The sequence below is a fragment of the Lycium barbarum genome, chromosome 6 (assembly GCF_019175385.1).
Source record: "Lycium barbarum isolate Lr01 chromosome 6, ASM1917538v2, whole genome shotgun sequence".
Taxonomy (NCBI): Eukaryota; Viridiplantae; Streptophyta; class Magnoliopsida; order Solanales; family Solanaceae; genus Lycium; species Lycium barbarum.
Window position 1 is genome coordinate 17,821,540 of NC_083342.1, and position 72,089 is coordinate 17,893,628.

General features: G+C 39.3%; 1 protein-coding gene and 1 non-coding gene across 2 annotated transcripts; both read left to right on the forward strand.

Annotated features, from left to right (window-relative positions):
* The first annotated feature begins 21,486 nt into the window (after positions 1 to 21,486).
* Positions 21,487 to 21,592, forward strand: LOC132600922 (small nucleolar RNA R71). The gene has a single exon (XR_009567380.1). It is a non-coding gene; the product is annotated as a small nucleolar RNA R71 (small nucleolar RNA).
* Positions 21,593 to 31,040: 9,448 nt separating this feature from the next.
* LOC132643888 (uncharacterized) lies at positions 31,041 to 49,675 on the forward strand. Its single transcript, XM_060360416.1, has 11 exons — positions 31,041 to 31,149; positions 31,615 to 31,743; positions 31,882 to 31,955; positions 32,072 to 32,246; positions 33,129 to 33,219; positions 36,917 to 36,990; positions 47,603 to 47,686; positions 48,003 to 48,286; positions 49,024 to 49,104; positions 49,217 to 49,357; positions 49,448 to 49,675. Exons 1-11 carry the CDS (start codon positions 31,041 to 31,043, stop codon positions 49,673 to 49,675), a joined length of 1,470 nt encoding a protein of 489 aa, XP_060216399.1.
* The last annotated feature ends 22,414 nt before the right edge of the window (positions 49,676 to 72,089 follow it).

Below are 72,089 nucleotides of genomic sequence, written 5' to 3' on the forward strand. Positions count from 1 at the left end.
TAGGATGAAAACATAGAAAATAAGGGCAAGCCTATGGTATTTGCATGTGTAGATATGAATTTATTTGTGAGTGTTGAGTGCTTTTCTCTTCTCCCTCGTCTTAGTCCCATTCTTGTTGTATATAAGTATGTTGGGACAATTCTTTGGTCTGTGTGAGGGCATAAGGAAGAAAATTTAGCAAAATAAAATGACTGCCTAAAGTAGCGTTTGTGTGCATCATAATATATTCGATAATGTAATATCATGCATTGAAGCTTCACTGTTAGTCATAACATTCTCGGGTTGTGCATATGGGTTAAAATAGAAAAATGGGGTGGTCTTTGGAAGAAAAACGTGCATTCCAGGAGTTCAGAGTCAAAACCCATGTAGACATCAATACTCTGAGATATCTAAGTGGTAGATTGAGTCATTGTGTTGTGCGACTTGCTTGAGGACAAGCAAAGACTTTAAGTTAGGGGTGTTGATGTGCCGTGAAATTATGGCACATTCGATACTTTTTGCTATAAGTTTTACTTGTTTTTTAGCAAGTCTTGGTCTTTTTTGATGTGTTTATGACATGTTGCAGATATTAAACGTATTTCGGGAGCAAGTCGTGGAAATGGAGTGAAAAGATGAGTCAAAGAAAGAAATTAACTGAAGCCTGAGTTATACGGAGGAACACACAGACCGTAGAATATGCACGGTTTGTAAATGCCATCGTGGATGCTTAACAAAAACGGTATAGACATGAAGTGGAAGTCCAGGCAGAAGTACAGACCGTATATTATTTACGGTCCGTGAAACTCACCGTATGTTGGTTCCAGAGGAGTCTTAAAGAGAAGAGGATTTACAGGCAGGTTATACGGACCGTATAATATTTACGGTCCATAAAAGTGGATCGTACATCTGACAGCTGGAGGAGATTTTACGGAAGACTGTCACTGATTCTACAGACCGTATAAAATGTACAGTCCGTACATTGGTCCGTCGATGACAATTTTGTCAATCCAGTTTTGCACGGCTTTGACTCTTATAAATACCTTATTTTAGGTTTCCTGTAAGGGGATTACTACAGAACTCAATTTTATTTTCCTTAGCATTAGTTACTCATAGTTTTGAAGTCTTTTGGAGATTACAAACAATTGCAATTAATTTCGCTTCAATTCCAAGCAATCAATTGTAAGCATTATGATTCCCGTTATTTCTTATTGTTCTTCTTCCTCTATGAGTAGCTAATTTCCCTTACTAGGGTTGTGAACCCAAATTGATGGGTGTTTTGTGATTGATATACACATAATGGATTATTAGGGTTTAGTTATTCTTCATTATTCATTCATAATTAATGGTTGCAAACATTGATTAAAGCTATAAACCTTGATTTATTTGGGAAAATAATTAGGGTTGGTAAGAATAAATAACAAGGACTCAAAGTTTTAAACTTTGTTTAATAAATTCACTTAGGAATAAGAAGAATTTACTTGGCATGATTAATCGTTCTTCATAGTTACTTTCTTATATTTGGGAAAATCATAGAAAGAGATAATTTTTATTTATTGGGAAATAGTAGAGATTCATATAGAAATTAAGTGCATTCATATAATGATCCATTAGAAGTATATCGAGATCAATACCCATGATCATGCACTCTATCTAACGGGGACACAACCTTAGTTTCTTTTACCATAAATTTCCACCAAAGCAAGTAGATAGCAATTAGTTATAGAAAAACCAACTATTACCAACATCATCGGATTAAGACATTAGACCTAAAACTTAGCATCCTACGACTTTAGTAACCTTTTCACACCATATTCCATGTGGGATTCGACCCCAACCTTGTTGGGTTACTATATTTGACAATGTCCGCGTTATACCAGTAATAGGTGTAATTTGAGCGAATGAGCACCCCGTAGTGATAAGGTTCCATGCCTCATTTTTCTCCTAGGCTTGTTGTTGGCCCGGCTATGACTCATGAGGATCAGGATCTATTTGGGAGGTTTAGTAAGATAAAGCCACTTGAGTTCTATAGTACACCTGATGAGGATGCGTATGAGTTTCTTATTGATTTTCATGAGAGGCTCCACAAGTTGGGGGTGGTAGAGTCGCACGGTGATGATTATGTTACTTTTCCATTGCATGGGGTCGCAAAGATGTGGTCGAGGTCCTATGTGGATTTCCAACCAGCTGGGTCGCCTTTTTTGACTTGGACCTAGTTTTATCAGTCTTCCTAGAGAAGTACATCCCCCGGACTCTGAGAGATAGGAGGAGCGATGATTGAATGGTCTGGATCAGATAGGGACATCAGTCGCCGAGTATGAGTCCAGATTCCACTCCTTATCTCGTTATGAAATTCAGTTACTCCCACTGAGGCAGAAAGAGTGAGGAGGTTCGTCAAGGGGTTGGTGATTCCATTGTAGCTGGCCGCCTTAGAGCTAGTGGCTTCTGGATCTCCCTTTCATTTTGTGGTTGATCATGTTACTGAGGTTGAATCTATGAAGATTCAGGCATATGGTGGAGGTGAGGATAAGAGGATGTGTCAGTTCACCAATTTCAGTGGCTCGTCTTCTAGAGGTGGGGGCCATTCGGGCAAGAGATTTGAGCATCATTCTAGCCACCCCATTCAATCAGCATTTCAAGTTTCAGTATATGGTTCTTCTGGTCATAGTGGATTCAGTCCTGGATAGACTTCACTAGGTTCTTATCCTCGACCTACAGATCGTGGAGGGTATTCGGGTTCTTCTGTATTTGTTTCGCAGCCCAGGTTTTTCAGGGATTTCTATGAGTGTGGTAACCCAGGGTATTTCGCGAGAGAGTGTCCTAGACCTAGACAGAGTGGGAATCAGGAGAGTTCTCGATCTCATACTACCAGGACAACAGCACCCTTGGTTAGTAGAGGTGGATCTTCAGGTAGATGTCGGTGCACAGCCTAGCAGAGGCAGTTATAAGTGTGGGAGAGGTGGTCATCAATCCGGCAGGGGCAGTTCCAAGACAGCGAGAGGTGGAGTTCTGTCTGGTCAGGGTGGTCGTGGAGGCACATAGTCCTAGGGCGGATGAGTTATTAGGTGCACAACCTATTGCCTAACCTATGTGTATCCAATTCTCGCTTATAGGATGGAACACATTACTATACATATTCTATGCTATTGTCTTTGTGGAATAAACCTATTGGTATGTAAAGGACACACGATATTTACGTGGAAACCACCCGGCTCAAAAGGTGATAAAAACCATGACCTATAGACCTGTAGGATTTCCCCAACTTCACTGCAACAATGAGCCAACTGCAAGTTACAATTACAACCTCTGCAATCTAACTCCTATCTCAGCCTTACTACCCAAACTCTGACTAGCAAGCTATCTCTAAGTAGTAAACTCCTACTTGAAGTTACAATATTTTGTATCTACTTTTTATGCTTCTAAATAAGCTAACAAAGATACATTTTGATAGCACAACCTAATATAATATTTCTAGACTTGTGAATTGGAGAACATTATACAGTAAAACAACTCTTTGAATCCTTCTTCTTGCACTAGGGACGCAGCCTCAGATTTTTGAATATTCTTGGATATAATTTCTTCGCTCAATATTTTGAATTCTCTCTTTGTGGGTGCACAAAATTCTTCTTGAAAAGACCTGGGAAATTTATAACATTGAATCTCCACAGGTCGGTTAACACAAAACCCTTTCCTAGTCAGTCAATGACATGTAATAGGGTTTGTGTAGTACTTGGATTCTTGCCTTGTTGAGTCTGCTTCTAATATGTGTAGAAGGCTAACTAATCCTTCAAAATATGGAAAGGAATATTTCATACTTGACCACCGAGTTCTTTCCATAATTCTGCATCCTAGTTGTTGTAGGACTTGCCCTGGCATATGTTCACGAATTTGTTTCATCCACTCGGTTCGTCTACTTGTGAATCTCTGCCACTGTCTAAGATATAATATGTTCTTGTACCTATTCTACCATTCTCTTTCATTCTTCATCTACCATTAAACTGCTTCTGAGATCTTGGCTGGAGCAAGTTGACAGACCTATTTCATATAACTGTAAGTTGTGTGTCTGCAACTGGTTAACTTCACTATCTTTTATTGAACTGCTCTGGGATTGTATTCTTCGTCTTGTAAAATCCTGTAAATTCAAGTTAGGTGTGAATGTGAAATAATTGGGGTTTATGATACACTCAAATTACACCTATTAATAGTATTACGCGGATGTTGTCAAATATAGTAACCCAACAAGGTTGGGGTCGAATCCCACATGGAATATGGTGTGAAAAGGTTACTAAAGTCGTAGATGCTAAGTTCTAGGTCTAATGTCTTAATCCGATGATTTTGGTAAAAGTTGGTTTTTTTTTTATAACTAATTGCTAAACTATTGCTTTGATGGAAATTTATGGTAAAAGAAACTAAGGTTGTGTCCCCGCTAGATAGGGTGTATGATCATGGGTATTGATCTTGATATACTTATAATGGACCATTATATGAATGCACTTAATCTCTATGTGAATCTCTACTATTTCCCAATAAATAAAGATTATGTCTTTCTATGATTTTCCCAAATATAAGAAAGTGACCATGAAGAACGATTAATCATGCCAAGTAAATTCCTAAGTGAATTTATTAAACAAAGTTTAAAGCTTTGAGTCCTTGTTAGTTATTCTTACCAACCCTAATTATTTTCCCAAATAAATTAAGGTTTATGGCTTTAATCAATGTTTGCAACCATTAATTATGAGTGAAGAATGAAGAATAACTAAACCCTAATAATCCATTATGTGTATATCATTCACAAAACCCAATCACAAAACACCCATCATTGGGTTCACAACCCTAGTAAGGGAATTTGGCTACTCATGACACAGAACAAGAAATAAGAAATTGAAGAATTCATAATTGCTTACTTTGGAATGAAAGATGAATTGATAATACTTGAATTGATGTTTGAAATCTTCAAAAACTAGAGAGTATTGGATATTCTAAGTCAAGAGACAAAAAAATATAATAACTGATAACTATTAAAACCCTACAATGACTATTTATAAGTTTTGGAAATATAAAAGTTACAGATTTGCACTTTGGTCCCGTCATTACGAAATACGGTCCGTAAATCACTTTACGGACCGTAAAGTGGTTTACGGTCCGTAAACTGCCTGGTCGTATTTCAACATCCAACACTTCAACTTTCTGTCAGATGCTCAACTGGTTAAATACGTGATGGAATACGGACCGTAAACTGAAATACGGTCCGTAAACTGAGCTCGTAAATCACCATCTTCTCAACATGACTTTCTGGTTCTATTATCCTTTAATACGACCATGGAATATGGCCCGTATTGTAGAATACGCCCGTATTGTAGAATACGGACCGTAAACTGCATTTACGACCTGGTTCTGCACTTCAACTGTTATTATACCGAATCTGTTCCGTTACCTAAAAAACACTAAAAACCACGTAAAATCACATAGGCTTGCTTAAAAACAAGTAAAACTTGTATCCAAAAAGCATCGATTGTGGCGTAAAATCACGCCACATCAACACCCCCAACTTAAAGTATTTGCTTGTCCTCAAGCAGGCCATATCACACAACGACTCAATCTAACACCTAGACATCACAGAATAACAATATCTACATTGGTTTTGACTCGGAACTTCTGGCATGCATGTTTTCCTTCAACTGACCACCCCAACTGTCTATTGTAAAGCAATATACACAACTTAAGAACGTTATGACTAACCATGAAGCTTCAATACATGATATTACATTATCCAACATATTATGATGCATACAAATGCTACTTTCGGCGGTTACTTTATTTTGTTCAATTCTCATCCTTATGCCCTCACATAGACCAAAGAATGTCCCAACACACATATATACAACAAGAATGGGACGAAGATGAAAGAGAAGAGAAAAACACTCACACTCACAAATAATTCATATCTACACATGCAAATACCATAGGCTTGCCCTTATTTTCTATGTTCTCATCCTAGGCTCGTTCAGTTGTGATCACATTAGGACTTGTTTCGGCTTGTAATGTAGGCTTTGGGACGGGTAGGATACTTTTTTGGGTATTATTGACTCACCCTCCTTGACACTACAACATCTCTTTACCTTGATTCGCCTCTTTTCTTTCCAACCCCTTTATTTTCTTTCACGTTTTCGACCTCGATGTGGTTTTATTCCTATCCAACTATCAATTCTTTTTGTGTTTCAATTTTCTGATTTTTTATTATTATTAGTATCAACTACCACATCGACTCTCTACTAGCAAATTCCACCACCCCCAACCTTTGTTCTCAACATCTACTCCACATTTAATTTACCCCCAACTTAGGCGCTTTGCCTCGTCTATCTAGTAGCTTCAAGGAGGAAACGGGTGCGAAGATGGATAAATTTCACAACGGGTGAGGTTTCATTCGGCTAGCCAAGAAAAAGGTCAAAAAGGCTCAAAAAGGGAAACTAGTGATATTTTCAGCTTTTGGTGAGGCTTATTTAGGCAAAGTGACTTATTTACATAAAGAACGCCTAAGATCATTTCACAACCAAACTAACTTTCGAATTTCAAACAAGACCAACCAGGCAAGTTCTAGATTATACACGCGTAAACAGAATTAAACTAACAACTCACACACACATCGGCATAAGGACAATCATTTTTACACTTGTGACCTCCTAAGTAGTCATTCATCACACCCAATACCCAATAATCACAATGTCATAGAACGAATTAATCATGTCAAACAATAACTGTTCTAAGTATGCATTTTTTAATTTTTTTCTGAGGGGTCCAAAATTTTTAACAAACCACAACACATGCCATCAGTTACAAAGTAACACCAAATAAGTCAAAATTATTCTACTCAGCCTAAGCAACATCCTAAACATGCCAGTTTCAACAAAATAAAAACGCCCCTCAGGAAAAGAATTCTGGCAAAGAAGAGCCGAGGGGGTTCCTAAACACATATTTACACTACCCTACTATCAATTAGTCCTACCCCCAACTAAAGAATCAAGCACTGTCTCAGTGCTTCAATGATAAGAACGAGGGAGAAGAAATGGTACCTTGGTGCTGTGAACATCTCATGACTGGCCCGCCGAATTCGGCGGTTGACTTGAGGACTCTCCTGGTTGGCGCTGCGGCTCAACTAATGACTGAAAGATTGCCTGCTGCAGTTCCTTCTTTTCTGTCTTCTTTAATCTCATGGCCAACTCCTCTGGGTCCTCAGATGACTCACGAACCCGCTTTCCTGTACCGCGAACAGAGGGTTTGGCATCTCCGCCTCCTCCTCAGAATCTAGCAGATCCAGCACCTTAAATGTACTAGGCAAAATGGTTACCATTCCTGGAAAAGACAACAACATCTTAGTTACCATGGAACATCCAACCAAGGAAAAGACAATTTGACTGTGCACAAAATCTATGTTCTGTCTGTGTTCATAAACTCAAAAGACGGACCGTAAACTGATTTACGGTCCGTAAAGTACGATCGTAAACTGATCATTTTATTTGGAGAACATTTTTTCCCTTCATGTAATCTTAAATACGGACTGTAAGCTGAAATACGGTCTGTAAATTTAGATCGTAAACTGCTCATTCCTTTTGGATAACATTCTGTCCACTCGTACATGCTTAAATACGGACCATAAATTGAAATACGGTCCGTAAAGTGTAGTCATATTGCGCACCACAGACAGATACATATTCTGATTTCAAAATTCCATTTCACATCTCGGTTTCACATTGTGTTCGGGGATTGGGTTACTCAGACTTCACCCATTTTCTACCAATTTTGCATAATTCCCACAAGAGTCAAGTTATTGGTGGGCAGACCAAAACTTCAAATATTGAAATTTAAAGTATGGAATTCCCTCCAACCCATTTGGGTTTTATTAACAATTACCCACGAGAATTAAAAGAAATTGAACACCTCTATCCCCTCACAAGATCATTAACCAAGGTAATTAAGCACTTAATTACACAAACCCAACCTAAACAATCACTTACCACCAAGTTCAAATTCATTGATGTAAAAGAGAATGGGGAGTGTCAATCATACCTTTCAAAAGATGAACCACAGAGCACTATAAGTACAGATTTTTGAGAGAGCACAACTTGAATCACATACAATTTGAAACCTAGGGCAGAGGGGATACGAATTTTTGGTGAGATGGGTTTGTTGGTGGATGGGAGTTATGTATTTATGGTGCTTAGGAAGATGGAAGGTGATGGGTGATGGTGGGGATCATGGGGATGAGGAGGGTTAACGAGGGAGACGTGAAGATGGAGGGAGAATTAATGGAGGGAAGTCGATAGGGGTGACTGTTCTCTGCCCTTAGTTTAACAAATGCTGGCCTTTATTATATTTCGATCGTGTCCCAGATATTAATTTTTTTTTATTCTAAATACGGTCCGTAAACTAGTTTACGACCCGTATTTAGAGAGGTTGATGAGGGCAGAACACTGCAATGTTTCATGTTAGTTTACGATCAGGTTTACGGACCATATTGTGAAATACTGTCACACCCTAATCTCGCTAGGGTGCGATGGGCACCCGACCCCTGTTTCGGAGCTGAGCGAACCCGTTGACTCTTATTACACACATAATCGCTTTGGACTCCTGACTCAAACAAAAATGAAATACATAATAGAGACTTTCAGAAACATTCCTTTCATCGTTCTCAAGTCAAGCAAAATATGTAGTCATATGGAATTGATAACACAACGCAGAATGAAACATCGGCTTGCAGAGCTGCTTACAAGACTGACGACCCACATACGTGACTCTATCTGCAAAGTCTCTAACATCAATCAGAAATCATAACATATATACCCAAACTCGGCAACACTCCGGAAGAAGATGGAGCTCGCCAATCTAGATGATACATCTCCTAGCAATGTCTTCTACTCATCAGTGTGTACCTGCGCGGCATGAAACGCAGACCCTGAAGAAAGGGGGGTCAGTACGGAATATGTACTAAGTATGTAAAGCATGGGACACAGCAAACGGAACCACAAACAAAATAAAAGTACAGAAAGTAAGTGCACTATTCAGAATGCCAAAATGTTTACTTTTAAAACACAAATCATGCATGTCAAAATCACATATCATATATGCATATAACAGATCTCGGCCCTCTAGTGAGGGACGCGATGAACAGAATCATCATATATCATCCTGACCGCCACCCCCATATCACCATATCATCATATACATATATACATATAACAGATCCCGGCCCTCTAATGAGGGACGCGGTGAACAATGCAGTGGAAAGCGCACGATAACAGACCCTGGCCCGGGACTCAGTGAAAGAGACATTGAGGTATGCACGAGCAGAGTAGTGAGAAACTGTATGCACATAAATCAATTTTTAAGACTCAATAGATAGGTACGCTAGCCGACACTTGAAGGATCACAAACACGTTTCGGATCAATCCGAGTTAGTATAAGAAAGTTATGGACATTTTAGGACAGAAACCTCTACGAACGTTCCAAAGCAATCCGAGACCATCTACGAAAGTTAGGAACATTAATTCTTATAGAACTCTTTTAAAAACATATCAAAAAGTGAATAAGAATCATAAACAAGCTCAGAATCAAGAATAGAGTAACCCCAAGGTGCATATCATACCTTATTTGGCTCTAGGACATGCCAAAAGAAAGAAAGAAAGAAAGAGTAAGTCTTACATACCTGTTCCACGTCCTATTAGCTATGCTTATTTGTCCAAGCTCGCTAGTCTACATTCAAGAGGATTTACACAATCATTAAACTCATCGTCACATACTTGTCTTAGTCTTTCAAATAAATTCATTTATAATCTGCCGAAATTTCGGCAGCATTTCCCCTGTAAATCCAACCAACCCCAAGGATCCAACTCGGCCAAATTATCAACAACAATCCGAGAATTCAACTCGGCCAATTTATCAACAACAATCCGAGATCTTCCAAACTTAATAAGGACAACAACAACACGTTCCTTTCTTCCAAATTCATGAACCACACCAACAATCTACACATTAACAACTTCATTCTTATAATTATAAGAAACCATACTAATGGCACATTAACTTCTTCAAAAATCCCGCAACGATTACAACTTCATTTCAAGCCATCAAATCTTCATTTTTATTATGAAATCCACAACAACAACAATCAAACTACTAAATAAAATCAATTCATCTTATCTTACCAACACACCCTTATTCGGCCATAACCTCCACATCCATATTTCATGAACTTCATCCATTTCTACATACTACAACACTCACAAATTAACCATAACACATGAAAGAGAAGATTAAACCTTACCTTTCTCCACTTATCTTCTCACTTGGCTAGGGTTGTATATTGCACAAATAAATGATTTGATTGCTCCAACAACTCCTTCATGTTAATAAGGACCTCCCAATTTCTTGGAATACTAGAAGAAAATTATTTTTCTTGATCAATTTCTATGGCATGATTTTTGGGAGCCATGGCCGAATGCTCCATTTTTTTCTCCTTGAAGTTTCTTGTTTTGGAAGATGAATTATGTCATGGTATGCCACCTTTATATATATATATATATATAGCCCATAAAAGGGTGGCCACATGCCCCCACTCATGGCTTGAGTTAATTGGCCAAGCCATGGGTGGGACCCACACACATACACCACACGGCCAAAGTGGCCCCTTCAAGAACCTTCTTGAATGTTTTGTGAATTTCCCTTTTTGCCCCTAGCCTTCCTCAATATTACCATGCACCACCTTGTGAATTTCTCTTTTTACCCTTAGCCTTTCTCATCATTTCCATACTAATAAACAACTTGTGTATTAAAATAATTCCGGAAAATAGTCTTGCCCTTAACTTACCTCGACTATCTTAAAGCATCCGAATGTACGAAGTACGGGATATAACATCCTCTCCCCCTTTAGAACATTCTTCCTCAAATGTTCAACTGATCTTATGGGGTTTTATAACACTTCGGGAGGAATCTCTTTTATAGCTATCACATACAGTTCATTCGTCAATCAACATATCCGCTTTAGCAGTTTAACTTACCTGTAGGCATGGGATGCAAATAAGGATACTTCTTCTTCATCTCATCCTCGACTTCCCAGATCATCTCCTCTCTGGTTTTGTTTCGTCCCAATACCTTAACGGAAGCCGCCCCTTCGGTACGCAATCTTTTCACCCGACGATCCAGTGGGGATATAGGATACTCCTTTATCCTCATGTCTGCCTCATGGTACACTTATTGTCAATTCGTTTCTACTTCTTTCAGGTATCCTTGTGATGTGCCGATATGTTTTGAACTCTGGCCTATCTATCTTCTTGCTACTTACACTCTCGTAATTAACTAAAATACTTATAAGGGTATCCAATTCCGATGCATTCTTTTTCGTCTTTCGATACCTCTGTCTTTTGTGACTAACGGTGTCCTGGACTCACAAGTTCATGGGGACGTCGAGATCCACTATGTCCTTTTATGAAGTCTCCGATTATACCTTACTCCTCGTCTTTCTTTCTGACTTTACTCATAACATACCTAAACTTCTTCCCCTGGATTCTTCTTCCATTTATGTTTATATCATCATTAGTTTTGTCTCCAACATTTCCATACCCTTCCATCCACTACTAATCCTTTCACCCGCTTAGTTCACTTACTCGTAATTCTTCTTAACTATGCGTTTGTGTTGCAGCTGCACGTCCATATTTTTCGAGCGTCCCGCTACTTTTTCTCTTAGCACAGAATCCTTACAAGTTACACTCTCTCTATCCTCGCTCATCGAGCCTTTAACTATATTTATGATGCTATGATCGAGCGGTCTCCCCTGCACGTTCCTTGCATTTCATTCCATTTCCTCTAAGATCGAATCTCTCAGACTCCACATGAATTCTCATTTCATACCATTAATTTCCCAATCAACAGTGTCGACCCATCATCCTTGTTCTTTCCTCGATGCATAATCGGGTTCCTACCGCTAACTCGTTAAGGTATCCTCCTTACTCCTATGGTTAAAGATTTCCAATTACTTTACGCCTAAATGGTCTCCTCTTCCTTTGACTAACCTATTAGTATACCTTTCCTACTCCCATTCTTAACCCTCCTTGGGTTTCTTCCTCCTCGAGCACTTTTCTTTTCTTGTTATCTGCAGTATCAACTCTAAAGTTCTTGAGATATTCCTTTTAACGCGCAAATCCGTCCTATTCTTAAGTCATCCTTTCAGGAAAGCTCTTCCATGTCCGAGGCAACCACATTAATATGGCTACACATTTATCCCTTTCACATGCCCACTTTCAAACCTTGCCTGTAGTTTTTCTCAGGACTTCACTCACTCATGTTTCTTACCTTTCACTTTTTCTGACATTTTGATCTCATTGCCTTCCATTTACTCACTCTCTTTCTTTTCTAAATATCGTTGTATTAGAACTTTCCAATCTTAACCTGTAGTGAAAATAATAGCAGCTTACCTTGTAACACTTGTACCATTTATTTTTTTGTTGCCACTTGAACTTCGGTGCCCTTACTCAATTGATGCCTTCCATACCGTAGCACCGGTTGCTGGGACACACATGCCCATCGATACAGTCATAAACAGGATACCACATGCATACATATATATTTACTACCATCTCGCTTACAAAATATTTCCAAATGCTATTCAACCTCATCCTAGTTCTAGAGTCGTGGTGCACCTTCTTTCTCTTCACCGGTCTAGTCTACCTCGTCCTATGCGACCTCTTAAAGGTTTCTAACCACTCTGTATACTCTAGTTTCCCTTAGGCTACTCTAGCTCCTCATTTGTCTCTTATGTCTAAATCTATAGGATTTCTTGCACACTTCCCAGGGGGTCACCCATCTTAATATTTCTCTCACCTTAGCACGCTTAACCTTGAAACTTCGATGAAATCTGGTGTCTTAATGCTGATATAATCGCATCCACCTCACTGCATGACCTTCATCACATAATCTGGAGCAAGTCGAAGTCTTACAGATTCCGAGACATTCTCGCAACACGTCTTTCTCCTTAACAATTACTATTTTAGCCTTTTCAATTCCCAATATTCACCTTTCACCTGTGTGTGTGACTACCTTTCGTCCTAGATTCCTAGATTCCCGATGGTAGGAAACACACCTTCGTTGCCGTTACTTATGAATACTCGATTATCCACCTCTTTGGACTTCCGCTCGCCACTCTTATATAATAATCTACGGCAAAACTGATTGTCAACTTTCCCTGAATCCTCCAACAGACCTTGCTCCTACTAAACCTCGAATGTTATCCATTTTAATCCTTCGGGCTTCTAATCGTCTTTCCCGCAACCATTCTTCATGCCCTGCCAGGTCCATAACCCTTTTGAAACAACGCACCTCACTTGTTGTCTATTTACAATATTTCCTTCCCACGCTTCCTCCGGTTAGGCGTACCTAACTAAATGACCTGATTTTGAAAGATTTCTGGCAGAGTCTTCTTTTTCAATTCTTAATATTCAGAATCTGCACGCACCAAACACCAACAATGCCTCAGAGGGCATACATATGTACACGACATATCCCAGCCACCCGGAACTTCTCATATCGTCACTCACCTTCTTTCGTCGATACTGTGCTTCTACTGAGATCAAAGGTTAGTGTCAGGAGTCTCATTTCCTATGACTTGGCTCTATCGCACGATCTAAGATGGAAAGAAGGTCAACAATCCCTAGATGCCCTGCAGCCTCCTGTTTATAAATGTGGCCAGCTTTACACCCATAAACAGGACTCTACTGGACACGGCTTTGCAGACAACCCCTAGGACGACCTGCTCTGATACCACTTTGTCACACCCTAATCTCGCTAGGGTGCGATGGGCACCCGACCCCATATTCGGAGCCGAGCGAACCCGTTGACTCTTATTACACACATAATCGCTTTGGACTCCTGACTCAAACAAAAATGAAATACATAATAGAGACTTTCAGAAACATTCCTTTCATCGTTCTCAAGTCAAGAAAAATCTATAGTCATATGGAATTGATAACACAACGCAGAATGAAACATCGGCTTGCAGAGCCCCTTACATGACTGACGACCCACATACGTGACTCTGTCTGCAAAGTCTCTAACATCAATCAGATATCATAACATATATACTCCGACTCGGCAACACTCCGGAAGAAGATGGAGCTAGCCAATCCAGATGATACATCTCCTAGCAATGTCTTCTACTCATCAGTGTGTACCTGCGCGGCATGAAACGCAGCCCCCGAAGAAAGGGGGGTCAGTACGAAATATGTACTGAGTATGTAAAGCATGGGACACAGCAAACGGAACCACAAACAAAATAAAAGTACAGAAAGTAAGTGCACTATTCAGAATGCCAAAATGTTTACTTTTAAAACACAAATCATGCATGTCAAAATCACATATCATATATGCATATAACAGATCCCGGCCCTCTAGTGAGGGACGCGGTGAACAGAATCATCATATGCCATCCTGGCCGCCACCCCCATATCATCATATCATCATATACATATATACATATAACAGATCCCGGCCCTCTAATGAGGGACGCGGTGAACAATGCAGTGGAAAGCGCACGATAACAGACCCTGGCCCGGGACTCAGTGAAAGATACATTGAGAAACTGTATGCACAAGCAGAGTAGTGAGAAACTGTATGCACATAAATCAATTTTTAAGACTCGATAGATAGGTACACTAGCCGACACCTGAAGGATCACAAACACGTTTCGGGTCAATCCGAGTTATTATAAGAATGTTATGAACATTTTAGGACAGAAACCTCTACGAACGTTCCAAAGCAATCCGAGACCGTCTACGAAAGTTAGGAACATTAATTCTTATAGAACTCTTTTAAAAACATATCAAAAAGTGAATAAGAATCATAAACAAGCTCAGAATCAAGAATAGAGTAACCCCAAGGTGCATATCATACCTTATTTGGCTCTAGGACATGCCAAAAGAAAGAAAGAAAGAAAGAAAGAAAGAAAGAAAGAAAGAAAGAAAGAAAGAAAGAGTAAGCCTTACATACCTGTTCCACGTCCTATTAGCTATGCTTATTTGTCCAAGCTCGCTAGGTTACATTCAAGAGGATTTACACAATCATTAAACTCATCGTCACATACTTGTCTTAGTCTTTCAAATAAATTCATTTATAATCTGCCGAAATTTCAGCAGCATTTCCCCTGTAAATCCAACCAACCCCGAGGATCCAACTCGGCTAAATTATCAACAACAATCCGAGAATTCAACTCGGCCAATTTATCAACAACAATCCGAGATCTTCCAAACTTAATAAGGACAACAACAACACGTTCCTTTCTTCCAAATTCATGAACCACACCAACAATCTACACATTAACAACTTCATTCTCATAATTATAAGAAACCATACTAATGGCACATTAAATTCTTCAAAAATCCCGCAACGATTACAACTTCATTTCAAGCCATCAAATCTTCATTTTTATTATGAAATCCACAACAACAACAATCAAACTACTAAATAAAATCAATTCATCTTATCTTACCAACACACCCTTATTCGGCCATAACCTCCACATCCATATTTCATGAATTTCATCCATTTCTACATACTACAACACTCACAAATTAACCATAAAACATGAAACAGAAGATTAAACCTTTCCTTTCCCCACTTATCTTCTCACTCGGCTAGGGTTGTATGTTGCACAAATAAATGATTTGATTGCTCCAACAACTCCTTCATGTTAATAAGGACCTCCCAATTGCTTGGAATACTAGAAGAAAATTATTTTTCTTGATCAATATCTATGGCATGAATTTTGGGAGCCATGGCCGAATGCTCTATTTTTTTCTCCTTGAAGTTTCTTGTTTTGGAGGATGAATTATGTCATGCTATACCACCTTTATCTATCTATATATATATATACATAGCCCATAAAAGGGTGGCCACATTAACCCTCATGGCTTGAGTTAATTGGCCAAGCCATGGGTGGGACCCACACACATACACCACACGGCCAAAGTGGCCCCTTCAAGAACCTTCTTGAATGTTTTGTGAATTTCCCTTTTTGCCCCTAGCCTTCCTCAATATTACCAGCACCACTTTGTGAATTTTCCTTTTTACCCTTAGCCTTTCTCATCATTTCCATACTAATAAACAACTTGTGTATTAAAATAATTTCGGAAAATAGTCTTGCCCTTAACTTACCACGACTATCTCGAAACATCTGAATGTACGAAGTACGGGATATAACAAATACGGTCCGTCCTCCATGGTCGTTAACTAGCATGTTACCTTACAGTGCTCACTGTTTTGTAACCTTGTTAAATACGCCCTGGTTTACGAGCCGTATTGTGAAATACGATCCGTAAACTTCAGGCGTATTTTGCAATGTTGCGAAACAGTGTCTTACAACTGAACTTACCTACTTTTCAGCAGAATTTTTCTGTAATATATTCCTACACCAAAACAACCATTACCCTATATGTATAAAAAAAACAAAGAAAAATAAACATTACACTTGGGTTGCCTCCCAAGAAGCGCTTGATTTAACGTCGCGGCACGACGGTGATGATTAATCACTCCTTACCTTGGTACACCAGATCATTGTTTGTTCCGAGGTGTTTCAACCTGTAGCGATCAACAATCCTATCCTCCGAAATCATTCCGTGATAGTGCTTCAATCTCTGCCCATTCACCTTAAATGTCCGAGTACCAACTCCGGACTTCAATTCAACCGCTCCATGGGGTGAAGCACTTACCACCTCAAACAGACAAGACCACCTGGATTTAAGCTTACCTGGTAGCAACTTCAGCCGAGAGTTAAACAGTAATACAGAGTCGCCCTTGTAGAACTCTCGCTTCAGAATCTTCTTGTCATGGTATTGCTTCATCCTTTCTTTATAAAGTGTTGCACTCTCATATGCCTGGGACCGAAACTCATCCATCTCATTTAGTTGGAATAACCTGAGCTTGGTCGCCTCCTCCCAATCCATATTCAATTTCTTCAGCGCCCACATAGCTTTATGCTCAAGTTCAACCGGTAAGTGACAAGCTTTCCCGAATACAAGCTTGAAGGGTGAGGTCTCAATCGGATTCTTGAAAGCAGTCTGGTATGCCCATAGAGCATCATCGAGCTTGCAGGCCCAATCAGTTCTATTTGCATTCACTGTTTTCGCTAGAATACTCTTGATCTCCCTATTGGACACTTCAACCTGTCCACTTGTTTGAGGGTGATAAGGCGTTTCCACCCTATGCTTTACACCGTATTTCTCCATCAGTCCCGCGAAAGCTCTATTATAAAAGTGGGATCCACCATCGCTGATTATCGCCCTCGGAGTACCAAAATGGGTAAATATGTTCTTCTTAAGGAACCCCATAACACTCTTGGCCTCATTATTAGGCAAAGCCACCGCTTCTACCCATTTTGACACATAATCAACAGCAACCAAGATGTATTTCATGCCACCTGAACTCACAAAGGGTCCCATAAAGTCAATCCCCCAAACATCAAACACTTCTACCTCCATAACAAAATTCATAGGCATCTCTTGCCTTCTGCCGATATTCCCTTGCCTTTGACATTGATCACAGGACCGCACCAATAAATTAGCATCATGAAAAATGGTCGGCCAGTAATAGCCGCACTCAAGTACCTTAGCTGCAGTCTGATTTCCGCTATGATGACCCCCAACAGGAGAGTCATGGCATGCTTTTAGAATCGCCATCACTTCACTTTCCGGAACACAACGCTGAATGATGTTGTCAGCGCATGTTCGGAACAAATAAGGCTCGTCCCAATAGTACTGTCGAGCATCCCGCAAGAATTTTTTCTTTTGGTAGGCTTTGATATCTTCTGGAACTATGCCTGTTACCAAATAATTGGCAATGTCAGCATACCACGGGGCCACCTCATTTGACACAGCCAACACTCTCTCGTCTGGAAAAGCATCATCTATATCAAGCTCATCAGAAGGTCTCCCAGCCGCTTGAAGCCGAGAGAGATGGTCAGCAACCTGGTTCTCAGTACCCTTGCGATCCTTCACCTCAAAATCAAACTCCTGCAGCAATAGCACCCTTCTGATCAGTCGCGGATTTGCTTCCTTCTTTGCCATAAGGTATCTCAAGGCTGCATGATCAGTGTAAACCACTACTTTGGACCCCAATAAGTAGGCCCAAAATTTCTCAAAAGCAAACACAATGGCAAGCAACTCTTGCTCCGTCACTGTGTAATTCATCTGTGCAGCATTCAGTGTTCTGCTGGCATAATAGATCGGGTGCATAATTTTGTTGTGCCTCTGCCCAAGCACAGCACCTATTGCAAAACCACTAGCATCACACATCAGTTCAAATGGCAAGGACCAGTCAGGAGCAACGATAATAGAAGCAGTAGTGAGACGCTCTTTTAACTCCTCAAACGCCTTCTGGCACTTATCATCAAACACAAATTTAGCCTCTTTTTCAAGAAGCTTGCACAATGGATTGGCAATCTTGGAGAAATCTTTGATGAAGCGCCTGTAGAAACCAGCATGTCCTAAGAAACTTCAGACACCTTTGACTGAGATAGGTGGTGGAAGTTTTGCAATCACATCAATTTTCTCTTGATCAACCTCGATTCCCTTTTCAGAGATTTTGTGACCAAGGACGATTCCTTCCTTCACCATAAAATGGCACTTCTCCCAATTTAGCACCAGATTGGTCTCCTCACACCTTTTTAGTACTTGACCCAGATGGCCAAGACAATCTTCAAATGAGTCACCCACCACGGAAAAGTCATCCATGAACACTTCCAAGAAATCCTCCACCATGTCGGAGAAGATTGACACCATGCACCTCTAAAAAGTGGTTGGTGCATTACACAACCCAAACGGCATCCGGCTGAATGCAAATGTCCCATAAGGACAAGTAAAAGTGGTCTTCTCCTGATCTTCCAAAGCAATGTTGATCTGATTGTAGCCCGAATAACCATCAAGGAAGAAATAGTAGAAACGCCCTGCTAGCCTATCAAGCATCTGATTAATGAAGGGCATAGGGAAATGGTCCTTGCAAGTGGCTGTATTGAGCTTACGATAGTCCATGCAAACTCTCCATCCGGTGACAGTTCTGGTCGGGATCAACTCATTCTTTGCATTCGGCACAACAGTGATGCCGCCCTTCTTAGGAACACATTGGACTGGGCTCACCCATTTACTATCAGCAATTGGGTAAACCACGCCTGCATCCAGCCACTGGATGATCTCTTTCTTGACGACCTATTGCATATTCTCGTTTAGTCGCCTCTGATGCTCTACACTCGGTTTGCTACCCTCCTCCAACTGAATTTTGTGCTCACAGATCCCAGATGGAATACCTCAAATGTCTGCTATGGTCCAACCAATAGCACGCCTACACTCCCTCAACACCTCCAAAATCTGTAGAATCTGCTCCTCAGTCAATAGGGCTGAAATAATCACGAGTAATGTATTGTCTGGACCAAGGAACTCATATTTCAGATGTGATGGGAGTTGCTTAAGCTCCAACTTAGGCGGCTCAATGATCAAAGGCTTTGCTGGAGGAGTTGTTCTATTTTCCAAATCAAGATTCAGCTTCTTTGGGTGGTATGTATATGAGCCCAACCCAACAAGTGAGTTAACTGTCTCCACATAACCTTTCATGTCTTCAGCCTCGAAATTCATAAGAATACCGGCTAAAGCCTCACCTAAACTCTCTTCTTCCATTTTGAACTCCACTGCTTCATCAACAACATCAAATAAATCAATTACCGAAATACTCTCGTAAGCACTTAGTAACTTCATCCCTTTGCTAGCCTGAAAAGTCACTTCTTCATTGTTGACTCGGAACTTGATTTCATTTTTCTCCGAATCCATCAGAGCCCTCCCTGTAGCAAGGAAAGGTCTCCCCAGAATGATAGGAATGTCCCCAAGTACAACACAGTCAAGAATCACAAAATCAGCGGGCAACATAAAATCACCAACCTGCACAATTACATCATCAACCACCCCAACAGGTCTTTTGATAGACCTATCAGCCATCTGCAACCTCATCGTAGTCGGCCTTGGCATCCCCAAACCTAATTGCTTATATATAGCAAGGGGCATCGAGTTAATACTCGCCCCATTATCACACAAAGCGCGAGCAAAATCATGGTGCCCAACAGAACAAGGAATGGTGAACACCCCATGATCTCCGTTTTTCTGAACAGTTGTGGTTGAGATGACGGAACTCACAGTGTGAGTCAAACTCACGGTTTCATGTTGAACCGTCTTCTTCTTGGTCAGCAAATCCTTCAAATATTTCGCAAAACCGGGCATCTCCTTGACAACTTCCAAAAAGGGAAAATTTAGAGATAACTGCTTCAGCTGATCATAAAACTTCTCAAACTTAGCATCTTCCTTCTTCTTTACCAACCTCTGAGGAAAGGGAGGTTTAGATTTGAATAGTTGCATCAAAGGGCGGAGAGCCCCTTTCACAGCCTGCTTACTTGTGTCATCAGCTTCTCTCACCATATCTGGAATATCAGCAACCTTCTTGTCAGTAGGAATCTCATCGACAATAATGGGTGTTTCAGACTGCACCCCATCCTCTTCATCTATTGGGTCAAGATCAATCACCTTCTCAGCAGCCCCTTGGAGTGTTTTACCACTCCTAGTAGTGATGGCAAACGCTCGGTCTACACCGCCTCCCCCATTCTTAGGATTTGGAATAGTGTCACTCGAAAGTCCTCCCTTTTTAGGAGGGTACTGCTCTCTAGAAATATCTCTCATCTGCGACTCAAGCTTCTGAATAGCCGCTATATGGGAACCCACTATTTTTGTCAGCCCAGATAAAGTCCTTTCAGACTTAGATTGATTTGCTAGAATCTTCTCAAGCATTGCTTCAACCTTCGAACTACCCTGCTCTGTTGACTGCCCTTTTGGTGGTATATAAGGATTGGAACTCTTGTTCCCAAAATTGTTGCTGTTGTTGTAGCTCCCTTGGTTCGCACCACCATAATTATTGTTGTAGTTCCTAGAGTTGTTGTAAGCACCTTGACCTTGTTTAGGTCTCCATTGATTCTGATTCTGATAGCCACCTTGATAATTCTGTCTTTGATAACCCCCTTGAGAGTTATTAACATAATTTGCATCCTCAACCTGCATAGGTGGCCCATCAAGGAACGGACCATCTTGAGCATGGTATATCCCTTTTGGCAAAATTGTATCATCCTCACAAACACTTCCCTTCTTGAGTTGAGATTTATCAAACTTCTTCATCATCAAGGAAATATTTGTTGCAAGTTCTGCCAATGTTTGCTGGGTGTCTTGATTCTCCTTCACTATATTCTGGATCATAGCACTACCATACGGTACCACATCAGCACTGTTTGAGTGCGAAGCCTGATTATGAGTTGTCAGCTTGTTGAGTATGGTGGTCACTCGTCGGAAAGTCTTGTTCATAAAACAACCATCAGCTACATTGTTAGCTACTGACTGTATTACTGGATCTAACCCTCGGTAGAACTTCTCCATTAATATATTTTTCGAAAAACCATGATTCGGGCTCTTCTGCAAATATTCCTTGAATCTCTCCCAGGCTTCATATAATTGTTCCCCTGGTCGTTGTTTAAACTCATAAATCTTGTCACGAATTTCATCCTTCTTGCTAGGGGGGTACCACTTTGTAAGAAAAGCAGTCACCATCTCTGCCGACGAAGTAATTGAATTTCTGGGCAGTTTCTCGAACCATGTTCTTGCCTCTACAGCTAAGGAATATTTGAATAACCTCAACTGAATAGCATCTTGTGGAACATTGTTCTGGATGTGATTAGCACACACATCCACAAAATTTTGCAAATGACGTTGAGGGTCATTCTCGGTAGAGTTTCGAAAGTACCTCTCAAGCTTCAACAGCTGGTATAGAGAAGAGTCAATTTTCACAGTAGCAGCTCCAACTCGAGGATGAACAATAGCAGATGCATAGTCCTCCTCTGGAACAAGATCAGCGAAAATATTCTAATCATCAGATTCATTCGCTTGATTGTTCAATAGATTCCCCTGGTTACTAGCACGTTGATTTTGCTGATTCTGATTCACGTTCACCTGGTTTACACAGAGTAGCAAACAAGGTGTGATGGAATAAGCAAAAGACTTCAATCAAAGCAAATACTATTTAGTAATTTCAAAGCCGTATTCCCCGGCAACGGCGCCAAAATTTGATATGCTCAAATTACACCTATTAATGGTATAACGCAGACGTTGTCAAATATAGTAACCTAACAAGGTTGGGGTCGAATCCCACAGGGAATATGGTGTGAAAAGGTTACTAAAGTCGTAGATGCTAAGTTCTGGGTCTAATGTCTTAATCCGATGATTTTGGTAAAAGTTGGTTTTTTTTTTATAACTAATTGCTAAACTATTGCTTTGATGGAAATTTATGGTAAAATAAACTAAGGTTGTGTCCCCGCTAGATAGGGTGTATGATCATGGGTATTGATCTTGATATACTTATAATGGACCATTATATGAATGCACTTAATCTCTATGTGAATCTCTACTATTTCCCAATAAATAAAGATTATGTCTTTCTATGACTTTCCCAAATATAAGAAAGTGACCATGAAGAACGATTAATCATGCCAAGTAAATTCCTAAGTGAATTTATTAAACAAAGTTTAAAGCTTTGAGTCCTTGTTAGTTATTCTTACCAACCCTAATTATTTTCCCAAATAAATTAAGGTTTATGGCTTTAATCAATGTTTGCAACCATTAATTATGAGTGAAGAATGAAGAATAACTAAACCCTAATAATCCATTATGTGTATATCATTCACAAAACTCAATCACAAAACACCCATCATTGGGTTCACAACCCTAGTAAGGGAATTTGGCTACTCATGACACAGAACAAGAAATAAGAAATTGAAGAATTCATAATTGCTTACTTTGGAATGAAAGATAAATTGATAATACTTGAATTGATGTTTGAAATCTTCAAAAACTAGAGAGTATTTGATATTCTAAGTCAAGAGAGAAAAATATAATAACTGATAACTATTAAAACCCTACAATGACTATTTATAAGTTTTGGAAATATAAAAGTTACAGATTTGCACTTTGGTCCCGTCATTACGAAATATGGTCCGTAAATCACTTTACGGACCGTAAAGTGGTTTACGCCCAAGTCATCTTCTCAGTTGTGTGAAACTTCAACCTTCTGAAATACAGACCGTAAAGTGGTTTACGGTCCGTAAACTGTCTGGTCGTATTTCAACATCCAACACTTCAACTTTCTGCCATATGCTCAACTGGTTAAATACGTGATGGAATACGGACCGTAAACTGAAATACGGTCCGTAAACTGAGCTCGTAAATCACCATCTTCTCAACATGCCTTTCTGGTTCTGTTATCCTTTAATACGACCATGGAATACGGCCCGTATTGTAGAATACGGACCGTAAACTGCATTTACGACCTGGTTGCACTTCAACTGTTATTATACCGAATCTGTTCCATTACCTGAAAAACACTAAAAACCGCGTAAAATCACATAGGCTTGCTTAAAAACAAGTAAAACTTGTAACCAAAAATCATTGATTGTGGCGTAAAATCATGCCACATCAGTTTACATGTCATCTTATCTATATGGATCCCCTTGGGAGGGGTGAAGGTGTTAAATGATATTTTTAGGGTCAAACGAGGTAAAGAAGTCCGTTAGAAATCCTGAAATTCGTCCTAGTTTGAGACAATTTTCAGTTATGTCTAGTTTTCGGGTATTTTCATTGGGAATTTTTGTTACGACTCTCATTTTCGTCGTAAGAAATCCTATGGTTTCCTAGTTGAGCATGCCCTTGGAATAGAGATCAGTACCCGAGTTTTGCGATATTAAGTGTCTTACCGCGTGTACCGAAGTATAAGTATGTGTTCCTTGCAATACGATAGGATTAGAAGTTGAGTGAATCAAATCAACGCGAATTGGAATGACGCAGGAAAATCTGCAGACACCAGTCAGCTTGGACGAGCCGTCGACACGTCGATGGGCTGTTGATCCGCACCGTCAACATAGACACAATCTCTGAATCTGCAGGTGAAAATCGACGGAGAAACTCGACTGACCGTCGACACATCGACGAGACGCCAACCCTCTCGTTAACCCGTATCATTGGAACTTTCTAGTTCCATCTATAAATAATTAGTCCCACGATTTTACTCCTCATTTTTTCAGACTATAGAAAACCTTTAAATATTTCCTCTCATCACTTTCTATTATATTGAAAGAATTTTAGCAAGATTTGAGCCCCGTAAACCCGAGCTAGTGAAGAAAAAGGTTGTTCCTAGGGTTTCCTTGAAGTTGATGAGCTTGGAAATTGGAGTTAGAGTTTTATTCTTGGTATCCTAGTTCCTTCAAGGTATGTATATGATTCTTATCTTTGTGTTTTGAGTAATTATCAAGAATCTTAGCGATTTTAAGCACGGGGAATGTAATTATGGAAGTGGTAAGTTGAATAAGGGTTAAGGTTAGACTAAAGGTTGTTTTGAGAGAGGATTTGGAATAGACTTGGCTATATTTTGATATGTAAGAATTGATATTGAGGTTGTGGATATTGTTATTGATGTTTTAGTTGAGTTAGATAGTAAGTGATGTAAATGGTCTAATCGTGGCCTATATTATCTTGTTTGTAGACTTACGAATTCGAGAAGTAGACGTTGAACGATTAGATACACTCCAAGGTATGTTAAGGCTGTCCCTTTTTTTTTTCTTTTGGCATGATCCTTATTGTCTGAACGAACATAGTAAGCGAACGAGTTCCAAAGACTCCACTCTTAGATGGTACAGGATTTATCGTATCCTTGATTTCCTATGTTTTATGTCTACGGCTTCCGGAGATCTTATATTGCCCAGAGTAGTCCAGAGTATACTTTTCATGAGTCCTTCATGCATTTATATATATGTATAGCTATTTTCTCATACCGTGTCACACTATAGTCTGCCGGGCAGGCGCATAGATGAGCACACCACTGCAGTGGGTAGCTTATGATATCGTTCCGGACGCGGGATGATGATGATAACACTGTGCCTATATGGTCGGGCAGTATTCTATTCATATGATGATAACACCGTACCTGTATGGTCGGGCAGTTTTCTATATAAATATAGATGTATATGATTTTTGAAGAAAGCATGCACAACATACGCCATAGAGGCACTTTCAGTTATACAGATGTTTTCAGATATTCAGTCATACAGATGCACTCAGACAGTCAGTTGGCTTATGAGTTTCAGATCCTTTCATGATTCTTATGTATATGTTACTCTTATGCCTTATATACTCAGCACATTGTCTGTACTTACTCCCCTATTACTCGGGGGGCTGCGTTCATGCCCACAGGTTCAGGTAGACAAACAGGTGGACCAGCTCAGTAGGACTTCCACTCAGTGACATTCAGTGCGCTCCACTTGATCCGGAGCTGCGGTCTATTTTGGTATGCCATTTTGAGATATACATATATATATATATATATATATATATATATATATATATATATATATATATATATATATATGCATATATGGGTATGGCGGGGCCCTATCCCATCCTTTCTACAGTTTTCTACCATTAGAGGTCTGTAGACAACTATATGCAGATGACATGTGATGTAGCCTTGTCGGCTCTTATTCTTTTATGTACAGCATGAACTATACTGACTCAAGAAATGATAGCATCATGAACTATGTACCATCATAATATATATATGCTAAAAAGAATGGTGCAAGCCGACTAGACCGCTACATATGTTGTACATAAAAGAGCTAGTCGGCTTGCACCATTCTTTTTAGCATATATATATATTATGACGGTACAGATTTCATGATGCTATCCTTTCTTGAGTCAGTATAGTTCAGATTGAATTATTCATGGGCCCTTGTTATTCAGTGATATCCAGGTACGAGTATAGGTGTGTTTGGTCACTAGAGATCAGGCACTCGTCATGACTCATCGGTTTGGGTCGTGACAATTTTGGAAAACTGAAAACATAAAAGTTGTAGGTCTTTGAAATACCTTTCCAACCATACAAAGTGGGGCTCAAATCGAGCAACGTACAGGGAGTTATGATCATTTTACTGAGCGATTGTTGATTATCGAAAATGTGTGTTAAGCGTGCGTCACGGACCTATCGCGCAGAATCCAGCTGCAGACAAAAATGTTTTCAAGCGTTAGAGCTGCGTCGCGTGGCCAACACGAATCCCATGATCAGGCATTTCACACGCGATGCAGGCTCAACGCGTATCGGGTTATTATTTTTTGGTTCTAAATTTTCGTTAAGTCCTACCTCATTGTGTTATTTCCCGCTTCGTTCCAAATCAATATTTATGAGGAAATGAATCCTAGAAAAGTCTCTCGAACCATAAGGTGAGTTCCCACTCAATATTGATCATTCCCACACCATATTCATCACCTCTTGATAGTAAATAATCTCTCTAAAACCCTAAGTTCTTGAAATCTCAAGAAGAAGAAGAAGAAGAAGAAGAAGAAGAAGAAGAAGAAGAAGAAGAAGAAGAAGAAGAAGAAGAAGAAGAAGAAGAAGAAGAAGAAGATAGGGGCGTGTTGAGTTCATCTAAGAGGTAAAGTTTCTAAATTTTTCCTAGTATTAGTAAAGTTTTGGTTAGAGTAGAAAGTTCTACAAGGTTGGAATCCGTTGGTGATTCATGAAAAGGTTCAAGAACCCGTTTATAGGCTTAGAAAAAGCCCTACTTTTCGAATAAGGGTAGAAACCGCTAGAGTTCATTAAAAATCAAAACTTTGTCAATTAAAAACCAATGTAGTGTGATTGTGGATCTTGGAAGAAGCCGGTTGCTAGCTTATAACGGGATTTGAGTATGTCTCTTTTTGAACATACTCTTTCGAGGTTTTTATGAACTCTTTGGTTGTGGTTTGCGTGCGTGAGGAACAAGCCCACATTAAAACTTGTTGAACTGTATTATATATTCATGATTGTTTTCCTCTCTAAATGATGATTGAAAAATCGAGATATAAAGTTGAGTATTCGAACTTGAATTACCCCATAAGGGATGTCTAAACTTGATAATTGAAAAGCTTGACTATCGCAAGTGAATGCTCTATAATGGATTGTGTTGAACTTGAAAATTCTTTAAAGAAGTGAACCCAGTTTTCTAAAACTGAAATGATTTGATGTACCCCTATAATGGGATGATGAACATAATTCTTAATGAATAATCTGACTATCATGATATGACTTGTGATTCGGCTTACATGCCATGATTTGAGTTATTTGGCTTATATGTTAGGATTGTGATTCGGCTCTTTTGCCAAGATTTATATTGTTTGTGCTTAGCCTAGGTACTTAGGAGGAAAGGTAGTCACTATGGATCCTAGTGGGGTTAGCCTATCCATTCGGGAGAAAGAGTGGTCATTGAGGATTACACACCCCGATGTGTTATTCGCCTAACTATTCGGGAGGAAGGATAGTCACTGTGGGTCAAATTACCCCGGTGTGGTGCTTCTATGCTGTTTAGGGAACTGTACATGGTCATCCCTTCATTTTATTGACTTGGGCCTATATTGTAATGTGTTATACTTTGGTTGCCTGTGAGTGGCTTGCTTCGTATCTTTGTTGTCGTGAGTGGCTTGTTGACGATAATGAACTTGTTTGCCTGTGAGTGACTTGTTGATGATATTGAACTACAAATGGAAAGATTCAAATTGTAATCTACGGCATAATGGATATATATATATATATTTATCTTAAGGATTGTCTTGATAGTTTTTCTATTGATGATTTTGAGTTGTACGATTGATCTTGTATTTGATTTCAAATGATTCAATTGGAACTATAATCATTATTGTATTATTTTGTTATATTACTTATTGTCCCGAGACACTCACTGAGTACCCAGTACTCAGGCATACCGTTGTAGTTTTTGATGGTATGTTAGGTAACATGAAAGAGCAGGTTCGTGATACGCCGACGACTTAGGGGAACTTGCTACTTCTCGAGATCTTTCGGTGAGCCCACAAGTTTGTTCGTGGGGCACCTCTTTACTTTATTTCATTTACTTAGATTGTTGGGATGCGTCCCGAGACTTTAGGCACTCTTTATTTCATAGAAGCTCCTTAGATGGTTATTGAACCATGGGTAGTGTTATGGATGTTTTTCCATGATTGTTGGGGTATATTTCCACGTATTATTTAAGTATGGATTTAGACTTCCGCTATTTTATTTTAATGAGCATGACTTTATCTTTGATATTTGCTAAGGGTGTATCTCTTACTTAGTAGATAATTGCTGGCTTGAAAGTATTAAACGTTTTCCATATATAATAAGGTTCTTCCGAGGTTGTTCATGACGTCGGATGCCGGTCACGTCTATGATGGGTTTTGGGGTGTGACAAGCTTAGTATCAGAGCCTAGGTTTAGATGTGTCCTAGGATTGGTCTGTGTTTATGGAGCTGTGTCTAGTGGAGTCTTCCTTGTGCAGCCTAATCACCTACATGATTGAAAGACTAACAGGACATTTATAAGTGTTTCTCATTATTCTTTATTTTGGATTGTGCTATAGAGCTTGAACTCCCTTAGGATCACCCTGACGTGTTCGTTAATTCGTGCTTCGTAGAAATGGTTTTAACTCATGCAGGAGCTACTAACCAGGGGAGTAATAGTGCTTCTGACTCATTGGCTAGCGGATAAACCACTATGATCACTAACCGCACAACTACTGAGATTCTTCTAGGGTTGAGAACAATAATGGAGACCAAGCACCACCTGCTCCAGCTAGCCCTGCTACGGGCTTGGATAATGTTGGATCAATACAGAATGCGATCCAGTTGCTTGCTACTCTTGTTGCATCCCAACAACAGCATAGGAGTGCGGATCCGACACTTGGTCGTGGGGGAAGGCTTAAGCACTTTTGGGGCTGGATCCGCCCAAGTTCTTTGGTTCACAAGAAGAAAATAATTCTCATTACTTTATAGATGAGACATTCAAATGTTTAAGGTCCATGGGTGCTCATGGTTCTGAACCTGTGAAATTTGCATCATATCAATTGAAAGATGTTGCTCATGCTAGGTTCGAATTATGGGAGATTGAGTGGGGTAATAATGCTCCAGCTCCTACTTGGGCTGAATTTGAGGGGGCATTCATGGAGAGATTTCTGTCTGATGAGGAACGATTTGCTCTGGCTGGTAAGTTTGAGAAGATTGAGCAGGGCACTATATCCATTCGTGAGTACAGTTTAAAGTTTACTCGTCTGGCAAGGTATGCAACGTATATGATTCCGACTGAAAAGCAAAAGTTGAGTCGATTTGTGTATGGGTTAGTACCACATATCAAGTCTGTGTGTGTTGCTGCTGATATGTCTCCTACTTTTACATTTTCATCCTTGGTTGGGTTCGTTGAGCAACAAGAGAATTGGAAGGGTAAAGAGAGGCTAGGAAGGGAACAAAGTAAGCAGGCTCGATCTGCGGGTGGGTTATGTGGTTTGAAAAATGGGGGCAAAAGCAAGGGTATTCTGCACCTACTCAAACCGGCGCTTATTTTAATGGCAGTGCTCCATCCGGTAGACAAAGTCAGAGAAAAAATAATCAGAACAGGTATTCGCAAGGTGGTAATAGACACTCATCTGGACGGGAGGAACATATTTGTCATCATTGTGGTATAAGGGGTCACATCAAGCGGGAGTTTAGGAAGTGGTTACATGAAATAGCTATTTTTTCAGGCTAGAGAAACAATTCGTCTACACCTATTGCTACTATGAATCCGTCTGCTTGTAATACTAATAACACTCCTAATACTCGTGGTAATGGGACAGGTAAAGCAGTTGCTAACAGCGTTATGGAGTTCATTCCTGACCTTATGGTTTGACTCGCAGGGAGGCAGCTGAAGCCTTAGATGTAGTGGTCACAGGCATTCTAGGGGTGAGCACGGTATGGTAGATACCGAGTACCATACCGAAATTGAAATTTTTTATACCGCAGTTTCGGTAATTGGTATGCATTTTTAAAGAAATTGGTATTCGGTATGGTATTTGGTATTTCTAAAGAAATTACTGAAATACCGAATACCATACCGAAGTATATTATATATACAATTCTTATATTGTAGTGTTATAATACTAACAAATATATAAACTAGTATTACTAGAAAATTAATTGTTTAAACATTGGAACTTTGAATACTCTATGTTGTCTTTTTTGTGTAATTGATTTACGAAGGGGATTGCTTATACTTTCTTTTGAATATTTTTACATGTATAAGGTGTTAGTAAAATATAATGGAGACGTTTCTTGAATATCCAAAGTCATAATTCTCTACAATATCAGTATATGTTAGCCGAAGTCGAAAAACTATGGTACTGATTTATCATACCGCAAAATACCGAACCATACCGAATTAATTTGGTGTGGTTATGGTATAGTATTTTTAGAAACCGAAAATCGAAATTATCATACCGAAATTTTAAATACCGTACCATGCATACCCCTAAGGCATTCTCACTATTTGCTCTTTTGATGCATATTCATTGATTGATCCGGGCTCAAATCTCTCATATGTGACACCACATTTTGCTCTCAATTGTGTTATGGATCCTAAACAACTGTGTGAACCTTTTTCTGTGGATACTTCTACTGGTGTCTTTGCTATTGCCTCTAGAGTTTATAAAATTGTGTGGTTGTAGTTAAGGGTCGTGAAACTACAGCTGACTTATTTGAGCTAGAGCTGATAGGTTTTGATGAAATCATGGGAATGGATTGGTTAGCCGCTTGTTATGCTAATGTGGAATATCATTATAAGTTAGTGCGGTTTGCTTTCCCTGATGAACCAGTGATTGTGTGGAAGGGAGAAATTGCTAAGCCTAGGGGTAGGTTTATCTCGTACCTTAAGGCTAGTAAAATGATTTCGAACGGATGTATTTACCATCTAGTTGTTGTCAATAATACTCAAGCCTTAATGCCAGAGTTTAAGTCCATCCCTATAGATAATGAGTTTCCCGAAGATCTTTCGGGGATCCCTCTTGATAGGCTTATCGATTTTGGGATAGATGTTCTCTCTGAAACTTAACCAATCTCCACTCAAACTTATCATATGGCTCTAGCAGATCTAAGAGAATTGAAAAACTTGTTGGATAAGGGGTTTATTCGACCAAGTACCTCGCCTTGGGGTGATCCAGTCCTGTTTGTCAGAAAGAATGATGGTTTGCTCAGAATGTGTGTTGATTACCGTCAGCTAAATAAGGTGACTATCAAGAATAAATATCCTTTACCTAGGATAGATGACTTGTTCGACCAACTTCAGAGTGATAAGTTCTTTCCTAAGATCGACTTGCGGTCTGGGTACCATCAGCTAACGATAAAGGAGAAAGATATTCCGAAAATAGTGTTTCGTACTTGGTATGGACATTTTAAATTTCTGGTCATTTTCTTCGGTCTAACTAATGCCCCAGCTGCATTAATCGACCTAATGAACCGTATGTTTAAGCCTTTTCTCGATTGTTTGATAATTGTGTTTATTGATGATATCCTGGTTTATTCGAAGAGTCCTGAGGAGTATACAGGGCACTTGAGAATAACATTAAAACCACTTGAGGAGAATAAGCTCTATGCTAAAAAAATTAAGTGTGAATTTTGTCTTAACTCTGTGTCGTTCTTGGGTCACATAGTATCTCGTGATGGTATCAAGGTTGATCCTCAGAAAATTTCAGCAGTTAAAGACTGGCCAAGACCCACTGGTGCAACGGACATCCGTAGTTTCTTGGGTTTAGCTGGTTATTATCGGAAGTTCATGGAAGGTTTCTCATCTATAGCTGCACCTCTGACCAGGTTGACTCAGAAAAAGGCTAAGTTCTAGTGGTCGGAAGCCTGTGAGAAGAGCTTTCAAGATTTCAAGGAAAGATTGACGTCAACTCCTGTTTTAACCCCACCTTCAGGTTACGGAGGCTACATAGTTTATTCTGATGCTTCCCGAATTGGGTTGGGTTGTGTTTTGATGCAGAATGGTAAGGTGATCGCTTATGCTTCCCGTCAGTTGAAGAAGCACGAAAAGAATTATCCAACTCATGACTTAGAATTGGCTGTTGTGGTGTTCACATTAAAATTTGGCGTCATTACTTGTATAAGGAACATTGTGGTATTTTCACTTATCACAAAAGCCTGCAGTATATCTTCAAGCAGCGAGAATTGAATCTCAAACGGAGGAGATGGTTAGAGTTGTTGAAGGATTACGACTTGAACATCTTGTATCATCCTGGTAAGGCGAGTGTTGTGGCTGATGCAATGAGCCTGAAATCTATGGGTACGTTAGCGTATTTGCACGCTCGACAGATGCCAATGGGCAAAGAAATTCGAAGGCTCGCTAGCTTTCGAGTCTGACTTGATGAAACTGAAGGTGGGGAGTTAGTGGAATTCACACTCGCGCGATCTGATAGTGCTGAGAGAATCAAGTCCAAGCAATACGAAGATGGACTGTTGGTGAAACTGTTTGAAATGAAGTGGAAAAGGGAGAGTACACTTCATTCACAGGTGGGGCTGATAACAATGTCCTAAGACAGTAGAGACATCTATGCGTTCCTGATGTTGATGGTTTGCGACAAGAATTGTTGGTAGAGGCGCATAGTTCTAAATACTCTATGTATCCAGGATCCACTAAGATGTATAAATATTTGAAGAAACACTATTGGTGGAAGAGCATGAAGGTTGACATTTCAAACTTTGCGGCAAAGTCTTTGAACTGTCAACAGGTTAAGGCTAAACATTAAAGGCCTGGAGGCCTGGTTCATAATATCGAAATTCCGCATTGGAAGTGGGATGTGATCGATATGGATTTTGTTACGGGTTTACCCTGCACAAAGGCCAAGTTTGATTCAATTTGGGTGATTATGGATAGACTTACAAAGTCTGCACATTTTCTTCTCGTGAAGACGACAAATACCACGGCGCAATCCACCAAGTTATATCTAAAAGAGATAGTTAGATTGCATGGGATTCCGATATCCATCATATCTGACAGAGGTATGCAATTTACTGCCCATTTCTGGAAATCGTTCCAAGAGGGTTTGAGAACTCATGTGAACTTAGTACTGCATTTCATCCTCAGATGGACGGGCAGGCAGAGAGAACTATTCGGAGTCAGTTCTAATGACTATTGGTGATATTCGAGAGTTGTGCATTCTTTCAGGGTCAGCGTTGTTCGAGTTAAGCTTAAAGGTCTATGATTATACTTTCAGGAAGATATCGGAGGATTCGAAGCGCTTTGGCTCAGATTTGAGGTATGACAGATTTACCGAGCTTTGTCAGGGTTTCTAGTGGATATGATGATACCTTCTGAGAACAGTTACTTGGACAGAATAATGGTATACAACGAACTTAGTACGGATTTGATGAGGAAATGTTGTGCGAGAGGTCTTTATAGTGATCATTTGGGTTCCGATGGACATTGCTCGGCGAGGTATTCAGTAGTTCGGTTCCTATATTGTGATTTGAAGGTTTAAGAAGACTTAGAACTAGCCAAGTTGGCGCAATAAGATCAGTTCTGATGGAATTGCGTAGCGAACTAAGATGAATCAAGGATTCTTCTGGCGAGAGTAAGTCATAGTATTAGGTTTGTGGTGTGTGTGCTCAGGTGTTCTAAGAAATCGCGCTATTGGAAATGGCTTTAGCAGGTGCGGAGGAAAGGTTAACGGAATAAGAATGTCTTCCCCGTTCAGAATGGGCTACGATTTGTGGTCACGTTTCAAAGGATTGTGTTGGTTTGGTAAAGTGTTTGTAGGTCCTATTGATCTAGTTCAGAGTTGCGATTTTATCAAATCAGAGGATTCGAGCAAAAGCAATTCGTTATTCGAGGATCAGTTGCGACGGAAATTTGAATATGGAGATATGAAAATTGGAGCTTGAGCTAAGTTTAGAGAGTTGTGACTGGTAAAGTTAGCCATCGGGTTTTTATGAATGTTACTCCCAACAAGGGTATAATGCTATGTGGGAAGGAGGGAAAGTGAGCCCGAGGTGTATTGGCCTATTTGAGACTATCCGTTGTATCGATCCTATATGTTATGAGTTATTTTTTTTTTCACCAGGTCGGTCGGTATTCATCCGGTCTTCTATGTCTCTATGTTGAAGAAGTGTCATTCTGATGGTTCCTATATCATTTGTAGGGATTCAGTTTTATTCGATGAGAATCTTTCCTGTTAAGAGAATCCCGATCTGAGTTCGAGATATCCCTAGTTGTTGCGGGCTCAGGTATCTTTCCTCGTTCTCTTCCTTGTCGCTCGAGGATGAGCGATTATTTAATTGGTATCTGATGTAACGACCCGTTCGGCCATTATTGCGTTTTTGACCATTTTTCCCCGTTAACCTGTCCCCGAGCCTTATTAGTACCATGTTGACCCGCGGGGACAGGTGGCAGGGTTCCTTAGGCATTGGAGTGAGTTTTGATGTGACTTTTAGAAAATTTGGCTTTTAAGTGAAAACTGATTGACTCATAGTTGACTTTTAGGTAAACGAACATTTTTTGGATATCTGTCGATTCCGAGAGGTCCGGATAGTCATTTAGAGCTTGTATGTATATTCAGTTTGGTTCCCAATGCACTCGGGTGCATTTTGGGGCTTGGGTTGGAAAGTTGATTTTAGGCCGTTAGGGATTTGACTTGGAAAACAAGACCTACGTTGGGAATTCTGAGGCCACGAGTCCATTTGTAGCGCGTTTCATGTATGATGCCTATTTGGTTTGTGTACGGAAGGTTCCGGAGTGGTTTCGGGTGTCGATTTCAAGTTTGGAAGACACCAGAATTTTTTGATGTTTGGTGAGCGCTATAGCGGTGGGGTGACCGCTATAGCGGTAGCGCTATAACGGTTGGGTGACCGCTATAGCGGTGGTGCCATAGCGGTAGGTTGAACGCTATAGTGGCCTTTTGACCACCAAAGCGGCCGACGGGCAGTGATTGGGGTATTTAATGATATAAAACCCCAAGTATTTTCATTCATTTATTATTCCGAAAGTGGTTCATCTTGGGAGCTTTTCTAGAGGTTTCTTAGGGCAAACTCTTAGGGGTCGTTTGGTAGATAGTCGAAATTATCCCGGGATTATAATTCCGGGACTAATTTATCCCATCTATTAGGATTATTTTATACCATCTAAAAGATGGTATAAAATAATCCCAGTATAAGTGGGATAAGAAGGTATAAGCTGGGATATCCCAGCACTAATTTTTGTACCATGTTTGGTACAAGGTATAAATTTATCTCAGGATAAATTTATACCTTCTACCAAACATGGTATAAAAATTAGTGTTGGGATATCCCAGCTTATACCTTCTACCAAACGACCCCTTAGAGGTAAACTCACCTAGTTATCATTAATCCATGCTAGAATCTTCCTAAAGTTATGAGAACTAAGTGGGTTTTGGTTATCTTCCTCTAATGAACTTGTGAGTATAAACCCTTGTTTTGTTAATGAATGTAGCATGGGTTAGCATGGAATTGATGGGTAATGACTATAGTAACTTGAATCTTCCATTTCTAAGGCTTAACTTGTGAATTAAAGGCTAGGGTTTATACCCAAATTTGGAGGTTTTCTATATAATCTGAATTTAGAGTAATTGTCAGCTGAATTAGTTGATTATTGATGGGAATTGAACATCTAGAACACTAATTCTATGGCGAGAGCCTTAGATCATTATTTTTAATTTATTAGTTTATGAACCCTAGTTTATGTGTTGGAATTTGGGGATTTAATAAGAGTTAAGTTTATTAAATGCCTTCTTCTTGTTTCTAATTCCGCATTCAAATATGGTAGACTTTGATTATCTTGAGGCTCACCGTAAAGGAAGTGCGCAAGTTTGACTTGAGATTAGTGCTCGGCCTGCCAGGTAGGTTACGGTTTACCCCTACGGTGAGATTTCGACTAGCGAAGCGTATATTTAGATGATATTGTCAGAGATTTCATGTAAACCTTCGGGTATGAAGTTGGGTTGGATGTTGCCTTAGGGTTTGGTATTGCTTATGACTTGTTTGATCGAGCTAGTGGCCTGTAGACTCCATAGGTCCATGTTTGGTATGTTGTGTATAAATTGGTGGATTGTTTGTGATTTGTGAGTAATTCGAAAATATGAAATTACTTTATATTGATATTGGTACTTAGTGTACGCCTTGTTATTAGTATAGCCATTGTGAGATAGTTGGCTCTTATTGTTATGGAAATTAGAAACTCATCATTATTACTGTGTGGATTACTTGATGATGATATTGGTGCGCTGTGTGTGGCACAACTTGAACTTGATATTCTTCATTGTCTGTACTTACATCGTTCCATATTCATTTTATATCATCTTATTATTTTGTGTGACTGGCACTATTGATGGAAATGAGAAGGGACATTGATGATTATGGAACATGGTAAGTTACCTATGAGCTGTGTGAGGAGGGGCTGATTATGGAACATGGTACGTCACCTCTGAGTTTTGTGCGGAGGGGCTGATATGGAACATCAATATTGCGACACTAGTTGATAATTGAGTCCTCTGAGTTGTGTGCGAAGATGGTGCTTGGACTTCACGGTTCCCCTATGGGTTGTGCTGCTGAGGCGTGGAGGTATTCCGCTATCGAAGTACATTGCATTGCATTCATATCTCATATTGCATTGCTTGATTTTCCTTCGTTATTTCTTAACATTTGGATACTGTGTTGGTCATATTCTTGGACTGTATTGATATGGGCTACGTGTTGATTTGACTTGGTAAGACTTGGTTTTCGGTATACTTGGATATTTGTTTCACTTGGGGCTAGCGGTTACATCATGGCTTGATTATGTGAGTCGATTTCATGGGTGTATGACTCATACTCTATGGTTAGCTTGTTTTCTCTTACCTTATTGTCTTTATATATGTCAACTAGTCTTAGTCGGCCTATGATACCTACCAGTACTTGTTGTTTGTACTGACATGCACTTGTTGCATTATTTTATGAGTGCAGAGTTCCAGATTGGATTGACCTCTTATTATCGTGGCTGATTGCAGTGCGAGAGTTCCTGATGAGTGTCTTACAAGGTGAGCACGAGGACGTCCGCTGCCTTGGAGATTCTTCTTTATCTATGTCTTATTTCATGTTCCGAGACATATTCAGACTGGATGTATTTTGTAAATTTCATACTTGTAGTATCTAGTTAGAGGCTCTTGTATGGTTAGACCAGACTCTTGGTGGATTGGATGTATTTACTTATTTCCGCACATTTCTGTATGATTTTCGTCAGACTTATGTGATTCTTATCTCTTCCGCTTGTTTAATAGTTAATTTATGACTTGGCAATTTTTGGGATAAGGGTTCGCCTACCGAGGTGGGAAGGGTAGGTGCCGGCGCGACTTAGCTAAATTGGGTCATGACAGAATTGGACACCTTGAGTATTTCCCAAAATTTCGAGCATTAGTTTAATATTTCTTTTCATATTTATGGCTGATCTTTTGTTTGTGGACCAAAAGAGGTCCAACAATTCCATTCTCAATAAGGTTGCACTTGAAAAAGGTAAATGTTCTTCCTTTTAGTTATTTTCCTTAATTTCTGATTTGCTTGTGTGTTTATTAGTATGGCAGTCTATATTTTTTTTAATATTAAGTTTATCCGAGATACAACACGGCGTCAAGTATAGCAACTATCTTATGTTTGACTGTGGCATTTATTCATCTTCGAATTCCCTAATAAGCACAACATCAAGTGATGCATCTGTTAATTTTAAGTCCCACAATAAACTTGCATCAAACATAGTATCTACTCATTTTGAATACAGTTGTCATTAGCCTTAAAGATGCAGCAATAGTGTGTCTAAACGCAGCAGTGATTCAGCTCAAAAAATGCAGTGGTTCATGGCTCGAAAGTACAACAATAAAGTGGCTAAAACTACAGCAGTTCATGACTGTAAGTAAGGCAGAAAATGACTGAAATACAACACTTCATGGCCCAAGGTGAAGCAGCGAAATGGCTAAAATACAGCAGTAGTTCCAGCCCTAACTAGGCTTCAGAATTAAATAGCCAAGTCCATCAAAGTAGAGAGATTTTTACTCTTTCTCTAATCCTTAAAACCGAGACATCTTCATTAAGCAAGAATGGTTTCATATAGCAAGTGCATATATTCATCCAATTTACACAATGTCCTCGGGTGAGTACAAACAAATCCAATTTACTAAAAAATGATCAAATAGCACTCGACTAGCATGTTTCATCAATAAAGAAATTTCAAATATCATCACGAGACTCAGAAAGTCACTTGTACATATTTAAAGTGGCTAAAACTGAGCTTTTAAATGCTTAGACGTTTTTGAACCTATTCTGTGATTTGGCAATATTAGGGCCAAGCAGCAAGTTAGAGGTGACAGCCTCATAGTTTTCTTTATATTGTTAATACTGGCTAGGACTCTCTCATATCATCAGTCTATTATCTTGCCTCGTTTTAAAACCTAGCACAAAGGATTATCAGTATTTTAGGGTTCTAAATTCCTTAACCTTATTTCAGTGGTTCAGCTAAGCAAACAGAGACCACAAACCATATCACACAAATAATTTCCCAACAACTCCACCACAGACAGGCTAAAGGAGATATTTAGAATCACAATTTGGAGGTCACATCCTCTTGTGTATGCATAGCATTAGCACGGGATATACTAATCCAATCACTTATCTATACTAATCATAAGCAAGGCAGAAAATGCACCTTTCCAGCTTAAAATTATCCACTTAACCATAGTAACATATGTTTACATCACATTATGCACTTAAAGGGACAACTTCAACTAACAGAGGATCAAACTTGAGAAAAACAATTAGTTGCATACTTGGTTCACCCCTGTAAGGTTATATCAACACATGATTACCAGTTAACTAATTTATATGTTCATATATACAAATCAAACTAATCCAAGAAGCACAGGTATACCTGCTCACTGGTATCCTAGCAGTTAGACTTAAACAAATCCAATTAACTAGTCCTAGGCATAAACAACGTGCTTGATACATACTTACCAACTGAAACCAAACAAATACATCAGTACATGCTAGAACTAGGTCAAACAGTAATAACAAGCATATAAAATGTGCCAGTATCTAAACTAATCTAGGCAGTAACAGTAAGCACATATTTAAGTGAAATGGTAACAACGAGACATCAAAACATGAATTTTCTATGCTAACATAATTTTAACAAACGATAAGTCAAAATAGCATCAGATTTTACCTGTTGGTGGTGCAATGAACAGGGCGTCGAGGTCTCGAATCTACACTCGAACTCGAACGAACCCGAACTCGATTAAAGTAACTAAAGTTCCAAAACGATAAAAAATGAAAATAGAGTAATTGTTGATCGCGGTTAAAGTTCACCGGAAAAGGAAAATTAAGTTTGGAATATGGTTTGTATCTCTCAGAGAAACTGAATCCGTTTTCTCAAAATTTGAAAAAAAAAAATCCCTCAAAACCTTGAATCCCCTTTTTTCAAAAATCTGAAAATCCTTCAAAATACTCCCAATCCCCCTTTCTAAAACAATGTTCAGTCCCCCCCCCCCCCCCCACTAAAATGATTCAACTAGGATCACATTTGGGTTTCATTTGAATTAAAGTAAAGAGAGGAGCGTAGGAGAGAGACGAATGAGCAGGGGACATGGGGAAGTGGAGAGGTAGGCGTGGGGGACAAAGGGAAGTGGAAGGAACGTGGAAAGGGAAGAAAGAGAGGCAGGGTAAAGGGGAGCGGGAGAGAGGTGAGGGAGGCGCGGAAGAAAGGGAAAAAGAAAGAGATGTTAGGTTTAGGAAAATGAAAATGAGAGGAAGTGGAGCGAGTCGGGTAAAAAGTGGGTTGGACCGGGTATTGTGGTGTGGGCTGGACTGATGGGCTGAATTGTTTTGGGTAAGGGAATGATGTGGGTTGATTATTTGGGCTGGTATTATGGATAATGGGTCGGTCGAATTAATTAGAATATGGGCTAATAATTTAGCTGAAAATGTTGATCCTCTATTTCATTATTCTTGGGCTTCTAATTTAATAACTAGTACAATATATACTATGTGAAGACAATTAATAATTAATATGTAGAAAAATAAAGATTTTACAAAGTGTTGTCTTGTAATTAATTTAACGATTCCAAACCCGAAAATGAAACGATGACGAACACTTAAAATTTGTGATAAAGTAATGCTCGTAATATTGAAAATAAAAGTAGCGAAAATAATAGTAGTGAAATAAAAATAGAATAGTGAAAATAGAGTATTTAGCTCGACAGTAAATTTAGAAGCCCGAGTAAATAAAAATTAAATAAGGGAGGGACAAAATTGGGTGTCAACAAGTGTTGCGGCAAGCAACTCGATCCCAATATATGTATAAATGAGTGAATGTATGATAACAATGCCAACAAGAATATATGAATCAATGGTGCCATACATGGACACATATCTAAATCACAATTCAATATCATAACCTTACTTTCCTTTCCGATGACCTCAACCATGATAAATATGCTCTTCGAATCATAAGGTAATCACTAAGAATCATCTCTAGAATCAATCACGTGGTGACAAGCCAACACCTCACAATAAAACAATAACTCAATAGAACACAATAAGGCGACAAGCCATAGTCAACAACAATACTATCCTAGTATTCCATCCCAACTCCATACCCGAAGGTTTACATGCTTTCTCCAACAATCACTAACTCAACATATGATTCGCTAACCGAAGTCCAACCAAAAAGGTAAGTTGTAACCTACCTAGAGAGCCGAACAGGAGCCACGAACCGTCACACCTTGGCCTTACCCTTTCTTTGTGCCTCCAAATACTTAAAGTCTAAACATATTTGAGTTCTACATAGTTAGGTCAAACTCTAACTTATGGAATTGGGGAAACGGACCCACAAAGGTAAACTGGGAAATTGGAAGGTGGAATATGCAATTCCATGCTCTAGATGATCAAACCCACTATTCAATTGCAAAAACAACTCATGATTAAGCCTAATTCGAATTTAAAGCAAAACCCCCAAATTTGGGTATGAACCCTAATTCTTAAATCTTCAAATTAATCACTAATAATGGAAGAATTAAGCTTAACAACAATGAATTCAACAAATTCTATGGCTATACTAGTCAATTTCACCATCAATTTCCATTTAGGAAGTCTAAACCCATTTATAGAAATTTATCATAAGACTCATCTTCTCCACTTTAATTCTAGTGATTCTAAGAATGGATTAAGGATCTAGGAAGGTAAATGATCATGGCTAGGGTCAAAGATCTTACCTCCAAGAAGATTCAGTCCAAAAGCTATTCAATTCTCCCAAAGTATGCTTAGAAAGTGATGAAGAAAATGATAGGGTTCAAGGGTTTTAACTTAAGGAAAAATCTAGAAACACTGCCCGTCACTCGCTGTAGCGGTAAGATTATACGCTGAAGTGAGCTCGCAATGGTGGCTAAGGGCCCACTATGGCGCCTCAGGCCAACTCTCACCTCGCTGCTACAACGACTTCCCCTCAGCGGATACCAGTCCGCTGGGACGACTCACCGCGAAAACTCCTCTCCCTCTATAGCGGTCTCTCCCTCGCTATAGCGAGGCCGCTGTGGCAAAACACCAGATTTTTCTGGTTTTTTGACAATTCTCAACCCAAAACCCGACTATCACCCGAGGCTTCATAGATACAAAACAAACATGCACACACACATAAAAACGCACTACGAATTCATCTGCAGCCTTGAAATTTCCAACAGGTCTATTTGACCAAGTAAACCCCCAATGGCCTAAAGCCAAGTTTCCAACCCAAGTCCCAAAACGCTCCCAAGTGCATTGGGAATCAAACCGCACATACTACCTGTTATACCCCGCGTTTTCAGAGCATGAGCGTGACACGTGCTTCCTCAAAAAAAATTGACAATCATGTTGTTGCTACATAATTTAAACTCACGTTGATAGTATTATATCCCGTATTTTTGTACGTCGGATTATTCGTAAGCCGAGGTGGGGTCCACACGTCGAGATTTTTTTTAGGGACATGTGACAAGTTATATGAATCACATATGTGAAGTTAAACACAACTCAAGAAGGACCCTTGAGCCAAATCAAAGTGGAAGCCCTCCAAACAAATAAATTTAAGTTACATTTTTGGGTGATCTGACTTCGGGAGGCCATAACCCCATCGGTATTTGGGAATTTGGGAAAACTCCCAGACTGAAAGTTGTAGATAATTGAATTATATTTCCAACCATAGGTCGTGGGTCCATAGGTGATGTCGGGATAATGAGATACGGATGTTTTAAGGCAGAAAGGTCAGTGGGCTAGGCCCAATCCGGGCCCAACCGGGTTAGGCCCATGACCCATGCCTATTTAAGTGACATTTCAGCCCTTTCTCCTCATTTTTCAGACCAAGAACACCAGAAAATTCTGGAAAGAGAGAGAGAAGAGCCTTGGAGAGAAGAAAAACCAATTTTGACCAAAATCTGAGCCCCGAATCCCGAAGCCCATGAAGAGAAAAGTGTTGTACGCAGCGTTGTCTTCAATTTGAGCTACAAATCAACCAAGGAGAAGAGTGATAACGTGGTGGCTGCATGCTTAAGGTATGAATAAGGGTCCTTTTCATTGTTAACGAGTTTATTTAGAGTTTTAACGAATTAGAACAGAGGGAATAGCCTGATAAATTCGTTTGTTGGTGCTGTGAATTATGGAACGAGATTTGAAGAAAACTTTGGATGAAAATAATTGTATTTAACTTTCAAAATGTGGAGGATGTGGTTATTGATGTTGTTAGTGTTAATTTCAGCTTCTTTATAGAAATAAAATTTTTAAATAGTTATATCGCAAATTGGTTGGTTGAGAAACTGGTAAAACAGTGTGTGGGTTGTTTTATGGCATATGTTGTGTTGGAAATGATGCTATTACTATTGGTGATGTTGTTGGTTATTGAATTGGAATTTCGACTAGGCATATAAACAGGAGAGATGTTGCCGAAATTTCGGCAGATTATAAATGAATTTATTTGAAGGACTAAGACAAACGTGTAATAATGAGTCTAATGATTGTGTAAATCCTCTTAAATGTAGACTTGCGAGCTTGGACGAATAAGCGTAGCTAATAAGAAGTCAAGCAGGTATGTAAAGCTAACCTTTCTTTCTTTTGGCATGATCTTTATGAAATGAACAGACGATGTGTACATGAATCCAAAGAAATTCCTATTCTTAGAGACACTAGGATGATCGTGTTCCTGATTTCCATAAGCTATTTTATACGATTTTGATACGTATCCATGATTTCCGAAGTTCCATTTGATATGTTTCCGAGCGACATTCAAAAGGCATTGGTATAACTGTTATCGAAATTTTCAAATGTCAGTTCATTTTAATTACTCCACTGGGTCTTATGATATATCCTGTTACGTATAAATGATCCCAGAAGTTCTATAAAGATTAATGTCCCTAACTCTCATAGGCAGTCTCGGATTGCTTTGAAATGTTCGTAAAGATTTCTGTAATGAATAACGTCCATAACTTTCTTGTACTAACTCGGATTGACTCGAAACGTGTTTATGATCCTTCAAGCGTCGATTAGTGTACTTACCCATCGAGTCTTAAAAATTGTTTTTATGCATGTGGTTTCTCACTACTCTGCTCGTGCACGCCTTAATATGTCCTTCACCGAGTCCCGAGCCGGATATGTTATCGTGCGCACTCCACTACATTGTTCACCGAGTCCCTCACTAGAGGGTCGGGTACGTTATATATATATGATGACATGATGAGATGATGATATGTTATGGCGGCCAGGAGGGCATATGATGACCTCATTCACCGAGTCCCTCACTAGAGGGTCGGGTACGGTATATATATATGCATGCATGATGATATGATAGTATGATGACATGATTTTATCCACCGAGTCCCTCACTAGAGGGTCAGGTACGGTATATATATGCATGATGATATGATGGTATGCTGACATGATGACATGACTTTGTCCACCGAGTCCCATAATGGGCCGGGTACGGTATATGATAATGGTATGCATGATTTTCATTTAAAAAGGCATACGTATTGATGTTTTAAAAGTCATACTTGTTTCTAGTAAATCTCCATTTTGGTTATGATCCTCTTTACGGTATTTCAGGCTTTACATGCTCAGTACATATTCCGTACTGACCCCCTTTCTTCGGGGCTGCGTTTCATGCCACGCAGGTACATACAGATGAGTAGAAGGCATTGCTAGAGGCTGTTCCAGCGGGATTGGCGGGCTCCATTTCTTTCCGGAATGTTGCCGAGTCAGAGTATACATGTTATGATTTTCTTGATTGATGTTAGAGACTTTGCAGACAGGGTCATGTATATATAAAGTCAGTCTCGTAAGCGGCTCTGTAAGCCGACGTACCATTGTGCATTATGTTACAAATTCTATATGATTATAGATTTTACTTGATTTGATTACCACGAAAAGAATGGTTTTGATTAGTTTTCATTATGCATTTCATTTCGTAACATGAGAGTCCAGTGGGGTTATGTACGTAGCGGGAACTAATGGGGTTCGCTCGGCTCTGAATATGGGGCCGAGTGCCTATCATGCCCTACCAAGATTAGGGTGTGACACTACCAAGTCTCAAACGGTCATCCGGACCTCTCGAAACCGACAGAATTTTGAAAAAGGTCAATTTACCTAAAAGTCAACTTTGGATCAAACATGAACTATAAGGCTCCAACTTTCAAAAGTCACACCAAAACTCGCTCGATGACCTCGGGAAAAGGTCAACAGAAGTAGAGGTAAAAGAGTCAATAGGACTATAATGAACAACCGAGTCTTTACAATATTTGATATGTTTAGCTATATATTCATGTGGTAATGAGCTTGTTTAGCTTATTTTATAAACCTCATGTACTCACTATCTGATTTAGGATTAACATATGTTTGATATGAACTAAAAATATTTGTTTGCCTATGTGTTAATGAGATTATAAATCTACCTAGCTCATGTATGCCTACCATCTGTTTACCTTAGCTGATTCAAGTTTAATATAGGATTAGTTGTTTAGACTTAATGGCTAACCCGTATGTCTTGTTGTTGTGTCTGCCCTATCATTTATGTTCATGTTGAGACTGTAGCTAAGACTATATCACCTAGCCCAAGTATTCACTTGTTAAAATAAAACTTAAAATCTGAGGCAGTAAGTTAGGATATCAGGTAGTATGTTGATTTTTTAGGTCTTGTCTAAGGTTATTTCAAGAGGCTTTAAGGTTAGTTTAAAGTGATATGTCTACTTGCCATGTATGTGTCACAATTCTGTGGTAATTATTTGATCAAATATCTACCTAGTTCACAAATCCTTAGGTTAGATCTCATGTCTGTTAACTTAAAAGATAGGTAAAGATGCAAAGGTTTGGATTAAGTGTTGTCATTGTTTTGTGTCTCCATGACAGTCCAGCACTTGTAATTATGATAACGTGTCAAATTTGAGCCTTAGAATCCTTAAGCTGCAAATTGATTTTCTTGAATGAATTTAGATTAGAGTCATGAAAGGTGTAAAATATAGAGAATAGGGACATGTACGATCTCTGTGTGTGCATATGTTTTTACCTCTACTTGTCTTTCATTCCTTCTTGCTATGCCTTTGGTTGGAATATATAATTGATATGCATGAGAGTATACAGACTGTACGCCATGTATACCCAGTATACCAAGTGCATATGTCAAGTATATTCTTATGTATATCACCAGAGTTATATACCATGTAAGTTTTGGGCATGGCTCTTTCGTTGTCTCCTTAAATCTCTTTGCCTGCTCTATGTTAACTAGGCCAGGCCTATTTATTGTGTTTTTCTTTATAATGTGCTACTGCTATTATCTTAAATGGGCCAAGCCCACTCGTTGCTCCTACATTTTGTCAACATGGGCCCAACTGCAAGTTTGTGTACATTCAACAACGTTTGGTCCTGAGTTTAGCATGTAGGTACGCGTAAAAAGAAATTGTGTTTAATTTAGATAAGTTTGGTTGCATTCTAACAGTAAATATCCTTTTCCCCCTTTGTGCTTGCATGGGACCAATGTTGTGCTTGGGCCGATCTCTTCATTTCAAAATATGTTAGGCCTGAGGCCCAACTCCCTTCTTGATCGAGTCCGCTTTGGAGATAACAAAATAAAGAAAGCCCAACCATGGGTGAAAATTGTTACCTAAGCCCACCAGCCTAACTCCCTTCTTTCATTTTTATTTCATATTGTATATGTATGTATTTGTAATGAATGATTGTAAATATTGAAACCCAAATGCGATTAGGACCTAGGGAAATTCGCGTAGTAGCTAATATTTTCTAAAATGACTTTGAAAAACTAAACATGGTTTATCTTATTGATAAATTGATAAACTTTGGATTTTTGTGGAAAGCATCAAAGTGTGAATCTAGAAATTGGTAATGTAGGTAAATTAAATGAATTCTGGAATCAAGAAATTGAATCGGTTTGGGCATTATGCCTCTTTGGAAATTAAACGGATAAAACGGACTGCTTTGAGACTTCATACAAATTGGACTGAAATATTATGTTGGGCCTAATTTATATAACTTGGACTGATTTTAGTAGCAATTAGAACAAAACCAAATTTTCAGAAAAAAGGTTAGTATGAATAGACTTTTGAAAGACTTATATGACTTGAGGTGATTTTCAATCATTTTTTTGGGCCAAAAGCCCAAACCTTAAGGCACAAAAATAAAAAGATATACACTTGGACTATAGTTTTGAGATAAGTTGTCTTTGATATGGATATGGTTGATTAAATTGAGCTTCAATGGACTAAAAATAAATAAGTAAACTCTTTTTCCTTACCTATCCTTATATAAACTATACTATTTTTAAAAGGATATACACTCCATTTTATATATATATATATATATATATATATATATATATATAAAACTTATAAGGACAAAAATCATGACATTAGGACCAAGTTAGTAGGAACACTACTTAAGAGAAATCCTAAGTGTGTTTTGGTCCGGAAATGAAATAAACGAAACCCTTATAACATTTTTAAACCAACTAATTTACCTTAAAGGATATTTTTGCCAAAAATGGAGTTTATAATATTGGTATGACAGTTTTTTGCAAGAAAGAAAACATTTTAGCAAATAATCATAATTAATCACACATTGAAGCTCGTAGGTCAACTGTATTCTACGGTTCCTTAATACTATGGTGATTAAAACCTTCCCTAGGGGATCACCAGAACCCTTACCTCGAACTCTGGTTTAAAAAGATTTTTCTTTGTTTGAATAAACCATTTTTACTTGCTTTTCCTAATTTCAGTTATAAAATTAGGTGACGACTCTAAAAAAATATAAAATCCAAATAGAGTCCGCAACTTCTTAGTAGCTTTTATGCGCCTGGGTAAAAGTGAACCATAACATTAGTTATGCCTGGCATTCCGAGATTAGAGTGGAAGGGTACTCCTAGCCCTGCTCCCAAGAAAATCATATCGTTCTTTTGGGCGAAGAAGTTGGTAGATAAGGGGTGTTTGGCTTACTTGGCGCATATCTGGGATACGAGCGCAGCTACTCCTTCCTTGGAGTCGGTACCAGTAGTTAGTGAGTTTGTGGAGGTCTTTCCCACAGACTTACTCGGTATGCCACCTGATCTTAATATTGATTTCTGCATTGATTTTGACCCAGGCACTCAGCCTATTTCTATCCCACCTTACTGTATGGCTCCGACAAAGTTGAGGGAGTTGAAGGAGCAGTTACATGACTTGCGGAGTAAGGGATTCATTATACCTAGTGTTTCCCCTTAGGGTGCTCCCGTTTTATTTGTGAAGAAGAAAGATGGTTCTATGCGGATGTGTATCGATTATCGAAATTTAACAAGGTTACTATTTATAACAAGTATCTGACCCACATTGATGACTTGTTTGATCAGCTTCAGGGTGTGACGGTCTTCTCTGAGATTGATTTGAAATCAGGTTGTCACCAGTTGAAGATTAGAGCCGAGGATATTCCAAAAACAGCCTTCAAGACCCTCTATGGTCATAATGAGTTGTTGGTGATATCTTTCGCACTTACCAATGCTCTGCAGCTTTCATGGATTTGATGAATGGGATTATCAAGCCTGACTTGGAATCGTTTATGACTGTTTTCATTTATGACATCTTGGTGTACTCTCATAGTAAAGAAGAACAAGAGAAGAATTTGAGGATAGTACTTAGGTTATTGAAGAAGGAGAAGTGGTATGCCAAATTTTCTAAGTGTGAGTTCTGGCTTAGTTCCGTGGCATTTTTGGGACATGTTGTGTCTATGGATTGGATTATGGTAGATCCCAAGAAGATTGAGGCAGTTAGAAATTGGGCTAGGCCTATTTCGGTGACTGAGATTTGGAGCTTTGTGGCTTAGCGAGTTACTATCTTCAGTTCATAAAGGGTTCTCATCTAGTGCCTCCATTTGACCTGTTTGACTCAAAATAATGTGCCCTTGCAGTGATCCGATGAGTGTGAAGAGAGCTTTTAAAAGGTCAAGGCTTTATTGACTTCGCTCCGATTTTGGCTTTACCCGTGGAAGGTAAAGACTTTAATGTTTATTTTGATGTTTTGTGTTGATACAAGAAGGTAAGGTGATCGCGTATGCTTCGAGGAAATTGAAGGTCCATGCGAAGAACTACCCCACTCATGACATAAAGTTGGCGGTAGTAGTCTTTGCTATGAAGATTTTGAGGCACTACCTGTATGGAGTCCATTGTGAGATATTCACGGATCATCACAGTCTTTAGAATATGTTCAATCAGTGGGATCTAAATTCGAGATAGCGTAGGTGGTTGGAGTTTCTCAAGGATTATGACATTACCATTCTATACATCCGGACAAACCTAATGTAGTAGTTGATGCGTTGAGCCGAAAGGCAGTGAGTATGGGTAGCTTGGCGCATTTGACTATTGAGAAGCGTCCTCTAGCCATGGAGGTTCAGTGTTTAGCTAATAGTATGGTGAGACTTGATATTTCAGAACCTGGCAAGGTTGTAGCTTGTGTTGAGGCGAGCTCGTCTCCTTTAGAATAGATTAAAGCCCTGCAGTTGAGCATGTGAATTTATGCCATATTTGGGTTAAGGTACTACGTGGAGAATCCAAGGAGGCTATTCTTGATGACAATGGTGTTCTAAGGATTAAGAGGCGCATTTATGTTCCTAGTGTTGGTGGTCTAATTAAGCTAATTTTGGAGAAGGCTTAGAGTTCCAGATACTCCATTCCACCTGGGGCGACAAATATGTACCGTGACTTGAGACAGCATTATTGGTGGGTAGGATGAAGAGGACATAATGGATTTCATTTCCCAATGTTTGAATTTCCAGCAGGTTAAGTATGAGCACCAGAGACCGGGTGATGTGACACATAGGATAGTCATTCCCAAGTGGAAGTGGGAGAGAATAGTTATTGATTTCATGGTTTGTCTACCGAAGACGCTGGGCAAGTTTGACGCCATTTGAGTTATTGTGGATAGTTTGACTAAGTCCGTGCACTTCATTCCAATTCAGACTACCTATCACTCGGAGAGGTTGGCTAGGATCTACATCAGAGAAATTTTCAGATTGCAGGGTGTGCCCATTTCCATCATTAATTTCAGACGCACCCAGTTCACTTCCCATTTCTGGAGGACTTCACTGAAGGAACTAGGGACTCAGTTGGATCTTAGTACCGTTTTTCACCTGCAGACAGATGGTCAGTCCGAGAGAATTACTCAGCTGTTAGAGGATATGTTATAGGCTAGTGTAATTGACTTTGGTGGTCATTGAGACCAGTTCGTACCTTTGGCTGAGTTTGCGTACAACAACAGTTATCACTCTAGCACTAACATGGCTCTATTCGAGGCTTTATATGGTAGGAGATGTCCTTCTCCGATTGGTTGGTTCGATGCATTTGAGGTGAGACCATGGGGTAAAGACTTGTTGAGAGAGTCCTTGGATAAAGTGAAGTTGATACAAGAAAAGTTTCTTGTGGCTCAGAGAAGGCAAAAGGAGTATGCGGATCGGAAGGTTCAGGATTTGGAGTTCATGGTTGGTGACTAGGTTCTACTGAAGATCTAACCTATCAAGGTTGTGATGAGATTTGGAAAGAAGGGCAATTTAAGCCCGAGGTTCATTGTCCCTTTTGAGATTCTTCGACGCGTTGGTGAGGTGGCTTATGAGTCAGCTTTGCCACCAAGCTTAGCGGGTGTTCACTCGGTGTTCCATGTTTCCATGTTGAACAAGTATCATTCAAATGGGCCCTATATCATCCAGTGGGACTCAGTAATGTTCGATCAGAATCTATCCTTTAAAGAGAAATCGGTAGCGATATTGGATAGGCAAGTGAGCAAGTTGAGATCAAAAGAGATAGCTTTAATGAAGGTGCAATGGAAGCACCGTCCAGTTAATGAGGCTACATGGGAGACCGAGGCCGTTATGTGTAGTATATATCCTCAGGTTTATACTGATGCAGGTACTTTCCTTCTCCGTCTCTCTTTTCTGTTCGAGGACGGACGGTTGTTTAATTGGTATCTGATATAACGATTTGTTTGGAAGTTTAGGCCTTTTTGACCCTTTTACCCCATTTTCAATTCTCCTAGCTTCGTTAGAGTGATTCTGACCTGCGGGGATGGGTGGCATGGTTCCTGAGGTAGTCAGTGAGTCTTGATGGAATATGAGGAAATCAGAAGCTTATAAGTTGAAGAAGTGAAAAAGTGTTGAACAATAGTTGACTTTTGGGCAAACAAGTCTTTTTGGGATTTTCGTCGGTTTCATTAGGCCCAGAAGGTCGATTATAACTTGGTAGGATGTTTGGTTCAATTCTCGAGGCACTCGGGGCATTGTGGTCTTTGGAAACCTTGTTTTTGGGGTTTGGGGTTAACCAGATCAAGATGACCTATTTTAGGAATTCTGAGGGCACGAATGGGTTCGTAGCATGTTTTTATAGTGAGTTGCATATTTTATTTGTATCTGGGAATTCTCTGGTGAGTTTCGGTTTAGGGTGGAACTTGGGGAAAAACCAAATTTTTCTGGTTTCTGTTGTGCCGCATCTACGGACTTGGGTTCTCATCTATAGGCCCACCTCTGTGAGACTTTGCTCGTAGATGCAAGGATGAGGTGTTTAGTGTGGCTGCATCTGTGAACAATTCTCTGCAGATGCGAGGTCGCACCTGCGGAAAGGGGTTTGCAGGTGCGAAATAGCTAGAAAAATCAGAATCTTCAATTCCCAAATTCGAAGTCTTCATTCACCAAAATTGAGACTTAGAGGGATTTGTATGGCGGCTTTGAGGAGCTTGGTGAGATTCTTCCATTGGGTAAGTTCTTTATCTTCATTTTACGGTTATGTTACCTTTGATTTTGGGAAATCAAGTTAGAAACCATGTTATAAGTTAGGGCTTTGTGTGATGAATCTTAAATTGGCTTTTGATCTATTTCTTCTAAATTGAGTTTTGTTGAGAAGTTTCTTAGTCTCTAATCATTTAATCAATGGGTAATTGGTCCCTATGCTTAAATCCCCCTTTTGTTTTTATTCCATAATCTTGTTATGGAAATTGAGGGGTTTTTTCCAAATTGGGGTTTTTTTATTATTATTATTGATGAAATTAAGGCTCAGTTGGGGTTAGAATTGCATAAAACTTGAGTTATTGACTACTTACACTTTGGGTAACCTAATTTTTCATTAAAATTCCTATTTTGCCCTTGCAGGCCCAGGGTCATTTTCAGAGTTGTTTTAGAAGTATTTTAATATGGGGGTCCCTAGGCTCATGTACTAACATAGAGTACTAATTTGATAGACTTTGACTGTTCCGAGGCAAACCGAAAGGGAGAAGCTCAAGTGGAGTAGTTTGTGGCACTTTTTCGGCTGTTGAGGTAGGTTACGACTTACCTTTGGTTAGACTCCGATTAGCGAAACATATGTAGATGTTAGTTATTGATGGGAAATGCATGATAGACCTTCGTGCATGGTTGTTGTGTTAAATCCACGGGTTTGTACGATGTCTGTTATGTGGGCTTGTCGCCATACTTGATATTATGTGATTTGGACTATATTTCTCTCTGTCTCTTGATATCTGTCACGCCCCAACTAGGGGAATCATGCTGGCACCTAACATTTTCCACCTCGGTAGGCGAACCCTTTCTCAAATCATTCATTCAACCATAATAAATTAATCAAGGCAATCGAATATAAGTCTCAAATAATAATAATAATAATAATAATAATAATAATAATAATAATAATAATAATAATAATAATAATAATAATGATAATGATAATGATAATCATCATCATAATGATGATAATGATAATGATAATGATAATGATAATGATAATGATAATGATAATAATAATAATAATAATAATAATAATAATAATAATAATAATAATAATAATAATAATAATAATAATAATAATATAATAATAATAATAATAATAATAATAATAATGATAATGATAATGATAATGATAATAATAATAATAAGGATAATAATAATAATAATAATAATAATAATAATAATAATAATAATAATAATAATAATAATAATAATAATAATAATAATAATAATAATAATAATAATAATAAGGATAATAATAATAAGGATAATAATAATAATAAGGATAGTGACTAAGCGCTGAAATAATACAACAATCTCAAGGAATGTGGTCTAAGGCCGTACAAAAGCCAGTACTACAAATATTATAAGTCTAAATATGAATACATGTCTTATAATGGAATACTGTCTCAGAATATCAAAATAAGACAAGTAACTAAGAAGAGGCATCCGGGAAGCGAATCCATCTAATGCACACCCTGGAAAACTCGTCAGAAGGCCTCGGGACTCAGTCAGGGGGTGCAGAAGTCGATCATGTCACAAACTCTACACTCAGAAAGAATGCAGCAAGGTAGAATCAGTACAACAACACGTACTGAGTACGCATCATAGGCCGCCAACAGTTAGAAAATCATATATATAAGAAAGAGATCGAAAAAGTAGGCATGCTCACATTCAGATAAAACACAACATAGTCTGATTATCGAATCCAGTACTGTAACGACCCGTTTGGTCGTTATAGTCTTTTCGATACATTTGACCCTTCCCTGAGCTTTTTTACCTCACATTTGACCTGAGGGGACCGTTGACATGCTTCCTGAGGTCTTTGGATTTGATTTGGATGACTTTGTGAGAAGTTTGGACTTAAGGCTAAAAATAGTTGACACAAAGTTGACTTTTGAGTAAACAAACCTTTTTCAGGAATCCGTCGATTTCGAGAGGTCTGGATGGTCTTTTAGAACTTGTGCGTATGTTCGGCTCCCAATGCACTTGGGTGCATTTTGGGAATGTATTCAGTTTGGCTCCCAATGCACTCGAGTGCATTTTGGGACTTGGGTTGGGAAGTTGGATTTAAGGTATCGGGGGTTGTCCTGGTCAATGAGATCTCCGTTGGGAATTTTTGAGGCCACGAGTGCGTTCATAGCGTGTTTTTATGTATGTCTGCATATATGGTATGTGACAGATGGTCTCGGGTGATAGATAGTCAGGATTTCGGGTTGAGATTGTGAAACTTGACAATTCTGGTATCTAGTGCCCGCTATAGCCGCATCAGGACCGCGGTAGCCTACCGCTGTAGCGGTTACGTAGAATTGGGCAGGACCGCTGAAGCGTCATGGGACCGCTGAAGCGGTATAGTTGGCACTAAAGCGGGTGACGGGCAGTTAGATTCATTAAATGAGCGTTAAAAGTCCTAAGTCCCTCATTCATTACCATTCCGAAAGTAGAGCTATTTTCAAGGCATTTCTTAGGGGGAAATCATTGTGGTAAGTCCTTCCATCTTCATTGCTATTCCATATTCCATTAATCACCTTAGGAATCCATTATCATGCTAGTTTCATTAAGAGCTTGAGGATTAAAAGAGGGTTCAATGGATTCTTCATTCTAGGCTATTAAATCTTGGTTTATTGATTGGGTTGGCTTCATTAAGCATGGACTTGATGATTAGAATCTATTATTGCATGATTCCTCCCTAATTAGTGGCTAATTTATGGAACTGGAAGTTAGGGTTCATACCCAAATTTGGGGGTTTTGCCTAGAATCTGAATTTAAGTGATTTGTTAGTTCTTTTAGCTTATAATTGATGGGAATTCACCACCTAGAATGTTAATTTCATGTTGAGACATATAGATTCCTTATTCCATCCTTCTAGTTCATAAACCCCATTTCATAGGTTGGGATTTGGGTCTTGGATAGAAGTAAGGTTTGAATGATGTTTCTTCTTGATTCTAATTTCATGATTCGGATATGTTTAGACTTTCATTATCTCGAGGCTCAAAGGAAGGGAAAGACTAAGGTTTGATTATTGGAGACTTTGCTATTCGACTCTCCAGGCAGGTTATGGTTTACCTTATGGTGAGACTACGATTAGTGAAGTGTATGTGTAGATGATATTGTCAAAGAATGCATGTAAACCTTCGAGTATGAAGTTGGGTCAGATATTGTCTTAGGTTGGGCCTTGTTGTGTGATTTGGAGGCTAGCCACCCCGTTGTGTTGATTGGCTTATCTTGTTTTATTTACTTATTAGCTCGTTGCATTGGGTAATTGTGACTAGTGATAGATCATGACTATGATATTGCGGTACTATAATTGATTGACATTGAGATGAGATTGTGATTTCATTATGGCTTAGTGTGTAGCCTTATTATTGATATTACTTGTGTGCCCTGTGTAGTACTGTTTGGGATTGAATTAGTTGTTCATATTACATTATATCGTATTCATACTCATTTTCATGATACATTGATATTGCATGGTTATGGTACTGATGATGATAAGTAAGAGAGTGTAGCCTCCGAGGTCTCTGCCGGAGAGCGTAAAAGAAAGATGAGAGTCCGTGATCCGAGGCCATTTATCGAAGCGGACTGAGTTTACGTTGCTCGAGGTTTCTTCCCGAGAACGAATGAGTGTACAATGTCCGAGGTCTTTTGCCAGGATGGAGAGAGTGCTCGTGATCTGAGGTCATTTTTCGAAGCGGGTCGTACATGGACTTTGCAGGTCCCCCATGGGTTGTGCTGCCGAGATGTGATGTTTCATTGTCGGAGTACATGTGTACAGTGCATACGCATTGCATTCATCGTATATACATTATTGCATTGCATTGTACCTTTTGGTTTCCTGTGATATGTTGTGATACGATTATGATATACTGGTTCAGAATGATTATACTGAGACTTGACACAGTTGGGCTTAGATGCTATAACATAGGTGATGACTTGTTGTGATATGATTGTGATGTACTGGTTCGGATTAATTATACCGAGACTTGGCACAGTTGGGTTTAAATGCTATAACATAGGTGATGACTTGTAATGTGGATATGGATTCATGTTGACTTGTACTTGTTGGTTTATGTGTTTATCTTGCTTTGTTGTCTTTATATACGTTAGCTAGTCTTAGTCGGCCTATGATACCTACCAGTACTTGTTGTTTATACGGACTTGCACTGGCTGCATTCTTTTATGAATGTAGAGTACTAGGTGGGATCCACTTCTACTCCTCGTGGCTGATAATCGAGGATTGTTGATTCGAGTCTCTTTAGCGTGAGCATGAGGACGTTCGCTGCTCGAAAACTCTTCCTTTTATTATGTCTTTATTCCCATCTTGAGCCATGATTTTTTAGACTATTTATGTATTACTGTTATTCAGACATATAGTATTTAGTTAGATGCTCTTGTATGACCAGACCAGATACTGGGGTGGATTTCATTTACTTCCGCATTTTCTTTATATTATTATCGTGAGACTTACGTTATTCTATCATCTTCTGCTTTATTTATGTTTTTATGATTGTTGGGATAAGGGTTCGCTTACCAAGGTAGGAAAGGTAGGTGTCCGCACGACTTAGTAAAAAGGGGTCGTGACAAGTTAGTATTAGAGCCCTAGGTTACCCGATCTATAATATAAGAGTGTGTTTAGTAGAGTCTCGTGGATCGGTACAATGAACTCCGTACTTATCTGCGAGAGGTTATAGGACATTTAGGAAACTTCAGTTTTGTTCATTCTTTCATGCTACTTTATTCTAATTGGTATCTGGAACAATCGAATTGGTATCTGATTCTTATCTCTTCTCTCACAGATGATGAGGACTCATGGCTACACTAGCCAGGGGTAGGGGCTCCTGCGGTAAGGCAGCGGCATGCGAGATCTCTGTCTCCAAAGCCTGAGGTTCAGCAAGTTCGAGACCAAGTCATCGGGGATGATGTGGCTCCAGCACGGACACATCCCGAGGCCACTTCAGAGCAGATGATGCAGGATACTATGGATCGTGTTCTACTCCATTTGGATGCCCAGCAGGCTGCCGCTGGTATTACTTCTCAGGATGGAGGATCACAAACTAAAGGTGGGGGTAGACCCTCGAGTAGAGGCAGACCCGTGCAGGGCATCCTGATGGGCTGTAGCTCCACAAATGGATGCAATGCTAGCCTCGGGAGATAACCTTAGACCCATGGCAAGCCCTATTATGAACTTGATCTATTAGGAGCAAGTAGGGATATTCAGGAAGATGGAGCCGCCGATATTCTCTAGCACTTCTAGAGAGGATGCATATGAGTTTATAATGGGCATGCACTAGTTGTTGCACAGGATGGGGATTGTTGACACCCACAGGGTCGATTATGTGTCATACCAGTTTTGCAGACATGCGAAGACCTGGTGGAGGTACTTCATTTCTTGCAGACCAGTGGGTTCTCCTCCACTTACTTGGACATAGTTTTATCAGGCCTTCTTTGAGAAGTATGTGCCCCGGGTTTTGAGAGAGTCACGTAGAGACGAGTTCCTCCACTTGCAGCAGAAGGGATTGTCCGTTAATGCTTATGTGACTCGCTATTTACATTTGGCCCGTTATTCAACACCCCTGATCCCTACTGAGCCCGACTGGATTCGACGATTTGTTGGTGGGCTCTTTACTGCTCTTCAGTTCCCATGCCTTTAGCTTGAGGCCATGGGTGCTTCCTTCCGGTCCACTGTTGAGCATGCTTCCTTAGTCAAGGCTGCTAAGGCCTACGCATTTGGAGAGGTTAGTGAGAAGAGGCAGCGATGGGGTTATAGAGGTTCCAGCTCGAAGGGCGCCGGACAATCTTCGAGGCAGTATCAGTCCTATTCCAGTTGCCTTATGCAGTCAGCACTGTAGGCTTCTTCTAGTGGGCCATCCAGGCAGAGAGCTTCTGAGAGCTCATATTCTCGACCAACAGACAGAGTTGTTCCAGCTGGGTCTTCAATTTTGGTTGATCAAACTCCGCCTCCTAAGGCTTATAATACATGTGGAACACTTGGTAATGTTTCTCGAGTTTTTCAGCGACTCAGACAGGATTATCAGCCCCAGAGGACCCCGATAGCTTCAGGTAGTCGAGGTGGTACTTTTTCGAGAGGTGGCGCTTAGTCAAGCCACGGTGGTCTCCAGATTTTTAGGAGTGGGTCCCAAGTCGGTAGTGGTGGGTCCTAGAATTCGAGAGGTGGATCATAGTCTGGTCGTGGTGGGGCTCAGTGTTATTTGTTCCTAGGTAGACCCAAGGCAGAGGCCTCAGATACTGTCATTTCAGGTACCGTTTCTGTCCGATATAGAGCAGCGTCTGTATTATTTGATCTTGGATTAATCTATCTGTATATGTCTGCATATCATGCTATTGGCTGGGATTTGACTTGTGATAGCATGGCAGTACCTATTCATGTGTCTACTCCAGTCGGAGATTCTGTTGTGGTTGATCGAGTCTATCGGTCGTGCTCGGTTACCTTTATGTGTTATGACACGTGTGTAGACTTGATGATACTTGATATGGTGGATTTTGATATTATTTTGGGTATGACCTGGCTTTCTCCTTATCATGCGATCTTGGACTATCATGCCAAGACAGTCACTTTAGTCATGTCAGGCATTCCAGACTTGAATGCAGGGGTACGGTCACGACCTAACTAGAGGGCCATGACAGGCACCCGGAGCTAACACACCGAGCGCCTCTAAATATACATCTCATAATCATTTCTGGGTTGACCATAAAGATAGCTTATGAATATCATAATCCATAAGGATATATATCACAACATAACGGCACATCTCTATATGATCTTCAACAATTATACCCATCATCACCAGCCGACAAGGCTACTAAAATGTTATACAATGATATGAACCGGTAGGGTTATGAAACGTCTAACTGTACAAACATGTCTACGAGCCTCTACATAGAATACAAGTGACCATGAAGACCAATACCAATAGACTGCAGCTCCGAAGTAATTGGAGTGCTCCTGGGAATCCGGTGATAAAGCACCTACGGATCTGATCCGTCTACCTGCCTACCTGCGGGCATGAGCGCAACATCCACAAGAAGGGACATCAGTACGAACATTGTACTGAGTATGTAAGGCATGAATAACAACATAAACAAGAATAAATAAGCATGAGATAAAGAGATAACCTGTATATCTAATTACCTTTTTAGGCGGATACCATGCATGCCAACTTTAACTTTTTAAATCAATATTATATATATGCCCGACCATATAGGTACGGTGTTATGCTGCCCGGCCATATAAGCACGGCGTTATCATCATTAGCCCGCGCCCGAGCCTCCCACGTCTGGGGTAATCCATCTCACGCCGCCCACTAGTGGTGACTGCCCGTGCCATATAGGCACGGTGTTATTATCATTATCCATAAGCCGCCCACTACGCCCACCGTAGTGGTGTCTGCCCGGCCAACTAGGCCCAGTGTAATCATATATATAGCATGCATGAGAGCCCAAATAAAAGCTACAACTCTATCGGAGTGACGTAAGGTCGGTAACCTCCGATTATATTATGGAATAATCATCATCGCTATATCTCACCTTGAAGGAACAATGATTATAAAGTGAGATCAATAACAATGAATAAAATCAAGGAAATCATGAAATAAACTCAATCATCTCATAATAGCGTCAAATCCATAAGCTTTGGAATCTCCAACAATGGAATCATTATCATTATCATCATGGATCATACTTATCTTTAGCATCATAAGAAACTCTAAGAATTATGAACTTCAAGCTTTTAGGAATAAGAATGTTATGGAAAACATATATATGTTCATAAGGAAGGAATCATGCCTTTAGAAAAAAAGGGTTTATCCTTACATACCTTTTCAGGTTCCTACTACTTAACGCTTATCCTTCCAAGCTCGTAAATCTACATTCAAGAAAATTTATACTATTATTAGGCTTATTGTCATATGCTTGTCTTAAGCCCTCAAATTAATTCCTTTTAAAATCTGCTAAAATTCGAGCAGCATCTCCCTTGTTTATATCCCTAGCCCGAAATCATAATACTAACAACACCAACAACAATAGCAATACTAATATCAACAACATCATCATCAACACCAATATACTCCATAAAACATCCCACACGATGTTGTTCCCCAATTTCTCAACCAACCATAACAATATCCACAATACCGTAATCAAAGAATTATATTCAATTTAATCTCATTTTAATCCAAAATCTCCTTTCAAATTCATCCCATATTCATCATCTTCAATTCAATACTTTGTGACTTCTCCACTTTGATTCTTTTCCTTTTCAAGAGTTATTAAACCTTTAAACCAACTCAATCATATAGATAAGAGGGACAACATACCTTATAATGGAAGAATTTCACCTCACTCAACTTCTCCCAAGCTCAAGTTCATCACAACATTGAAGCGAAACAAGAATAATCATCTTCCATAGATTATCTTAAGGTTTAGATGTTTGATATTTTCTTTCAATGGTATGAAAGGTTGTGGAATGTTGTAGAACCTTCAAGAATCCTCAATAACTCTCTTATAATGGGGAGATAAGTGTAGAAGGCTCTAGAGAAGGGTGGAGATAAGAAATGGTGAGAAATTAAGTGATTTAGATGACTTAAAGGGATACATATAGCAGCCCAATTCGGGTTGGGCTAGTGGGCCGAATTTAATGGACCTTTTAAGAGGTTTCTAGAATTTTCGCATAGATTCGCGGCTTCTGGCAGTCCATTTTAAAATGCCCATAACTCCCTACTCCGATGCCGTATTGATGAATGGTTTGTTGCGTTGGAAATTAGACTCGACGAACTTAATTTTAGGCCTTTGAAACAGTTCAAAACTCCTGATATACTCGGAGATATACCCCTCTAAAGTTGACCCAAATTTTCTGTCCAAAATCCAGCCAACTTTTTTCAAATTTTTGACAAACTTCTTTTTTTCGATTTCTTGATCCCGGAACCTTTAGACACTTGCTTAATACTTGTTAAGAGTATTCCTTAACCTTATAATGGTTCCATGACCTCTCCGAGTTTACGTTAGTTTACTTCCAACGCAGAGGATGCAAAAACAAATCGAGGTGTAACAAGTACACCTAGTCCCGCTCCGAAGAAGATTATTTTCTTTTTTCAAGCAAAGAAATTAGTCAACAAGGGGTGTTTAGCTTATCTGTCTCATGTGCGTGACACTACTATTGCATCTCCTCCCCTTGAGTCCATCCCCATTGTGAGCGAGTTCACGGAGGTATTCCCGTCCGATCTACCGGGTATGCCACCCGATCGCGATATTGACTTGGACTCGGGCACCCACCCTATTTCTATTCTGCCATATCGGATCGAGTTGAGAGAGCTTAAGGAGAAGTTACATGATTTATTGAGCAAAGGATTCATTAGACCGAGTGTCTCCCCTTGGGGTGCTCCTGTCATGTTTTTGAAGAAAAAAGATAGATCTATGAGGATGTGCATTGATTATCGCCAGCTGAACAAGGTTACTATTCCGAACAAGTGTCATATGCCTCGTATTGATGATTTATTTGACCAGCTTCAGGGTGCTTTAGTGTTCTCGAAGATTGACTTGCGTTCAGGCTACCATCAGTTGAAGATCAGGGCTGAGGATATTCCAAAGACAGCTTCTTGGACGAGATATAGGCATTATGAGTTTCTGGTGATGTCATTTGGGCTTACCAATTCCCCGGCTGCATTCTTGACTTTGATGAATAGCCTCTTTAGGCCATTCCTTGAATCCTTTGTGATTGTGCTTATTGATGATATCTTGGTGTATTCCAAGAGTACAGAGGTGCATGAGAGCCATCTTCACACTCTACTTAGGTTATTAAAGAAGAATAGATTATTTGTTAGGTTTTCGAAGTGCGAGTTTTGGTTGGAGTCTGTGGATTTGTTGGTCCACGTTGTGTCTAAGGACGGGATCATATTTGATCCTCAGAAGATTGAGGCTGTGAGGGATTGGGTGAGGCCCACTGCTGTGATCGAGATCCATAGTTTCATGGTTTTGGACAGTTACTACGGCCGATTTGTGAAGGGTTTCGCTTTTATTGCTTCGTCATTGACCAGATTGACTCAAAAAGATATTCCCTTCCAGTATCTGATAATTATGAGGAGAGCTTTCAAAAGCTCAAGACCCTTTTGACTTCAGCACCGATTCTAGCATTGCCCGTGGAGGGTATGAATTTCTCAGTTTATTGTGATGCATCCCGTGTGGGTTTGGGTATTGTTTTGATGTAAGAGGGTAGAGCCATAGCCTATGCTTCCCGTTAGTTGAAGATCCATGAGAAGAATTACACTACCCATGATTTGGAGTTGTTTCTTGTGGTCTTCGATTTGAATATCTGGAGGCATTATTTGTATGGTGTCCATTATGAGGTTTTCACCAATCACCCTAGCCTTCAGCACGTGTTTACCCAGAGAGATCTTAATTCCAGGCAGTACCGATGGATGGAGCTCCTGAAGGACTATGGCATCTCTATTCTTTATCATTCGGGGAAAGCCAATGTTTTTGCTGATACCTTGAGTCATAAAGCGATGAGTATGAGGAGTTTAGCCCGTTTGGTGGTTTCCGAGCGTCCATTGGCAATGGAGGTTCAGACTCTGGCCAACAGTTTTGTTCGTCTTGATATTTCAGCTCTAGGCAGAGTTTTAGCTTGTGTGGAGGCGAGATAGTCCTTGTTAGATCAGATCAGGACTCATCAATTTGAGGATGCTCAGTTGAGCAAGATTCGAGATAGGGTCCTGAGAGGTGAGGCAAAAGAGGCCATGATTGATTCTGAGGGTACTTTAAGGATTAAGGGGCGCGTGTGTGTTCCTCGTGTTGGTGACTTGATTCATTTTATTTTGACTGAGGCTCATAGCTCTCGATATTCCAATCATCTGGAGACGACTAAGATGTATCGGAACATGAGGCAACATTACTGGTGGTGGCGTCTGAAGAGGGATATAGCAGATTTTCTGAGTAAGTATGGTAATTGTCCGCAAGTTAAGTATGAACACCAGCGACCCGGTGGTGTACTTCAGAGAATGCCTATTCCCGAGTGGAAGTGGGAGAGGATTGCTATGTATTTCGTTGTGGGTCTTCCGAAGACCCTGGGTAAGTTTGATTCGATTTGGGTGATAGTTGATCGGTTGACTAAGTTCGCTCATTTCATTCCAGTTTAGGTTTCTTATTTTGTGGAGAAGTTAGCTAAGTTGTACATTTGTGATATTATGAGATTGCATAGGGTTCCCATTTCTATCATATCTGATCGGGGTACTATCTTCACTTCCCATTTCTGGAGAGCTTTTCATGATGAGTTGGGTACCCGAGTGGATCTTAGTACAGCTTTCCACCCCCAGATCGATAGCCAGTCCGAGCAGACCTGTCACGACCCGACTAGGGGGCCATGATGGGTACCCGGAGCTGACTATCGAGCACCACTCATTACGCTATTTCTCATACTCGTCCAGGACACATACTCTCCAAGGAAATACATAAATATACATAAGCCCTCACGGCTACAAAAATGATATACAAGAATATGCACTAATGTATCCATGAGACAACTATCACCTATGCATCCGTATTTACGAGCCTCTACTAGAGTACTAAGATATAAGGACGGGATAGGACCCCGTCGTGCCTAAATATATACACAAAATAATACATCAAAATGGCACCTCCGGAATAGTGGAGTGCTCCTGTAAATCTGCTGAGTAGCTCCTAGGAATTTGGGCCACCTCCCTGTCTACCTGTGGGCATGAACACAACGTCCAAAAAGAAAAGGACGTCAGTACGAAAAATGTATTGAGTATGTAAGGCATGAATAATACTAGCATAATAAAGAAATAATGAAACATGAGGCGAAGATATAACCTGTACGTCAATTGCCTCTTAGGGCGAATACTATGCTTGCTTAACTTTTAAAGGAAAACACATGTTACGCATATCAAACATACCATCATCGTTAACCCGCGTCCGGGTAACTATCGCTCACCGCCCACTAGTGGTGTCATGTCCGGCCCCATAGGCACGGTGTTATCATAAGCCGCCCGACTTAGCGGTGTCATGTCCGGCCATCTAGGCACGGTGTAAACTCATCATTATATACTTATCATAAAGCATGCATCAGGAGTCAATACCATACTACAACTTTATCGGGGTGACGTAAGGTCGAGAACCTCCGATTCCGTTATGGAGCAGTCATGATCATCATGTATCACCTTGAAGGAACTAGCATTATAAGGTGAGTCTAGTAACAATGGATAATATCAAGGAATCGTATAAGGATCATTAGCTTTATAAGAATATCATATCATAATCTATGGAATCTCTAGACGTGGATTCATCATCATCATCATCATCATTATCATATTCATAACATATCTCTTATCTTTGTCTTATGAGAAACTTTTGGTAATCATAGACTCATAGTTTCCGGGACACAAGGGAGTCATGGAGAGATAAAGAAAGTCATATTATAGGAATCATGCATTAAGAGAATAACGGACTAGCCTCACATACCTTTACGTTTCCTTAGCGACTAAGCGTCCTCCCTCCAAGCTTACAACTCTACATTCAAGGGAATTCTTACTAAGATTAGGTAATCGGAAACATACTTAAGCTTAAGCTAAAGCTAATGAAAATTGGGCAGCATCTCCTTTGTTTCTAAAACTTTCTCCATATAATATAACATCTCCCAAACATCAATAATAACATTCATAATATCACAATCAATAACTTCGATAAGTTCGACATTATCCAATTCTCAAGATTCCCCCTCAAAGTCATTCATAACCATAGCCATAATATAACACCACATTCATCCTCATATAATGCTTCTCCAATATTCTTAATACCATTTATAACAAGATTATGATCATAACATGTCAAGAATCATGATTCATGTCAAACTACTACTCAAGAATACCACTATTCTCATATTTGAAACCCATTTCCTATTTTCTTCCATAATTCAAGTTTCTCAACCATTCAATACTCTTAATAACATGAAATGATCATAAAACTCACCTTTGATTATGTAGGAATGGGTCTTGGATAGAAACACTTCACATGGAGAAAACCCTAGCTTCAATTCCAAAGAGATTTCTTGATTTCTAGCAACCTTAGAGAGCTTCCTTGCACTTGATTTCCTTGGATTGATGATGTTGGTCCTTGATTTGTCTTGTATTTATGTTTGAATAGTGTATGGAATATTCTAGAGTTCTTGAGAGGTGTACAGAATGTATAAAATGAGAAATATGGGCTTGGGATATATATATAGAAAGAGAAAATTCTGGAAAAATCTGTCCCGATCATGTTATACGAACACTTATATGGTCCGCATAAGTGACCGTATTTCACCATTAGGAAATTTACCTTCCTGTTAAGGCTATACGAACCCTTATACGGACTGTATAAAGTTATACGAACCGTATAAGTGGTCGTATAACTCCACTTTTCTGAAATTATTTCCGTCGTTTCTTTTGATCTCCAATCCTTATGGAACATTTTTAGCACTTGTTTAACACTTCATTAACAATCTAACAAGCATCATAACTCTTCCTCAAGACATCATTAAGTCAACATTAGTTCGGTACTTTGCAAAACCCTTCCAAAACACGACTTATACCTTGCATTCTTCATTGAACTTTCTTCTCTTGCTTCAAATGTCTTTGGAATCTTGATTAGAACCGTTAAGTACTCCTTCTTACTTGTAGGGACATCACACACTTCTTACCCTGTGTTAGTCTATCTACCACATGACGACATGAAATTTTTCCGAGGTGTAACACTCTTTCCCCCTTTAAAAACATTCGTCCTCGAATGTTAAATTCTCGGGAATTCTAAGTTTCCGTACTTGTCTATCTAGTATGGCAATGGGTACCTTTCCGTAACTTGAACATCATCTACAGGCACGATTCTAGTAGGATCTCTGACACACTTATGGAGCATTGATACATGGAAAACTGGATGGACTGATTCTAGTTCTAGAGGTAAGTCCAACTCATAAGCTACTTGGATATCTTGCGGACAATCTTATAAGGTCCAACGTATCGAGGACTTAATTATCCCTTCTTGCCAAATCTCATCACGCCCTTCATCGGTGATACCTTCAAGAATACCCAATCATCAACTTGGAATTCTAAGTCTTGCCGACAGTTGTCCGCATAAGATTTCTGGCAACTTTGGGCTGTCAATAATTGATCTCGAATGACCTTGAATAAGGGAATTCGTACTAAGATTAGGTAATCGGAAACATACTTAAGATTAAGCTAAAGCTAATGAAAATTGGGCAGCATCTCCTTTGTTTCTAAAACTTTCTCCATATAATATAACATCTCCCAAACATCAATAACAACATTCATAATATCACAATCAATAACTTCGATAAGTTCGACGTTATCCAATTCTCAAGATTCCCCCTCAAAGTCATTCATAACCATAGCCATAATATAACACCACATTCATCCTCATATAATGCTTCTCCAATATTCTTAATACCATTTATAACAAGATTATGATCATAACATGTCAAGAATCATGATTCATGTCAAACTACTACTCAAGAATACCACTATTCTCATATTTGAAACCCATTTCCTACTTTGTTCCATAATTCAAGTTTCTCAACCATTCAATACTCTTAATAACATGAAATGATCATAAACCTCACCTTTGATTATGTAGGAATGGGTCTTGGATAGAAATACTTCACTTGGAGAAAAATCCTAGCTTTAATTCCAAAGAGATTTCTTGATTTCTAGCAACCCTAGAGAGCTTCCTTGCACTTGATTTCCTTGGATTGATGATGTTGGTCTTTGATTTGTCTTGGATTTATGTTAGAATAGTGTATGGAATATTCTAGAGTTCTTGAGAGGTGTACAGAAGAATAGACTGTGAAGCTATAGTCAAATTCTATCAAAAAATTAATGATAAAAGTAGCAGAAGACGAAGATGGTTAAACTTTATGGATACTATTTCAATTTATAATTTAACATTCGAAATAATTCCATCTTTTTCTTGCTAATTATTATTCCATTTTCTACGAATAATCTAAATACTGTCTGTAGGTGTCCTAAATGTTCTTTCATGTCTTTACTAAATTCTAATATATCATCTACATCTACCAGGACAAATCTTTTATAGTCTTCAAATATACTATCCATTTTTCTTTGAAAAATTGGTGGAGTTGTCTTTCAAGTTTGGACCCAACACTCCTCTAGCATGACGACGATAATCTAATAGGATCAAACTTAGAGGGGGGTAGTAAATTTTTCAATAAGTTCTTTCAATAAGAAAAGTTCAAAGAACAAAATCATAACTATTTCCTCCACTACCTCTGTCTGATTATTTCCTTTACATACATACATACATACATATATATATATATATATATATATATATATATATATATATGTGTGTGTGTGTGTGTGTGTGTGTGTGTGTGTGTGTGTGTGTGTGTGTCTAAATTATGTAGTGCAATAGAATCAAAACGAACTTATTGAAAAATTTACTACCCCTCTAAGTTTAGTTTCACATAATTTAAAGTGACTTATGGTTTCTTCTATTGTTAATTATCCTAACTTACATCCTTTACATCTAAAAAATATATTTTTGTTATCTTTATGGAAGTAATGTCTTTATTATTTTCTTGTATTTTTTCACTAAAATTTATGACTAAATCTACTAATGTGTTCAACTGTTTGTCTTCATTAGAAATTACTTAAACATAATATTCATATAATCACAAAATAATTTACATAATAGGGAGATTAGTATCCATGGGAGCAAATCCATACAATTTTACTAATAAAATACATACTTCTTCTTATCATGTAGTTATATTTCTAATTAATTTTCTGTCTATCTCCCAAAAGTTTCCTTTTTTTTTAATCTATCCTTTATCATTTGGACATTAAAACGGTCTCTTTAAAACCTAGGAATTTACAGGTTAATCCATCGAGGTTATTAAGAAGTTAAGAGAATAACATTAATTTATTTGAAAACAACATTAATTTCTTGTTTTGTCCTTTGAACTTTTCTTATTGAAATAACATGATAAGAAGAAATATAGGAGTGGGGAAGTACCGAGTAGAATTGTTAAAAATTTATTTGAAAACAACATTAATTTCCTGCTTTGTCCTTTGAACTTTTCTTATTGAAAGAACTTATTTTTTTTTAATCTGGACTCTGTCCAGTGACGAATCTTGTTATACTGTTCATCTCTTTCTCTTAACTTTTATTCTTAATAACAGTCTTATTTAACCACACCCTAGTAACCACGGCCAACATTGTCTTTTATCATTTGGACATTAAAACGGCCTCTTTAAAACCTAGGAATTTACAGGTTAATCCATCGAGGTTATTAAGAAGTTAAGAGAATAACCATATACTAAGAATAACAAATTCATGATGACAAGGAAATTACTTAAACATAATATTCATATAATCACAAAATAATTTACATAATAGGGAGATTAATACAGAAAACATAGTAAATAAACTTACATGGTTTGAAAAAGGAGAGAGGTTTCCCTTTCGGGGAACCCCAAAAACTATTTCACACTAGGGGGTAGGTATTAAAAACTTAATACTATTTTACAATAGGAGTTTATATTACAAAGGTTTTTGACTAGGCAAAGGATTGGAGCATTTGATGAAAGCGAAGGGGAATATGGAAGTTTTCTAGGGTTCTTGATTATATGCTTGTCTTGTTCTGCTTTTGTTTGGAAAAATCTTTCCAAAGTCTCTTTAACTATACTTTCTATGTTGTCATTTTTTTTCTTTTTTGCAAGTATGTTTTTCTTGGTAGAAGTAGCTCCTTGCGTGAGTGTCTTTGGTAGTCTTCGTCTTGTCTGGAGAGATGAACATCCCTCATCTTCATTTTTTGGCAAAGTGACAGCCATCAACGAATTTGATGAGTCTTTACCGGCTACCGTTTGAACCGGACTAGTTGTATCTTTATCCGATACAGTGGATCTATTTGCATTCATTGGGGAATACACCACCCGTCTCATCCATTTTATATATATATATATATATATATATATATATATATATATATAAAGAGAAAATTCTAGAAAAATCTGTCCCGATCATATTATACAGACACTTATACGGTCCGTATAAGTGACCATATTTCACCATCAAGAAATTTCCCTTCCTGTTAAGGTTATACGGAACGTATAAAGTTATACAGACCGTATAAGTAGTCGTATAACTCCACTTTTCTGAAATTATTTCCGTCGTTTCGTTTGATCTCCAATCCTTATGGAACCTTCTTAGCACTTGTTTAACACTTCATTAAAAATCTAAGGATCATCATAACTCTTCCTCAAGACATCATTAAGTCAACATTAGTTCGGTACTTTGAAAAACCCTTCCAAAACACGACTTATACCTTGCATTCTTCGTCGAACTTTCTTCTCTTGCTTCAAATGTCTTTGGAATCTTAATTAGAACCGTTAAGTACTCCTTCTTACATGTAGGGACATCACGTACTTCTTACCCTTCTTTAGTCTGTCTACCACATGACGACATGAAATTTTTTTGAGGTGTAACAGGACCATTCAGGTGCTCGAGGATATTTTGAGGGCTTGTGTTATAGACTTTGGTGGTCATTGGGATCATTACTTGCCATTGACAGAGTTTGCGTAAAACAACAGTTATCACTCAACTATCGATATGGCGCCTTTTGAGGCTTTGTATGGTAGGAGATGTAGGTCGCCAATTGGCTAGTTTGATGCATCTGAGGTTCGACCTTGGAATAGGGATCAATTGAGAGAGTTTCTTAAGAAGGTGAGGGTCAGTCAGGCCAAGCTTTTAGCAGCTTATAGTCGACAGAAGATGTATGCGGACCGGAAGGTTTGAGATTTAGAGTTCGCCATTGGTGATTTGGTTCTATTGAAGATTTCACCCATGAAGGGTGTTATGAGGTTTGTAAAGAGAGGTAAGTCGCGTCCGAGGTATATTGGGCCATTTGAGATCCTTGATCGTGTGAGCAATATTGCTTATGAGTTGGCCTTGCCACTAGGCTTGGCAGGCGTTCATCAAGTTTTCCATATGTCTATGCTGAAGAAATATCATGTCGATGGTACTTATATTGTTCGTTGGGACTCGGTATTTCTTGATGAGAATTTGACTTACGAGGAAGAGCCTATTGCGATTTTGGATAGGCAGGTTCGAAAGTTGAGGTCTAAGCAGATAGCTTCTAGTGAAATGAAAGCTGCTTATGGAGCTACGTTGAATGCCAAGTTCAGTCGCTACCAACCCAAAAAGAATCTTGATCATCTCAATTGGATCACAGTACGAGGTGTGGATGTTGATTGCTCGACTGATAAAATTGATATGATCATCTTTGAGCAAAGGGAGGGTGACCCAATTGGCGGATGGCCCCCGCATACTTTTGAATATGATGACAGGATCAAAATTCTATCAGACCAGAGTGCTTAGGTGGCATCCGTTATTGCATCTGGAACACCAGAGTAGATTGACCCAGCAGTTGGAATTCATAAGAGCACGATAAATCTCGAGGCGAAATTCTGGCTATCTCTAGTGTCCTCAAGGGTGAAACCATCAAAGAATGACACTGGTATCTCCATTGAGAAGTGTATCCTGATTGCTTCCCTCATGTCCGAGTTTATTGTCGTCGTGGGGCTGATTATAATGGATGAATTGAAAGATCGTGCCACATAGACAAATAGGTTACTCCCCATCCCATGCCTTATCACAAAACTATGTCGGAGGGCAGAGGTGCGTACGATTGATCGGTTGGATAGAATAGTAAAGGCTGAGCAGACAATTGATATTACCAGGCTAGAACCAGGTAGAAAAAAGAGAAAGAGGATTGATGAGCAGCCAAGGGCCTCGATTATTGAGCTTGATCCTCACATCATTGACACATAGAGTAAGGCCATTGTTCCAGCTGCGGCTACTCTGAGTTCTGGGCACTTAATGGTTCCCTCCACTTCTTCAAGGCCCGAGCCTTCGACTGCCCCAGCTACTACTTCAGGTCCTGCTTCCTCCATTCCTGTGTCTACTTCAGTTGCTCGAGGGCAGGGTATCACTAGTGAGGGTATGCGATTGATTAGAGCGACAGATGGCAAGGTGAATTAACTTGTGAACCACATCCCAAACTATGTCAAGAGGCAATAGAAGTAGCTATGAGACCATATTCAGATACATTCAAAGAGGTCAGACGAGATAAGAGCAGATTAAGGGGCGTGTTAAGGCGATTGAGCTCAAACTTGAGCGCATCGACGGTAGTGGCGATGATGGTCTCCCAGCTATTCGAGCGGACTTAGCAAAGGACAAGGCTGATATTAAGAGGCTAAAAATCCCTGACATGGAGCGCAGTGCACTCATTCTACCATCGGGCACGGACCAATGCTCTATTGGGCCCACCAGACCACTGGATGATGAGTTGCCTGAGGGGGAAGAGGAGAACGTGGATAAAGAAGAGGAAACTGAGTAGGAGGGGAGTGAGGAAGAATCAAAGAATGAGGGTGATGTTGATCAAATTAGCAAGAGATTAGGGAGATCCCACAATGAAGCATTCGTAGTGGGTGTTGATGAGAACGATATAGACACCTTTATGGAGATGCACCAGTCCCTTGAGACACAACATGGGGTTGGCAGCACGAGTATTGATACGGTGCCACCACACCCTCGGGGGGATGGAGCTGGTACTTTCTCCGCTCCCCCGACTGATATTCCACTCCCACAGCCAGTCGGTCCTAAGACCTTCACACCTTTGTCTACGGAGCCTTTGAGTAGTGACCCTGCTGATACTGCACCTATGGTTGTCCCACCTTTGGAGATCCTTCCTGCTCATCAGACTCCCCTTCTACACATGGAGTCTGACGTTGCTCCCCCAAACTCTACTCAATAGGATGCTTGAAGCGCCCCAGGGAGCTACTCACCTCCTGTTTTATATTTAATGCATTGGGGACAATTGCATATTTATTTTATTGGGGGTGGGGGCAGCTCATGTTTTGAGGTGTTGGTAAGGTGGATGTTTTTGGCGCTCTTAGGTTTTCTTTGCCAATGTTCTTTCCCGAGAGTTTTTTTATTTTATGTTGAACCTGGATTGTTTAGGTTGTTGTGTTTGTTCGAGTATAACAAAGTGTTTTGACTTATATGGTGATGGTTTAATCAGTTTATGGCATGTACTTGTGTTATATTTTTAAAATATAACTCTCCAAAATGTTTTAGTTGTGCAGAAGTATTTAAAAGTGAATGATCAACTCGCATGACTCATTTGGTGACATTATGCTCATTATAAACCGAATTGTGAATGATTGATGCCTTGAAGTGCTAGGTTGGGAAGTGAATCCGAAAATAGTGAAGTGATCCATGTGCCATGTGTTGTGAGGTGTGGTTATTCTAGTCTTGTGCATGAGTGTGATCTAGAACTTGGCCGAAAAGTGTTTCAAGGCAAAATTTTAAACAACGCTTGGTTTGAAATAGTATTTTAGGCTTTCCTTGGACCGTTTCTAATCCTTAAATTTTCTACCCTTTGCATGTTTTCCCTAGTCAACCCCTTTTGAGCCTTGAACTTTTTGTTTGACACCCATATTACAAGCCTTACCCATTTGTTCTTATTGACCTATCTTTTGGCATCATACCTCCCTAAGTGATTTAAAATTGAAAACATCGGCTAAAAGCCTAAGTTTGGGGGTGGAGATTGGTAATTGGTGATGTGGAAGTCACTTAAGAGGTGAAAACATGAGAAAATAAATAAATAAAGCAAACACAAAAGCAAAAAGAGGGTTTCTTGCCAGTGAAATAAAAGTTGTGAATAAAGGGATGACTAGTTGGTGACATGAAAAGATAAAGAAATTGGTGAATAAGTTGAAGGAAGCGTGTTTTG

Coding starts and splice junctions, on each gene's coding strand:
- LOC132643888 (XM_060360416.1), top strand. CDS start 31,041: ATGGCTCTAGCAGATCTAAGAGAATTGAAAAACTTGTTGGATAAGGGG. Junction 49,105..49,216: donor GGCGCATTTATGTTCCTAGT/GTTGGTGGTCTA, acceptor ATTGGTGGGTAG/GATGAAGAGGACATAATGGA. Junction 49,358..49,447: donor GAATAGTTATTGATTTCATG/GTTTGTCTACCG, acceptor ATTCCAATTCAG/ACTACCTATCACTCGGAGAG.